The sequence below is a fragment of the Cinclus cinclus genome, chromosome 9 (genome assembly GCF_963662255.1).
Source record: "Cinclus cinclus chromosome 9, bCinCin1.1, whole genome shotgun sequence".
Lineage (NCBI taxonomy): Eukaryota > Metazoa > Chordata > Aves > Passeriformes > Cinclidae > Cinclus > Cinclus cinclus.
Window position 1 is genome coordinate 17,241,397 of NC_085054.1, and position 52,970 is coordinate 17,294,366.

At 40.3% G+C, this 52,970-nt stretch overlaps 1 protein-coding gene across 1 annotated transcript; it reads left to right on the forward strand.

Annotated features, from left to right (window-relative positions):
* Positions 1-1,804: 1,804 nt before the first annotated feature.
* Positions 1,805-51,499, forward strand: EPB41L5 (erythrocyte membrane protein band 4.1 like 5). The gene is made up of 25 exons (XM_062498197.1): positions 1,805-1,989; positions 12,183-12,287; positions 17,100-17,142; positions 18,250-18,328; positions 20,743-20,787; positions 21,097-21,149; positions 23,743-23,863; positions 24,272-24,359; positions 24,977-25,065; positions 25,243-25,312; positions 26,010-26,179; positions 26,615-26,721; positions 27,389-27,416; positions 29,672-29,714; positions 29,927-30,042; positions 40,456-40,622; positions 41,116-41,210; positions 46,221-46,349; positions 46,916-46,977; positions 47,633-47,743; positions 48,300-48,390; positions 49,323-49,400; positions 50,213-50,254; positions 50,644-50,777; positions 51,442-51,499. Exons 1-25 carry the CDS (start codon positions 1,810-1,812, stop codon positions 51,497-51,499), a joined length of 2,304 nt encoding a protein of 767 aa, XP_062354181.1. The 5' UTR covers positions 1,805-1,809.
* The last annotated feature ends 1,471 nt before the right edge of the window (positions 51,500-52,970 follow it).

The window sequence follows — 52,970 nt, forward strand, 5'->3', positions numbered from 1 at the left end:
TACGGGCGGAGAGATTATATTGGTTTTCCTGAGGCTTTCCTCAAATACTGGCTTGGACACAAATATAATTAAAAAAAAAAAAAACCGACAGTGAAGTGCAGCCCTCTGTAATTGCTGCCGAGGTGCGGGGCTTGTCCGCCGGGGCTGCAGTAACACGTCAGAAAAGAGGTGGAAGCACGGAGCACCGACAGAGGCTCTGTGTCTTGGTTTGAAGAACTGTAGAATACAAACTGCAGCTTGTACTCGCAGCTTTATTTCAGTGTATAAATATTGACAGTGTTCCTTTGTTGATTGCTCTGCTTTAATACACTGCTACCGCTGCCCTTTCGGGTACTGGTTTCAAATACGGTTTTCTTGCCCGCTGTACGGCTTAAGCGCGCGTTTGCCTAAAGGTTCCAGTTACCGCTGGGCAGCCGAGGGCTGGTCACAGTCCTGGCCAAACCACTGAGGGGAAACCTCCGCGCCGCATTACCAGAAACTCCAGAACTTTTGGGAAATAATGTGAAACTCGTTCCGAAGGCTCAACCCCCAGGGGGTGGCACATTCCCGGGAGCGCTCCGGCGCCGCCGCTGCCCCTCGGGCCGGCTCTACCGCCCCCCCCCGCGGGCAGCACGTGGTCCGCGCCGCGCCCCCCCCACCCCCCGCGGCGGCCCCTCCGCCGGGCGAAACCACCTGGCACGGGAGGGGAGGGCGCCCCTTCTCCAGCGGGCTCCGCCCAGTTAAAGGGGCGATGGGCTGCCGGCGCGGCGCGAAGCAGAGCGCTCCTTGTCCCGTCCGGACGCCGCCCTCCTTTCCCGCCGCCTTCCGCCTCCATCTCCGCTCCGCCACCGAGCAGGAGAGCGCGGCCGGCGGAGCCGCCAGGTGAGTGAGCGCGGGGGGAGGAACCGGGCGGCGCGTCGCTGCCCGTTTAAGGGCCTCCCCCGTCGCTCCGCCATGTCCGGCGGTCCGGCCCTTCCCGGGGCTCCCTCACCGCCCCCCGCCCGCCCCCGGGGCCTGGAGGAGCCGCCGCGGGGACGCTCCGGCCGCCCCGCAGGTGAGCCCGGCAGGTGAGGCCGCCGCGGCCCCCGGGAGGGCCCGGAGCTCGGCCGCGGGCCCGGGGCGTTATGTAAGGGCAGGGGCACGGCGGGCGGGGAAGGCGCCGGGCGGGGCCGGGTCTGGTCTGGGGTCGACCCTCGAGCTCGGGGCCGGCTCCCCGCACAGCTCCGGCTGTGTGCCGGGAAGCGCCGTGCCCGAGGGGCCCTCGCCCGTCCTGCCGGAGCCATTCGTGCGCGGGAAGCTGCGAGCGCGGCTCTGGGGCGGGAAGGGTCGCTTATCGCTTGTTTTCGATGGGAGGGGTGGAGTGTGCGAGCCAGGGAAGGAGCCGGTGGGGTGCAGTGCTTCTCGTTGCTTCCCAGCTGTGGAGGGAAGATCGGCGTCTCGGAGAAGCGCGCGGTAGCGTTTGTATTAATGAAAGATTGCAGGGAACAGCAGGTGACCTGCACGATCGCTGTTTGTTTTCCTTAAGCCTACTTTCGTGTAGTCCCAAAAAGCCACCCCAACCGTCGTCAAAGTTCTGAGCTGGGTTTTTTTCAAAGACGTTCACAGCCGAGGACTGTGGGTGTTTAAAGTGAGAATCTGTTTGACTCTTTGACATTTCTTTATACAAGTCTGGGATTTTCTAAGAACTTTATGGCAGGATTCCCCACACACGCCCTTTTTTTTTTTTTTTTCCCTGGTGCGTTTGAGTTTTTTTTTGGTTGGTTGGTTTGTTTTTGGAGGTTTTTCTCTTGTGAATAACTTGAATTTTCTCTCTTGGATTTTGTAGCAAAGATGCTGAGCTTTTTCCGCCGTACACTGGGACGCCGGTCCATGCGTAAACATGCAGAGAAGGAAAGGCTGAGAGAGGCCCAAAGGGCTGCAACCCACATCCCTGCAGCTGGGGACGCCAAATCCATCATTACCTGCCGAGTGGCGCTGCTGGACGGCACAGATGTCAGCGTGGACTTACCGGTATGAGTGATCCTAGTGTTTTTGAAATACACTTGACTTGTGTTATTCTGATGTGGATTGCTCTTGCTGTTGGTAGTCGACCCTGTGACTTGACATCCACTAAATTGCTGTTCATAAAAAGATTCTGAAAGAATAGTTAACTTTGGCATTCACTGAAATTCCAGAGTGTTTTGCTGGATGTCATCATGCGTTATGTACTGAGCACTTTCTAATGTTTTAATGTAATTGTTGTGCCAAGGCTTAACTTAGAGAGGGTAACTTGGTGGGTGAATTGGGTTTTCTTTTTGGTGAGCTATCTGTCTTGACAAGGAAGGTGAATCTCTTGGTCTAACTTGTTGAAGAGGAGGAATGAGCAGAAGTACTAGCAGGAATTTAAGTGTGGATTGGGTTTGGTCTGGTTTTGTGTCAGAGATGGATGCAATTTTTAAGGCTAATTTAAGAGGGGAGGGGAAGAGGAAAAATCTGCTTCCTTCCCCTCCTCAGGGCAGATTATGAAGTAGGGATTGTCTCACAGAGTGGTGCCTTAGTCGGAGTGAGGTGTTAGCCACTGTTTTACATTTCTAAAGCTTCCTTAATATGCACGTGCCTGTTCTGCTTGCCTAATTATGTACCTGTTTCTGGCCAACAGGATGAACAGTGGCACCAGGAGTAATGTGCTCTGTTTTTCCATTACCATGTGTTATAGTTGTTAGTGACTTGTTTTAAGCTCAGGAGCTGAGCATTAGGAAGTTAGGAAGGTGTGGATCTTCGAGACCTGACTAGTTCCAGAGGATTTTGGCTGCAGTTACAGTTGTGCTGGTGTTGGAACTGCTGACTAGAAAGGAAAGCCATTTCAAGACTGTCTGCTTCACATAGCTCTATCTTTCCTTTCTTTATTAATCATGGAGTGCAAGGAATTCAGCTTGACTGAGCAGTGTTGTTGATGTAGTGAGCAGAAATAACTCTTGTGATATCCCAAACCCCAAATAATCTAGGGTTAGATTATTTGCAAAATGACTGTACAGATAGGCATTTATAGAGGGTGGTAAAATTAATTTGTAAATCTCTGAAGCAAGGAAATTAATATATCCAGTGCTGCTTAGGATGTTTGATTTGATGCCAGGAATGCCCACAAACACTTTATAGCAAGAGTTAACACTTAAAAAGTACTCAAGTTTAAATTGGTGTCTCTGCATAACCAGAGCAGTAATCTTTGGAGCTGGAGTCGGGTCTGTAGGCAAATTCCTGGCAGCTCTAGCAACATTTCTAAGGCTTTGAGGAGCATAAATTGAACCTGAAGAGGTGTCACAACCTGCCACCTGGCCTATAAATCTCAGACCAGGGTGCAGTAGTAACTATTTACTTCTACAAGAAACTCTTTTTGCTCCAGACTTTTTTTCTTTAAAAGCCAATATAGATTCTTGACTGTGGACATTTAAGTTATGAGTAACAGTAACCAAGATGCTAAAACAACATAGCCAGATGTGGTAATTACAGTGCATCATCAGTGGCTGACATGTACCAGTTTCTTCAGTGGTTAAAGTATTAATAAATTAAAAGTAAATTAAATGTTTTGATTTCAAACTTCCTAGAGTGTTTATTCTTGTTTCTCTACTTGCATCATTCATATTTTGGAGTTGACTCTTAAAAAGGAAAGAAAAAAGGGCAGGGGAGACAGGGGATGAAGTGGAGAGATGTAAAATCCTGGCAAAACAGCATCATTTTCTGAAATATAAAGCTTAAATTAAAAATACGCATGTATTTTTTTTTCTTTTACACAACCTTTCTTTGAGAATCTTTGTGCTCTTTCAGCTAAGATCTTTTAAGACTGGTACTGTTACTTTGTTGGCTCTAAATTTGCTTTAAAATGAACTTATTCTCTCAAAAAGGTAACCCCTGGTCTGCCAGTTCATTTGTGCACAGTCACATTGTCTACCTAAGCACTGTGAAATTGTTTTATTAAAAAAATAAATAACAAAGCTTTTCTTAAGAATGAATCATTTAGCAAACAGGTTAGTTCACAGCCAAAGAAAGGGTTGTCTTGGCAGGAATGAATGCCATACCTTTTTAAATCCATGGCTACACAAATACTTTACAGTGGCATAAGTTGTTGCTGCCACAGGAAGAAAAGATGTTGCTTTCGTTATTGCGTTTGTCCTTGTTTTCTCATACCCCTTGGCAGAAGAAACAGTTTTTTAGCAGCCAGGCAGTAAGCTAAGTCAAGAAAATGCTGTGGCTGAAAATAATCAGTATAATTTCGTTATGTAGTTTCCAGCTGGAGTGACTCTCCAATCTGGTTCCCCATGTGCCTCCCCAAATGTGGTGAAGAAGCATTTAGAGGTGATACCAGGCTTAAGTTTGCTCAAAATGCTGTTGAGAATGTAGCCTTACAGTGAATTTTTTTACTGAGAAGATTATTCTGGATTTACAATCATTGATATAACTGGACCTGAGATTGCTGAATTTTTCCATAATAAAAAAAAGGAAGGGTAAAAACAGCAACAAGAAGAAATCACAAGGGACATTGCCATGTAAGCCAAACACATTTCAGTCATTAAGTAGCAAAGGCTGATATTTTACGTTTACTGACAATGAGACAGAAGGGATAAGTTGTAAATGATGCAGTTGAGATTTAATTTACTAGACTCGGAGCCAGGATTTGAACAGTAACTCTGCTTTTTGTCCACTGATCTTATCTTTGGTGTCTGTCAAGCCACTTAATCTTTCTGCTTTTCTATGTCTTCTGTTGTTTTTAATTTGAAAAATGCCTGACTTGAACTTTTCACCAAAGCTGCAGTCATATACAGTGCATAGACTGGATTCTTTGCAAGAATCTACTGCTTGTGTAGCTATGCCAATGACTGAAGAATGTCAGTGTCATGTATACTATTTACTGACACCTTGGTATGTTCAAAATGGCAGGCATGAACTTAATGTGAGTTATCGGTGTTCTTTTGGGCTTTGGAGCAGATTGAAAGGTGTCAGGTTTTTCCCCACAGCTTCATCTCAGATTTGAAGTTGTGTTTTGACCTGGTTGTTATCTTCATCTCTTACCACTGTTTTGAAGCTGTATGTTTCTCCAAATGCATTCAACCATTTTTACAGACTTTAAGAAGCTTGTTACTTTGTTTATCTTTAAAAAGTTTTTATAGAATAGATGTTGTCTGTAAATGCTGCTGTTGATGTTGTTCATTGTACATTCTGTTTTTCTGTTAACTTGAGTTCAACTTGGACAAAAGTCAGGTTATGCGTTTTCTTCCAATTGTTTAAGATCTGTGGGTGGAATGTTTGCTGAGTAGTATGAGAGCTGAGAGGACAAGAACCTTATCTTACTTTTCATCCTGTTCCCATGCAAAACTAAACTACGTCTTCCCCCACTGCACCTCTGGAATTCACAAAGCTCAAAAGCCATGAACAGCCCTGGTTTATTACCTGAAGATTCTATCAGCTCAGTCATACCAGTCTGATCTGTCAAGGGAACCCCTCAACAGCTGGAATATTGGCTCTCCTGGTGCTCCTGGTTTGTGGGGAAAGACAAGTAAGTTAGTGAGGGGAAACTTGAAAGTAGAAAAAAGCTTTCTCTGGAGTCACCTACAATTTATGAAATAATTAGGAACAAAAATGCTTGTCAAGAATTTGAAATAAAGTGCTGTTTTAAGTAACAGAGAGCTCCAGAGAATTTTAAAGTCAAGGTATTTTAAAACTGAGTATCTGTTTAGCGAATTCTATGCTATCCATAATACTAACTGGGAGAGGGAAAAGATAATGTAGATGGGGCAGAAATTACATAAATAATGTAAATACATGCACTTGGAATATGCACCTTCATTAAAATTTTTGGCTTGCTTTATATGGGGTAGCAAGGTCAGCCTTACAAGAGAGACAGATAGTAAGTGTAGGGTCTTATGGAAGCAGAACTGTACTTGTGGAAGCCAGCAGCGTTTCAGTAAAAAATCCTGACCCTGCCTAACCCACAATTTACATAATCTTCTCATGGATAATGGAGTGTTAATTGTATTCCAGTTTCTGTATGTGCAAAGTTTTAGGTAAAAGCTTTCTGGTGGTATAAGATGAAAGACAGAAATAATGAGAATGGATGCTCTCTGAGTAGTTTTTTATTTTAGAATATTCCTTATTTATGCACGTGTGAAATTTGATACGGAGGGTAAAAAACGAGATGGTTTTGTCCTTATTATAATGAGGTAACGTTAAAGCATGGTCTTGTATAAACCAGTCCAAGGGTTGTGTGTAATAATGGGATTGAACTAAGCTGTTTAGACTTTTGGAGTATAAAATAAGATAAAAAAGGCCTGTATCTGTAGTGATTATTTTAAATAAACTTAAGAAGTCTATCTGGAATGCAAAAATCATTAAGAGGTGCCAATGACTTTTTGTTTGGAGAACGATAATTTGTGTTGATCTGACTGCAGGATCAGAGGTGTGTTGTGATAGTTGATTTTACTCAGTAATCCACTCAGGTTTATTAGAAACTTGTAGAATGTTTATGGCCACTTGCTGAATATTTGTAGATGTAAATATGAAATACATAATGCTGTTCCTGGCATGGATGCTGATTAAGAAGAAAATCTAATACTGCTGAAAATGTTGAAAAATCATTCATCAAATAAAACGAGTACTCTGAGTGTTCAAGGCTGACCTCTAAAGTTTAAACTAAAGCTCAGCTGACCAAAGTAGTGAAACGTAAACATTTGAACGTGCCCCTTTTTGTGTGTGTTAGGACTATAAACATTTGGATTAAAACTTTTATTTCCCACGTGATCATCTGTCTGAAAGTACTGACATGCTTTTGAGCGTTTGCTTAAACTTCTGAAATACTTTTAGGGGACTGAAACTGGACAAAATCAGTGGTGAGCCGTGCGTGCCAAGGCGCACGTGTGCTGTCTGTGCGGTGTGAAGGGTCCGGCTGCAGTGCAGGGTGAGCCAGTGCTTCCTGGGGTGCCGGGCTGAAACTGGTGCTGAGATGGAGCATCAGCCGGGGCTTGCTGAGTCGCTCTGCCCGTGTGAGCAGCACAGACTGCCTGCACCGAGTCCTGCTCCCGGCACGGCCGAGCTCTCCGTCTTGGTGCAGTGCCCCGTGCCCTGGCACTGTTGGAAAGGAGGAGGAAGGGAGCAGCTGGCAACAATCTGTGCTGCCAGAGTGTTTCTGGGGCTGGTGCTGCAGGCTGGTTTAGTTGCCTGAAAGTTTTGCATTCTTAAGTCACAGCAAATTTTATCTGAAGTCCTTCTCTCCTGCTGAACTGGCTTGGGACTCTCTGGTGCTCTTAATCAGAGTGCTCATGAGAAACTTGCAGGTGGAACACCAAATAAAACTGTAGTATTTGACGATATAATGGGGAAGGCATTTAATCTGTAAACCTTAATGCTGGACAAGCAATTTGCATATATTCTGTATCAAAAAGAATTTTAAATATTGGTTAAATCAAATTGGTAGTTACAAGATAAAAACTTTCAGGAAGTTGAGACAGAGACTTCCACAAAACAAAGTGACAGGTATGAATGTTTTGAGTCTTCCTATGTAATAGCATCAATAAGCCTGAGCACAGTACATAAAAATTCTTCTACATAACACTCTAATAAAGGTACAGTTAGAATGGGTATTGAAATAGTTTCTTTGTTGTGAAGATTTTTGGGAAATGCCTTCTTTCTCCAGAGAATAAAAGAACAAAATATTTAATCCCAAATGCCTACCTTCCTCTCAGTGTGAGACACTGAGTAAATAGAAGAATTGATAAGCTGTGACCTTAGGTAGAAATTCTCTCCAGCCTTCCAGCCCTGGAGGATTTTATATTCGCAAGTGTGTATGGCAGTGTTCTCAAAAACTGAGGATAAACCAGAGAGAGAAGCAAAACTGGTGTTTTCCTGCCAGTGGTATCTTTAGATGAAAGAGAATATTGACTGAAGAGTTTGGAAAATTATTTGTAGGAGTGATGCTTGGAGTTTGAGAAGAGGAGCAGCTCCATTTGTAGGTCAGTATTTAAAGCCATAAGAAGATCAGGGTGATACAAGTAATGTGTACTTCTAACACAGCCTTTGTAAAGATAAGGGGTTTTAACCCTCCAATTCTTCAGCAAACCTTAATGGTGTTAACTGTAGGCACCGTTTGCATGATATTGAGATGAAATCTTCTTGCTTTAAAGCTCACTGTTGGAGCTTTCTCATGGCTTAGTTATTTGAAACCTGTGGTTTTGGAGAAGAGGATTTACTTCATTAAAAAAATGGACAGGCTCATCTGCTGCTTCCGTGCTGCTGTGGTCTGCAAACATGCATAGGTGACATCCTAGCAACTGGATGGCTGTAAATCCTGAATAGGGATCCATGCCTTCTCTGTGTGTGTGTGTGTGTGTCTAAGTGTAAACGGTACATTTCTAAGGAAGCTTGTATGCATATGAATGGTAACCCTCCTGATGAGCTGACAAAAACCAGGAAGAGAAGTTTTTGCCACTTGGTAGCTATTGAACACAATAGCTGCTGTTAGTTACTGTTAGAAGAATGTTGACATGATCATTTGAACAAAAAGTACACCTGCAAAGACAAAATGGATAGTAGTACATCCCTTGAAGGTAATGCTTATTTGTCTATTTTTTTCAAAGTTCATCTTTTTTGGAGCCCTCTATTTCTTCACAAAGAAAGAAATAAACAGGAGAGATTCTTTTCTGATAAGCATTTTTATTAGTAAATTTATTAGGTGAGTATTTTGGTCGTGGGTGGTTTTTTTTTTTTCAAGTTTTGGAAAAAAATTAACTACTTTGCTGCAATTAAAAACTTTAACTGCGCCGTTCAGCTAGTGCTTATCCAGCGCAAGCTCTTCTCCAGTTACTGTGAGCTTGTGTTACTTCTCCAGTGCTGGTCTGTGCTGGCTGCTCTAGGACGGAAGGTGGCTTTAACCTCAGGCAGGTTTCGAGCACCTGGCTGGCTTATCCTCATGGATGTGAGTCCGTGAAACAGCCGATAGTCTGAGACCATGAGAAGAAGGTATAAATGCTGCCTTTCAGGTTTTAGGCAGTGACTGAGATGCCTGAGCCGAGGAGAATGTCTCAGGGTCACCTTAGCCTGGCAGAGAAGAGACAAACCAGCGCGCCGAGGTGAACACCCTGCCTTGTTGCTGAGCTACGGGGGCTAAGCCCAGCCTTTGTAACACCTACTCAGCCAGCAATTGCACTTACTAAGAGCAGCAGGAGTTGTCATTAGCTGGGAGCATCCCTTTCATTGGGGAAAGGAGGCAGGGGGGCGAGGGCCCATGCGATTCACACCAAAGTGATCAGATGATGCTTTTAGCCAGTGCGGCAAAACCAGAAGAGGTCCTGCCTTGTACATAGGGTATATTTTATTTACGTTTTCCTGTTGTTGATTCTCCTGCTGTGAGATGTTTGCTGTTGCTTCCTAGAGAGAATATCAAACTCTGTAAGTCAAGTAGTCAGGTTTTACTGAACTGCAAACCCATGAGGAAGTTTAATTTGTGCCCTGAAGGGAGGACCAGCCATGGACTGGACTGCTTGTGAGTGGAATTGTTAATAGTTCATCAGTAACCATTAAACAGTTTAAAAATATCTGTCCTTTGACTGTAACCTGGGCTCTGCTGAAAGGGAAAGAAGGGGGGGGAAAGCATGGGACAGCAGCAGGATAAAAATGTCACTTTCACAGAATCACACAATATTCTGAGTTGGAAGGAATCCACAAGGATCATGGAGTCTAACTCTTAATGTCCCATACAGGGATTGAACCCACAACCTTGATGTTATTAGCATCAATGTTGCCATTAGAAAATTAGGGCAATTTTTCACAAGGAAATGTAAAATAAAAGTGTATCTTTGCTCTTTGAAAACTCTTGAGATCTCAGTTTTATTGAATTCAAAGAAATTAGTTTTGATTTATAAAAGTTGACTGGTTACAAAGTATTAATACTTTTGCTTGTCGTTTGTTTAAGGAGGAAGGACTTTAGTAAGTAAAGCATTTGTGACACTTCCGCTGACTTTGACCAAATACAGCTGATGATGATTTAAGTCATATGCAAAGTAGTACATAATTAATTCCATGTTGACAGCCCTGGTGACTTAAACACCAGAAAATAGCCAATAGATCTTTCCACAGCTGCTCCACTGCTTCTTCAGGGACTTTATCCCACACTAGTCATTCTTGGTCCAGTTAATCTTCGAGTCCTCTGCAGAGATTTCCGAAATGGTGAACACACTGTGAAACTAAATTGACACTGCAGAAATTGAAGTTTTGCTGGTGGGTAGTCTGAGGTAGTGTGTATGGTATTCCAGGCTGGAGTCAAAGTGCCTCTGTCACCCGCAGGGAATTTGGCTGAGATAACTGATTAATTGCACTTTTTGGAGATGACCTACAGAGGAATTGAGAAGGATCTCTAATGTTCTGCTCAGTAAGGGGAGATTTTCCACCAGTTTTAGACAAGCTACCAAAAGCTTCATGCAATATAGAGTGTTTTTCTAGTTTTGCAGGTGGTGAATTGATTTCACTTCTATTATTATGTTAATGTTTTAAGTAGAAGATATCCTGTGTTGAGGAAAAAGTATGAATAGTTCAATGCCTTGATCTTTCGAGACTGAGGCTACAGACTTTATTAATGGAACGAAAGTGTGGGTATGTATAGATGGTTTGGCTTAAGGCTTCTGTTTGAGCTGGTGTTTAATAAATCTGTTACTGCCTGAGAAATAATTTCCTCCTGAGACCCAGAGAAAACACTTTGTCTGAATGAATTTGATGAGGTTGACCTTTCGTATTTACATTATACAACATTTTGTAGATGCTCTGTGTTTGTGAAGTTGCCTGCTGGCCCAGATGCCTTCCATTGCTGCTGTTCTCTCCAATACCTGGAAAGAAATAACTGTGTGAGAATTTGCTTAGGCAGGCTCTGTTTACAAACTTTTTTTTTAGATTCTGCTTTGAGCTGTGATGTGTTGTGTTGGATTTAACTGATATATCAAGTAAGACAATGATGATGATTGCAAAGTAGAATATAAAATATTTGAAGATCTGGGTAGAGGAAGGTGTCAAGAATTATGGCATGCAACTTTATTTACATAGATGTTACTTACTGATTAAACCAGATTATTTCTGAGAACAAAAATTTGGCTGGTCCAGAATTTTGAGAGGTGTACTAAATCTGCTAGTTACTAGCCTACTAAATATATGCTTAGAAAGTTATCCCATTTCTCATGTTGTGAATGTATAAATATTGAGGTTAAATATTGCAAGATGGTGGCTTTACAGAATTAGAGAAACTTAAGCTGCTGGCAGAGTAAGCATAAATAATGTCTGCATTTATAATTTATTTATTAATTTTTTTAACACTATGACCTTTACTCTGATCTAATAATTTATTAATGTATTTTATTACATATAAGGTACATCTTGGGTATAATAACTCTTAAGCTATTATTTCCATTTATTGTTATAAAGGAGCTCATAGCAAGAAAAATATATGTTGTGTAGAAACTATTCAGTGCTATTTATGTGCCTTCTCTTTAAAAACAAGTGTTTAATTTTTTAGATCATTACTGTAAAAGCGATGTTTCCTTGGGGCCAGAGCTGTTTTTTTCATAAATTATGTATGAGCATATGAGCTGGCTTTTTGGACCTAGAAGTTAGTTTTAGGAACTTAGTTTTGTAAATGTGATATCTAAGTGCAATTTATTCAAGTTGCTTGCTCCAGACTGCTTCCTAGTAGTTGTTAAAAGCATTTGCTAATGGAATACTATCTCCTAATTCGGTGGCCTTTGCTACCTGCTTCTGAACTGATGAAATGCCTAGATACCAAACAGTAGTAAATTTGTAAGCAATTCACTGTACTTGGCTCCTAAAGTTTTTTGGTACATTGGTTATTGCAATTGTACTGGCTGTATTTCCACTTCTATTACATGTCAGTGAGTAGAGAAAGGCTAAAAGGAAAAATGATAAAATGACATTTTAACACTGTTGAGCAAGTCACTGTTGACATTTTCCAAAAAAGTAGATTATGCAAGTTTGTTATGGATATTCTACATGTTTCTTATGGGCTGTACATTTGCCTTTGAGAAGAACAGCCATCAAAAATATGAGAGGGAGAAAAAGAGGTGTCCTCATTATATTTTCAGAAACTAAATTTTTGGAATTAGAATATAACATGTGCAGAGAAAAAGGTAGATGCTGCAATAAATCTACCTTCTGTGTACTAAATCCTGTTATCTTTTCAGAAAAAAGCCAAAGGCCAGCTGCTGTTTGAACAGATCATGTATCATCTGGACCTTATAGAAAGCGACTACTTTGGATTAAGGTTCATGGATTCAGCACAAGTGGCAGTGAGTAGTTATGCTCTTTTTAAGCAATAATCTAAAAGTTAAAGGCTAATACTGATGAAAATGCTATAAGAAAGCTGGCTTTTGTGAATTAAGTTTTGTGCAGAAGCTCTGTTGTGTATGATTTTCCATGTCCCCAAGTTTAATTCTTGCCTTCAGCACTCTATCATATGACCATGCTGTTGTCTCTTCCTTTCTTGCTTTTGCATGTTCCTGTCACAGCTCCTGTTGTCACTAGACAGGCTGGTCTAGTCAGACCCCAGAGCCTGGTGTGTCATGTAGAAACTCTTGGTGGTGATGATACAGAGAGTAAGGAGCAAAACTAGACTGTGTGCTGTTGTTGTGTGTTGTACAGAGAGAAGGTTTTCCTTTGCAAATGCCATTAGCTGTCTTGTCAGCAAAAGTCACCATGTTAATGTCTACTTGCAAGAGGGGTATACTTTTGATTTATTTAAATCAGTTGTGTCTCAGACCTGCAACTGTAAGTCTTCAGGAGGCTATGGGTGTGTTTGTATGTACCAGCTTGAGTAGAGGGTTGGTTCTTCCAAGCCCCAGTTTGTTGGCATTTTATTGTGTGTTTCTAAACACTTTACAGGTTTTGAAATGAGAAGCAGAGCATTGTCAGAAGCAACCACAGTTCTTTCACTTGTGGGTTATGCAGTTTTATACAGATACTTCTTATAGCCAAGTATTTAATCCTGCCACAGAGGGTAGCTGCAAGTGAGCCTTTAGGCAAGGAAACTTTTTTGCTTTGTCCTGCATCCCTGTAACTTAAATTTGTATTCACTTAGCCCAACATCCCCAGGTACAATGAGATTTATGTTTTCCTTCTGCATATGTCAGTCTTATTTGTTAGATGTATAACTTAATTCTTTTCATATTTCAAGCCCACTTCAGAATTATTTAATGCTTAGCATGGCAGAGGGGAAGCATTGACAGTTGAGCTAAATACCTGAATTGTTCAAGGTCAACATACAAAAATGGAGGCAGTGATTGATATTCCTTTCTTTCTGTGAAGGTCTTTGTCCAGAATAGTTTGAAGGTGATCTCTTAATTGTTGCAGCTTTGTACAAAGGCAAAAAAAAATTCCACAAACTTGAACCTTTGAAAGAAGCGAACAGCTTTGGACACAGTGCTCTACCCCAAAGCATTTATAACCTGGTGGCTTCTTTCCAAAATTATTATGATCAAATTTTATGCTTGGCATGTAATTGTAGAGAGTGTGCTCCTCCAAGAAAATCATTGGTTCAGCATCTTCGTTCAGCATCTGAAGCAAACTTCATGGCCAGTGCGGTTAGTTGCTGCTGGTCTGTAGTTCCCAGTAGTGAAAGTGGTCTTAAACCCCTTGCAGAACAAGACATTTAACTCTAAAGAGAAGAAGACCATTACACTAACAGATGGATGGCATTCAAAACCATGCATACCAGCAGAAATGAGAAAACAGCCTATTGCATAGTTATATCTTTCTCAAAATCGTGTTAGCTGTGCTCAGCATGTGCAGTCCAGGTTGATGAGTATTGCTCTATTGCATTTATTTTTTTGCTTCAGAAAAACAGTATGGTTAAGGTATCCTAACTAAGTTTCTGCCATGTGGCTTCTAATGTACTTCCCTGTCTCTGGGATCTCCTAAGCATTCCCAGTGGGTTAGTTTTAACTGTTAAGAGTTATATAATTTTTTTTCTCTCTTCCTGATATGCTAGCAAATAAAGCCATTTCATCTTGAAATGTATTAATAAGAGTTAATATTGTCTGCCACAGCAGTGGCTCATGCCTTGCTTTTGTCTAGCAAATTATTACTGCCAGTCCAGAGAGCACAACTGAATATTTGATACTGTGCAGTCTGCCAGGTACAGGGGATTTCAAACTTGGTTTGCTTCCTTTTCTTAACTATGTGTGACTGAAAAGCAGCAGAGTAGAGATAACAATCTGTTTAAACTGGACCTTAATGATGAACTGTGTATAATGAAGCAGAAAAGATTACATTTTGCCAGAAGAGCTGAATGCAACAGCCAGAGGTAATTAATTGCTTTAAGAAATGAAGAACTGTTGCAATAGCAGCCATTCCTGCTAGTTCTAGCAGAAACCCAATCTGCAGCTGGAAACAAAGAACAGAGACCAATCAAGTGACATGTCCAAGATTATTCAGGAGACCTGTTAAATAAACAGTGTAAGAATCCAGTCCCTTATTGTTGACAGAATTGTTCACTGGCTCTGATGGAGATAATCTTTGTTACCCAGTTTAAATCTTAAGAATATTGCCATATTTGCTAGTTACTTTTACTGATGCAAACTAGTGACACATAGTTATACAAAAGGTTTAGAAACCCCACGCTTGGTTTAACTACAAGTAAGTTTTCAGTAGATTTATTGTGAACAACTGAAGGATTGCTTTTTTTCATTCTTTCCTGCTGCTGAAGTGATCACTAGTTGGGTATTAAAGATTTCCTGGGGAGTGGTGGAAACCCAGATAATGGAAAGTCTTCCTGACATTTTGGATTTTACTATTCAAGTAATAGCTTCTTTAGAGACATTCTTGAAACAATTAGTGAAGTGAAATAATTGTTTTCATGTGATTTCTGTGTTCATTCTAGTCTGCTGTTCAGGATGAGACCATTTTTAGCCCCAACATCTTATTTAACAAACCTCATTTTGCCCAAAATTCTTGAAATGTTGCTGGGTCAGGATTTGAGGGGTTTTTGTATGTGTTTTATTTTTAACTTCTGCAGCAGCAAACTGTTTTAGTAAGGACTTCCAGTACTCTGCGCAGTCTGTTGTTTGTATTGCCTTCTGTTTAGCAAGCTTTAGCCCTGATTTTCAGCAATAGACTGTGCTGTGCAAACCCTCATCAAAAGTAAACTTCTTTCCCAGGTCCACTTGAATTCCATTTTAATCACTTGGAATAAACCTCAAGTTTCTTGATGTCTGTGTCTGTCCATTCTTTTTTGTTGTTGTTGTTTCATTCCCACACCCACTAAAAAGCAGTTCTGTTTCCCTTCTCCCTTGCACACCCTCACCATTGAGCAGAGCTCCTGTGGGCAGTAGCAGAACCCAGCAGAGTGAAACACGATCAGTGCCTGTCATGGGCCTGCCTCTCTGTTGCCTTCCCATGGAATGTGGAGGAGATGAGAGAAAACAGGAGGGAAATGAGACAGGGGGGGCACAGCCAGCCCTGGAGCCTAGAAAGGGCTTTCCTTGCCATTTCTGTGTCTAAATCACCTGCAAGCCTCCAGCTGGATAGTTTCTATATTTTTTTGGTGGAGGAAGGAGTAAGTAAACTCTCTCTTACAGCAAGTGAGTTTATGGAATAGGAAAAAAGATTGTATGATTTGCTTGAAGAAAAAAAAAGTTGCTCGACTCCCATTCCACTGGTAGTGTAAGCAAAATTTATGTAAATATTTGCTTCATTTGTCCTTAAGCTTCCTGCTTTATTTAAAAAATGTATTAGATACATTTCAGATAGCTCTCTGTAGCTACTTAGTTTGAATAGGCAATGAGAACATTCTCAGCTGTGTGCACAGAAGCAGCAGATGGTTTAAATGTTCTCATCTGCAGCTAATACAGCAATCAGTCACAGCCCGGCTGTGTTACAGGCTGACTTCAGCTCTCTGCAGAAGGCAGGGCTCTTCTGGAGGCAGGAATGTGTTTGCACTTGGCGGCGCAACCTGAAAATACCGGTTCTTTTTCATACCCTTGCTGCTTTTCTGTCCTCCCTGGGGCTTGCTGTGATCTTCGTGTCACACAGTTTAACAAAAGGAGTGTTGCCAAGTATATAATTCATCTGTATTAGTTGCAAGGTGACATTTGGGATTGATCTGATGAGCTGTTGTTCCCTGGGCATGGCGAACCGTGCAGGACATGGTGTGTCAGGTAGTTGGCTCTGGCTGTTGAGTCAATGCAATTACGTTGGTCGGGGTGCTGTGTTTCCTGTTTAGGTGAGTCACCTCCTTTGGAGGAGGGAGCTGTTGGCCATACACAGCACTAGGAAGGAGATCTGTCCCGCTACACGTGTTTGGATTTCCACCTTTAACTTCTGGTATAAACTCTTTGGCAGTGCAGTTATTTTGGGGAGCGTAGTGTATATGTGTAGGTGTTTCAATCTGCCAAGTATAGCTTTTTTCATATGCAGTTGTACACAGTGTAAGTCAAGCCATTATTTTGGCTTCTTGTCCAGTATATAGCTTATAATTAGCATTAGTAGGTGAGGCAGTAACTTGTCCTCCCATGTGACAGTTGCTAAAATGTCACCTGTGAATAGATTCTTGAGAATTAGGTAGACCTTACTGATGTTGGGACACAGACAGCTCTGCTGTTACTGCACGTGAGTCATCTAAAGAAAATGCCTGAAAGCCAACAATATTTATTTTGTCTCTTCCCTTCCTGCCCCAAGTAAACATCACACACAGCTGAGTGCCAGAGTCTTCAGCTGTGATTTATCCTTCTCTGGCACTCAGCTGTCACTAGCTGACCTACTAATGTGTGAATTAAGTGTTTGTCTGGACAGGATGAAAATCTAGTGAAGTGGTTTGTTAGTATTTTTTTCTCTCCTTGTAAGTAGACAGTGCTGTCTTGAAGATTTGGTATAAATAAAGTGCTATAGGATGTTTCTGTTGTTCAAAACTGACATTTTGCAATACAACCTTTGAGCAAAAGGATCTGCAGTGAGCACAGAAAGAGCTACCAACTGTAAAAGATTTGAATTCGATCGTTTTAACAAGCTACTTGTTATTCCAAGGTGGTCTTCACTAACACTTCCCTTTTTGTTCTTTCTGGGAGATTTCTTTATTGATAATTCAGTGAAATTAATTTATTTTTCAGCATTGGCTGGACAACACAAAAAGCATTAAAAAGCAAGTTAAAAGTAAGTGTCCATTTTCTCTTGGGACATTGTATTTAACAAACGGGAAGCACGGCCAGCATTTGCGGGTGGAGGGCAGTGTCCTGGCAGGGGGTGAGGGTGGCAAGTGACAAAAGCCCTGTATGGTGCTACTGATTGTTTAATGGCATTTTCCCTCTGTAGCTCATATTATTTTATTCTAATATTCTTAAATAAACATGTTATGAGCTAATTAATTATAGTTAAAGCGGAGTCAAGACAGCTGAGGATGCTGTAGTGTTATAGAGCGTTATTCTGGCTATAGGAAAACTTGTCTTTGAGCCTCATGCATGAGCCAGTCCTGCATGCTTGAATCTGTGTCCAGTCCACCAAGTCCTCACCTGCTGCACAAGTGTGGCCTGCATGTTGCAGCAATGTGTGCTTGGGTACGATGTTGTTTAGCAACTTCCTTACTCTGCACTGTGGGAAGTCTTCAGGGATTTGTGGTGTTGTTTTAATACAAGAGACACTTTGGAAGCAGTGAGATGGAGAAAATTCATCCTGTCAAATGCAGGAATCAGCAAAGCGATGCACATTTTTAAAGAACTGTTAATCCACCCTTTTGCTGAGTTAACTCTTTGGTTTCCAGAAGAGATGATTGTTCCATAGAAAGGTTTCTTAAATTCCCATAAAGCATGTCTAAACTTCTGTGCAATAGAAGGGCCTGAGTTGTCAGCAATGAGTATTTCCCAGAGCCCTGGGACGGTGCAGAGACCAGCAAGCCTGAAGATTTTCTCTAGAGCAACTGTAGAGCCAAGATGCACAGCTTTCTTGGTGATGGATAGAGCCCTTAAATATAGGGATTAACCTAGATTCATGTGCTCTTGGCAGGAAGAATCAAGTTAATGTGATATGATCATTGGGTTGACTTGGGACACATAAAAAACTATTTTGTGTGCCCATTTAAGTATCCTTTCACCTGATGTTCTTCACGGATTTCCCTGGCATAAAGGAATTCCTACCTTAAGACCTTATGTAGAGCATAGCCAACCAATTTCAGTCAAGTTTTGTGATGTGATTCTGTGTAATAAATAAAAAACCTGTCTCGTCCAGTAACTGTTGCTATTGCCTTGAATGAATTCTGCTTTGCAGTTGGCCCCCCATATTGTCTGCATTTTCGTGTAAAGTTTTACTCATCAGAGCCCAACAATCTACGTGAAGAGCTAACAAGGTAAGAGGGATTTTGTGTGTGAGAGGGGGAACCCAAATATGTTTTCTGTGATATTTATTTAAACAATTCTGATGTTTTGGAGAATTCTTTAGAACTGCTTGCTTAATTGGCTTTTTCTAAATGTAGTTTTCTTTTTGTAAGGTGGCTGTTTTATGTGTGGAAATAAATGTGCTGTGACACAGAGGGATCTAAATATTTATATATTACTTAATGCACCATTTTTCATTGGGCACTTTTGGCAGCCGATCTGAGTAGCTTATACAGGATAGACAAAGGTTTTCACTGAAGAGAACAGACATCATTCCTCTATCTTTCTTAAGCTGTTAGTTTCAACTGCATACAATCATCTTGTCTCCAGGCAGAAGAACATTGAATTGCAAGTTAGGTGTTCTCTTTGAAAAAAGAAATTCAGTTAGTATTTCATTGAGTGTGTGGTCTTCAAAGAGCCTATGGAAAGGGAAAGTAGTATTTTACTGCCTGGTTGAGCTGACACTATTATAGATACAAGTTTGTAGTATCAGGTGAGCAGCAGTTCCTCTTGATTAAAGCATTTCACAAATCCATTCACAGAACTGCATTTCCGACTGGGCTGAGACTACTAGGGATGCTTTGGAAAAGAGCACAGCCTACCATCTGTCAGGAGTATAAATCTGTTGTAAAAGGCAACGTTTCCTTGCATTGTTAGTGCTGCTGCTGATCCCTTTTGGAGTGTAAACAAAGTTATGTTTTCATGGTAGCTGTAGACATTTCATACCTCAGCCATTTGTAAGGGTGTGAAGTGCATTTTTTTGTTGTTCAGGTTTATGTCTGTGTGGATCTTGAATCTGCACTTTAGCCAAATCCCTTGGAAGATTACAGTAGCATTACCCCTTCCAGCCATATGTACCCTGTGCAGCTTCATACTTACATGTGGTAACTGTTGCTTTTTAATGCTTTCCCGCTGATCTGGGAAGAATGCTTTACCTCCCCGTTCGTGTTGCTGAATAAATATTTAACTATATGTAAATCCAGCAGCTTTAGACAAAATTCAGACCTATATTTGTATCTGCCTCTGTTGAACGTTTTGATCCATTTTGACGTGAGTTCTGCCAGTCAGACCTTGCTGTGCAGGTTTTAGCAGGGCAGATCTGAAACCTGAGGGCTTTTAAACTCTGTCTGCCTGTTTAGCTAATCCCCCAGAGCAGGAGAGCAGCAAGTTGTCCTTCTGTTTTGAGACAATGTGGCACCTTAAAGTAGCAGAAGTGGCAGGAAGCAGAGCTTTGCTCTGGGTTTTAGGTGTCTCTGGCAGGGGATTTCACAGGGTTTCACCTTTAAACAGCAGGACACTCAGCTGGAGCTACTTTTTGGCTTCCACAGGTGCAGCTTGCGAGGGAAGTGCTTGAATTGTTTGGAAGCCTTATGTGGCTGATAAGCACAGTCTGGTCACACCCACTACACACTGGAGGCCTGTGTTCATTTTCATATCTGGGATCAGTACTGACCAAATTTATTCCCCATGCGGAGGCCAGTGTTTAAAAGTTTTGGATAATAAATAGTTTGGCGAAGTATTTGTGGACTTCTGTGGAACTTGTAGGAAAGACACCTGCACCTCTTTTGTGTCTTTGTGTGAAAGTATGAGGAGACACAGGGACATGTTGAAGCAGAAATTGTTTGTCAGGCTTCTGGGAATCTGTGCTAGGATTCAGACTGGGTACCATGGTGGATGCCAGTGTTTTAGACATGATGAGACCTCTTCTCTTGTTAAAGGAAAGCTGTGTACCATAATGGAGCAAGGGGGATGCTCTTCAGGGAGATTGGGTCAGAAGAATTGATATTGCACACCAGAGGGATTGGTATTCAATATTTGCCCCATTTCTAAGCAAAAAAGAGTAGAGAATATGCAAGGCAGTGAAGAAGAGCTGACTGAAGAGTAAAGAAGTTGAAAAGGCTGCAGGCTACTATTTGTTTTTAGTCACTTTGCAGTTAGTGTTCCAAGTTAGATTTTAACTAAGCAATCCATCCATAGTAGAAACTTTTTTTTTTTTTTGCAGGACTTAAAAATAACCATTCTTTTATAGGATTGATATGTGTATGAATAATGAAGGAAATGTGGAAGATGCAAGTTGTTCTTTGCTCAAGTAGAATCAGAAGAGAATAAATATGTTTATTTGGGTATCCTGTTTATTTTTCCATGCAATACTGTAATTCAGCTTTTGACAGCTTGTACTTTTGGGTTTGCTTCATTTGAAATGCCTGCAAAACACACAAGCCCAACTGATAAAGCCTTGAAAGGTCACAGTGCAGTTTCTTTCATCTTGAAAACCCATGTTAAGAGTAGAAAACATTTTTATTTGTCAGGCTCTAACTTCCTCCTATTGACTGAGTGACACATAAGCACTATTACTCAATGACTTATTTCTTATTTAATCCTACAGGTATTTATTTGTTCTGCAGCTGAAACTGGATATTCTTAGTGGAAAGTAAGCAGTCTTTTAAACTATTACAGTGTGTTTAGCACAGAGTTTATTATATTTATATTTGGACAATTAATAAGTTTTGCTTAGCAATGTAATGTTGTTTTCTTCTATAAAATGCTATTTTTCTATGCATGAATATCAGGAGAGGAATGCTTAAATAATGTGGTGCTTATCTCCTGATAATTATCTGAAAATCTACCATTACTTTTCCATTTTCTTATCCCAGACATTTGCAGTTTCTTACTTCAGATACCTAAGTTGTCTGCTAATCGTGTCAGTTCAGGTTTTAACAATGCATTTCTCTTTTGGCAGATTGGAATGTCCTTTTGACACTGCCGTCCAGCTGGCAGCTTACAACATGCAAGGTGAGTAGGTGCAAGAAGGGAAGGTGGAGTTGCACAAACCATTTTGTGTAGACTCTTATAAACTGTTTTAAAAAGTCTGTCCTTGTTATGTCCATAAAATACACTCTGCCCAGATATTAGTGATCCGGTGTGAAATGCAGATCTTTTTGATTGTACTTGTGCTGAGGGTATGTACAGAAAATTACTCAATTCCTCAGGAAACAGAACAAGGGGGTTCTGAACACAAACAGCTTTGCCCTAAAGGTGTTTTCAAAGGTGTTTATGTGCAAATCTGTCCACTTTCACAGAAGATACCTGAATAACTTTGATGTAGTAACACAGCTCACTTATTTTTCATCATATAGTTTCCTTCAAGTGTTGTCTTTGTTGTCCAGATCAGGTAAAAAAATGGTTTTGTTTGCACTGTGTATAAAATAGCAGTTTTTTTACTTCATCTTATTTGTAGGAGCATCTTAATGCCCCATGTCTCATGCTTGCACTTGAGCATTCCTGGTTGAACTGCATTTGTTGTTGGTATTTCAGATCCTTCTTCAGCCACAAGATGTGACATACTCCTTTTTTTTCTCAGCTATACCACACTGTGCTTGAGTCATCTGAGATTTTATTAATCAGTTGCCTTTAACTTTTGATTCCAGATGAGAATGTGTTGTTTGGATGAGGGTGTGATATTAACAAATGTGAAGTTTCCTATGGTTTTAAGCAGAGGAGCTCACAAAAGAAAGAGGGGAGGCTTGAAGTTTTAAAAATGCCTGCTAGAGTAGGGTTTTGGATAGGATATATATATATATATATATATATATATATATATATATATGTATGTATATATATATATCCTCCTTATTGGAGGATATAGTCATATGGATATATGGCCTCATTCAACCCAATGTGCCATGGATTTGACAACAAATTCTCCACACAACGTTCATCTTATGAATCTGTTGTACTTACTCTGCATGAGATATGACTAAGTCACTGAAATTTGTTCTCTTAAAAGTATTTTTCAAAACACTTTTTTTTTTTTTTTTTTTTTTTTTGTGCAGGAAGGGCTAATGGCCCCAAATTGTATGTAGGTATAAGAGTTGGGATTAAACTGTGAAGACACCTGGCTTTTTAACCTGTTCTTTTCTGTGGAAGGAAAGCAATTAGAATACATTCCACAGTTAAAAATATTAGCATTGTTAGAGCCTTAAGATACAGATTCTGTAAATAAGATTCAGGAAGAACAAAGTCATCTAATTACACCATATATCTACTGCTTTTTGTGGTGGTCTTTTCTTTCCTCTCTCCACAATGAGGCCTGTAGCAGGGCTTTAATCTTACTGTCTGACAGCTGTGTACTTTTATTTAAATCAGCTGGAACCTAAGCTGGCTTTGACAGCATTCCTTTCAACAGAGGCAGGCATTTTAGTGGGAGTAAATTATTATAGAACTACAGACTTCCTCAGTCAGCATTTAAAAAAAGAAAAAGGAGGGGGTGAAAAGACTGTTATTGTGCTTGCAGCATTCAGAATCCAAGAAATGGAGTTTTCTATCATGAGGCATTTCTGTATCTGTGGAATACTAGCATTTATTTGACTTCTCTGGGTCTTCCCAGTGTGAAGTCTCTGTTTTTCTCTATAGAAACATCTGTAGTTTCATTTTTCAGACACAGCAACTACTGGCCTGCGTCAGACTTCCAAAGTCCAAGTTACAGAATTGTTCCTATTTTTTTGACTATGAGCTGAACACTAAGAAGCAACCTGAAATTAGTAAGAGGAGCCAGTGCTTGGTGACTCTGAAAATCAGTACATTTTTGTAAAGGTTTCTCATTGTCAGTTTCAGCATTTTAGATATTTATCTGTCTTTAAAACTGGGCTCGTTAGCATCTGTGGGAGATGGAGTTGTGTTTTTGATGTGGCACACCCTTTGACTGGTATGATCCAGTATGTTTTCTTCATAGCATCTCTTACTGCCCCTCTGAGCATTCAGCAGTGGACTCGATGAGCCATTTGACTTACCCAGGAGGGCATTTATTATGTCCTCAGATGAAAAGGAGAGCAAAAAATAACAGCTTCATGATTGTGCCCTGGCACAGAGTAATTTTAGCAGGACAGGGCCATATAGAATCATAAAACCAGAAACTGACTTAGAGAATGGACAAGTAGTTTTGTGAAAAGTGTCAGAACTGATTTTGCTTTTTATGAATCCCAAGAGATATTGTTTTAATTCTTTAAGGCAAAATTCCATTGTAACTTTAGCCTGCTGTCAGCTCAGTAGATACTTCTGTATTAAAAGTCTTGAAAACTCTCTGCAAGGAAGAAAAAAAAGGTGAGTTTCAAGGGTGGTGATAAATTCCCTATATAGGAAGCTTTTTAGGGAATATGTCAATAATACTTTGTAAACATTAATACAAAGCTTTTGTGCAGACATCACAACCAGTTGTTCAGTGTCCATAATTTCCCTGTCAGAAAAGGTGAAGGGAGAGCTGGATGAGGAGAAGGAACACAAAAATAAATTTAGTATTTTAGACTAACTAGAAAAGTGTGCAGAAATTCCTCTGTATGCAAAAATATCCACTGTGTTTATTGAGGACAGTGTTGTTGCTGTTTTGCAGCTGAACTTGGAGACTATGATCCTGCTGAACATGTCCCTGAGCTGGTGTCTGAGTTTCGGTTTGTTCCCACCCAGACTGAAGAGATGGAATTGGCTGTTTTTGAGAAGTGGAAGGAATGCAGGTACTAGATCTTCCCGTGGAGGCTATCCAGCTGTTTGCACTGATTTTTCTGTGAAGAGCTTCTGTTAAAAAGATACTGCTGGTACTTCTTTTGGCCTTGTTCAGAAATAGAATTTTAATATGGTTCTGTTCCTATTTTGTAAAAGAATATAATGTTGAAAATGAAGCTCTTCAGAGGTCTGGGTAAAATGATGAGGTACAAAATCTTGAAACACAATGTTCTTTGCAGCAGCAATTTCAGATAAAAACTTTTGAAAGTGACCTTGTTCTTCATTAAAGTGAACAGGTGTCACCAGTGTTTGTGTTTTTCACAAACTTTCAGGAAGTTCTTTTCCTCTTTCCTCATATACCAGTTTCTCCTTTCTGTGCTTTTTCAGGCATCTACCTAACAGCAAAAATTTTATTTCAGGGGGCAAACACCAGCACAGGCTGAAACTAACTACTTAAACAAAGCTAAGTGGCTGGAAATGTATGGTGTGGACATGCACATAGTCAAGGTATGTTTAACCACAGCATGGTGACCTTGGAAATGATAATGTTAGTTTTGTGTTGCATTTCAACACTGGTTCTGCTTTGAGGGGGAAAGAAAAGGAATATTGTTCTCATACAATCTATGTAATAAGTGATCTGGCTTTGTGTCAACATTCCCCTCTCTGGTGTATATTTCTGGAAGGTATAACTTGAGTCCAAGCATATCTGCTTATGTTAAATGTGTGATTGATGTAGAAGTATGTACTACAGTTTGTATTTAGACTTAGGAGTTTTGTGAAAAATCATACTAATTCAAATTTGCTGTGGTGTATACAGCAGCTACCAGCTGAAGAACTACAAATAAGCATAGATCTCCTGGGGAGACACAAGTGCAGAAAATGCATAAGGACATCTTTATTGCACACACAAATCAAGAAGCTAATTTTCCTCTTTGTTCAGCCTTATTGAAGGGTTGCAAACAAGGAAAATCCATTGCTTAAGATCATCAAAACACTAGAGTTTTGTTGTATAAGATACCAGATACATGTGTAATTATAACACTGGGCAAACAAACTACATGAATCACTCTAGTAAATTGGATCAAATACCAAAATGAATATAATTTTTATTTTGTGGCAATTAGGCAAGAGATGGCAATGATTACAGCCTGGGACTAACACCTACAGGAGTTCTTGTCTTTGAAGGAGACACAAAGATTGGTTTGTTTTTCTGGTAAGCTCTCTGATTGCTCACTAAAATCTGGTTTTGGTTTTGATTTTGATTGTTTTGTTTCTTTTATGATGGCAAAAAAGCACTTTTTTGGGTTGTGAGAACACCTTGAATATGAGGTACTTTCTCAGTAAGTTTCTAAAAGTTAGACATAACCTGTACTTTCTGTTCATCTGGCAGGCCAAAGATAACAAGACTTGACTTCAAGAAGAACAAACTCACTCTAGTTGTTGTTGAAGATGATGAACAGGTAGATAAATACCTGTTTAGTTAAATCTCAGTCTTGATTATACACTGCTAGTCTACATACTCGTAATCTTTCCTTATATTTAAGTTTTGAGAATTAATGTGGGTGCCTGAAAGATTTTTGATTGTTATTTGTGAGGGGAGGAGGGAAGTGAAGGGACTTAAGTAAAAGATAAACTTTTCTGTCATCATTTTTTAAAAAGAGGATGCCTGGTGGAACTAGAGCAGATACTTTGGAAACAGTGTGCATTGCACAAGAAAATTTAAAAAAACCTCCACATATCACATTTAGTAGAATTAATTACTTAAGCAGATTTCAGAATTATTGCTATGGGGAAGGAATTGCATACACCTGAGACAATTAAAAAATGAGCTTTTGTAATTTGGTAAGATTTTGATTTGAAAGTGAAACCGTGTTAGCCTCATCAACAAGTACCTTCCTGTTGTAACAGTGTCTTTAATTTGTAGTTATTCAGAGGTTTGGCTTGTTAAATATATGGACTCCAGCCCTTTCCAACTTTAGACAGTATAGTGGTTGTTCATTATAGCTTCTGAAAAGGTTGATTTTTCTGCCTAAAACATTTTTTAAAATATATATCTCAGGAATCATAAAACCCGAATTTCATTTGTCTTGCATGGAATTTTAGCTTTGACTTACTCAAGCCCCTTGTAAGTCATCAGTGTGCTTTGTGTGCTTTAAGGGAAAGGAGCAGGAGCACACTTTTGTCTTTAGACTGGATCATCCCAAAGCCTGCAAACACCTGTGGAAATGTGCAGTGGAGCACCACGCCTTCTTCCGGCTCCGAGGGCCTGTCCAGAAAAGCTCCAGTCGCTCTGGCTTCATTCGCTTGGGATCTCGCTTCCGATACAGGTCAGTGTCATTTTTCACACACCTCCTGTCGTTCCTTGCTATTCCTGGATGCTGGGTTTCAGTCCTATTATCAGCTTTCTCCTTGACTTGTGGCAATATTACTTAAGCTTTATTCTCTTCTAGAATTTTCAGCTTCTCCCAAAATTCATGCACTGGGACCGCAGAAAAAAGCAACTTAATGTTTAAAAAGTTGTCGCTTCTGCCATTTGTCTTGGGGAAATGGGATGAAGAAGAGAATGTTTCTAAAACTCTTACTCTCTTTTATGAAAGGTCTTTTGAGGTGTGAAGTTTGGGATGTTTTATTAGAACTGACATGTGATAGTAAGCTATGAATTTCAAATAGAAATGTGATGTTTTTATGGACATTCTCTCTATTCCATCATTAAAAATAAGTGATTTATTTTACTACTTTGCACTTTCATGTGACATTTTTAGTGGGAAAACAGAATATCAAACCACAAAGACCAACAAAGCCAGGAGATCAGCATCCTTTGAAAGAAGGCCCAGCAAGAGATACTCAAGACGAACACTGCAAATGAAAGGTAAAACCTTCCGTTCTGAGAGGTATAATCCAATGTGAGAATCAGATAATCATCTCCTTTAAAAATTCCGGGTAGGAATTCTCCTGTAGCTATTTGCCATTCTCTTGAATTTTAAAATGAGCTTTTCTTTGACTTATTTATGAGACTTCATGTGTTTGTCATAAAAAACTTGTGTCCAAAGTACGTCCAAACCTTCTTGCCTGGCAGGTAAAACAGTCATGAAAATTTCACAGTAGGTCTTGGTATGAAGATGGAAAGCTTGGGCCCAGGAAACAGTAATATATTAATGATAGTTCTTTATGTACTAATTTATGTAAATTTATGAATTGAGTTCAAAATTGTTGTCATTGAGTTTTTTTTCATTGTTCTTAGGAGCTGCCCTTCCTTTCATGATCTGACAGCACGTGATACCTTGTTTCTGACTCACACTCTTGCATAGGTCAACCATGGCAGCTATGTCTTCCTTTAGATACTTGCTTAAATCTGGCTTTGGTTTGCTCTTCAGATTTTTACTTTATTTTCCAGTTTAGAATTTGTTATTCCCACATTATACATGAGATGGGCGCAACTTTTGCTCTTTTGGTTGCCTACTTTTAGGCAGTGCTAGGCTATGTAACTGATAACCTAATTATAAATTACATTTTCTTAATGCTTTTTATTTTTACAGCATACACTCCTAAACTGGAAGATACAAGGTAAGATGCATTCCAGTATTTGAATTTCTGTCTTTGATGTTTGGCACGTGTACTTGAGCAAGTGTCTGCAGGAGGAGGATGTAGTGTTGGCCTCTGAACTGTGGTTTTGCCATGGGTATTGTGTTTGTTTGTTTTATATAGAAGTTAGTGTTCAGAGCAAAGCTTCCGTGTTGCTGTTACACAGACAATTTTGCCAGACTTTCTTACTAGCTAGCAAAGAAGTTTGTTTATTACTAGCTATGATTCTTGCTGGATATGAGCTATGGTTCATGGTCCTGCCATCTAAAGAGATCAGGTAGAAGTGTGCGAGGAGGTCTTCTACCTGAAGTCTGCCTGCTCTGGCTGTATCACTGAAATACCTCATTCAGTCAAAGTCAAAGACAGGGAAAAGACAGTAAAATGAATATTTTTGCAATAAGTTGATAGTTTTATATTCCATACTACACTTGCATTTATTTTTATGCATGACAGATCTTGAAAGGGAAGCCTTTTGGTTCTTTATTTCTCTACTGAAAGTCTTCCTGGATGGGTGGGTTCATATTGCTGTTGCAATGTAAATTACTCATATGTATTTGAATCATATAATTTTCATACCCTTCCTTAAGGGAAGAGAGGAAACCAGGTTAAAAGGAACTACCTGGTAGTGAAGAAATTAAGGTCACTCAATTCTGGTTTCTGTCCTTTGCCCTAATAACTTGTGAACACTGGAATGATCAGTTGCAACCAAATTATTTTTTAAAAGTAGATATTCACAGGTATAAAACACCATGGTGAGGTGGGTAAGGAATACCAAAATAAGATTTCAAAACAACAGGCTTAAAACAGTCCAACATTTTCTGTCTGTAGTAGCAGGGCTCATTCTTGCACGAGAGAGGGAGAAGTCTGGAACTGTGGGGACAAGACTGCAGTGTGACTTCCTGCATTGTATTTCTGTACAATGGGAAAGTACTCTTCAAAACTTGGTGTCATTAAGATCCTCTGCATGCAAAATGTGACTGTTTGGGTAGTTAGTGCTCTTGTGATGCTGTGTTGTTGTGTCCTTCTCCAAGTTTCAGGTTACTTAGGTCATTCTGAGAGTGGGAAGAGAAACTTTGTGTGCAGTTTCTCCTCCTGATAAGACTGCAGTCTCCTGATCTGCACTTAGGCGTGGCTGTTGTCTCCACAGCAAGCTGTGCCATTTCTGAAACCCTACACTCCGGTGTTGCTAATTGAAATGCATCATGAAAGATGTATGTTGTTCTCTTCTTTTGTGTTAACCCAGCACAGGGGAACGTGCTAGTCAGAAGGCATTCCTTAATATTTTTGTTAGTTCTGGGGTAGCCTCCACATTCCTCTCAATAGTGAAAGGGTGAAGGGGGAAACAGGCAAGGAACAGCTTGTTTAGTATTGACATCACAGTGTTTTAAATAAAAAAAATTCCACGGAGTCACTGAAGTAAATACAGGAGTCTATTTGAATTGTCAGCTTGCCAGGTTGGATAGCTGTTGTCCAGACCATAAATCAGAAAATTAACAGGTTGTAGGAGATGGGAACCTTTTTAAAGGGTAAAAGTCTGGGGGAAAAGTTCGCTTTGCATGAAATCTATAATGTACAATTACTGCTTTTAAGTCTCTCAAAAATGTGAAATGTCTCTTGCAGGTTCAGAAATCATCAAGAATAGGGATATGGGTCTTATTTAATTAATCAAATAAAGTAAATATTTAATTACAAAATTATTATTAATGCTGTGCTGAGTTGCTGTGCATGTAAATTTGAATAGTTGCTTTTAAGTCCATTAGTGTTTGTATGCAGAAGAAACTCTTGAATTTTTCTGATAAACTTCTGTGACGTGAAAGGTCAAATCAGGAGGGTTCTAGTTATGGAACAAGCATAATATCTACAGTATGTAGGTGAGCTTTTGAAAATGTCATATTTTGCTGGGTGTTTTAACTAAAATAATATATTTTTTCCTTTGGAAGTGCTACATCTTACTGCTGAACCAGGAAGACTTTTTAAACCAAACTGGTTGAGGAAAGGAAAAAAAAAACAGATGAGTTACAGATAAGCTACAGCTTGAACAAAGAAAAAATAGCTTGATACCCTTAGTTACATAGACTGAGACAACTGACCTAAAGCAGAAGATTTTAGGGATTTTGTGAAAAGAGATTAATACTTTGCAAATATCTTTGTTTCTTTCTGAAAGTCCTTACAGTTCTACCATCCTGCAATAGCAGTTTGTTGATCTGATTAATTTTTGAATTCTCCTTGTCTTTCAGTGCTGCGAACAATGCTGTTATCAGCCAAAATAATGGATCGCAAGTAAGTAGACTAACTGAATGTTACAGTTAACTACTAACTGTGTATAGTTCTGAAAAGGCTGAGCATTGATATCCAGTGCTAGGGAAGTAGGGGGAAAAAATGGTCTTGCTTTAGCTTTGTGCTTAAGAAGCATTGATATGTTTTGTTCATTTTAATGTGTCATCACTTCATTAATGTGTGTATAATAACTTTTTTATCTTCTGTCTCCAAAGAGCTGGAATGCAAAGCCAAACCTACCTGTCCTAACAGTGGTTCCTTCTGCACCAATCTTAGTGGAAATAGAAAACCTCCCAAGGAGCCCAGGAACCAGCCAGCAAGATAAGAAGTGGTATGTTCAGCTTTGCTGGGAAATGAACTCTGCTTACTTATGCATGATTCAAGTAGCTCTTCCTTTTTCTCTACTTAAATAAGCTGCCATCCTTGTATCTCTAATGTAAGTTGACAATCATATTAGGGATGATTTCTTCCTATGAATTGTGTGTGGAGAGGTGAGGACAACAGGCTTAGTCACTGCTAACCAAAAGAAAATTTCTTCAGGGGCTACAGGAGTTAAGGAGTAGTAGCATTTTCAAGTCTTGAAGAGAGTTTGGTCCTTCTCATTTGCCATAAACTTGTAACCCATGCTTGGTATTGTGGGGCCCAGGGACTTGCCTTGGTCCTTAGAAAAATACAGAACCTTGTAAACTGAATTATCCTCATGAATTGCCTTTTGGACCTTCTGAAACAGGCAAGCTGACTTTTCTCATGAGCTTGGGTAGAATGGGAGCTTGAGGAAAATGACACAAGCTGAAGATAAGAGCTTTGATTTCATGTAATCAGAATATCTGTTTTATGGATTAGATGCATCTATAAATGAAAATTATTTCTTTGAAGATAGATAAATGTACATGTCATTTATCTTTTCTTAAACTAATTCTATATTGCAAAGCTATTTTCAAACCAAAACTGGCATATATCAACCCAGTATTTGCACACAGGTCATCTTAACTTCTTCTTATGGCTTATCCAAGAAGGAAAATTCTGGCTTCTGCCAGACTCATCAGAAGCTGTCATGGTGGAATGGAGTGACACCCAAGCTCTTATCCTAAGCAGTTTCAGCCCTCAAGAGAAAAAGGGTCTTTCTCCCATTGTCAGGCATATGGATCTGCTTTGCTTCAGGATCTCTTACAATGATGATACCTGTTTCTAATGGTGCTGTGACAAATGTACTTTAATGTTGTAAATTATATTCATTTAGAGACTTTTAATACTATCAATTTTGAATGATAAAGGGGATGGTAATTATGCTTTGAGTTGCATTTTATTGACATTTCAATCAAAACGTATGATCAATGCTGTTTTTCTTTCTTTTGCCCTTGATTTATCTAGTATCTGAAATCTGTGCTTGTCTGTGGTGGGATCCTGTTGATCGCTCGATTCCTTCCGTGGTGGTGGGCGAAAGGTGGTGGCATCTTTATTTCTTCAGCATTCTCAATATGGTTTTATTTTTATTCTTTTGGCCTAATTGCAAGATGAGTGCTAGACACCTGTATTCCCTTTGGTGAAAATGTTTGACTTGGCTCCAGACCAGCTCTTCTTGGGTACCTGATTTGTGCTGATGTTCCTGCTCATGTTTGCAAGGCTGCTGTTGCTTACTGAAATCCTGCTGCTTTGGTTCTGGAGCAGAGAGGGCTCTATAGCCACTCAGTTTTGGGTTTGTTATGCCTGTTTTTAGGATTGAAAACTGGAGCTTGTCTGTATTAACATTGCCCAGGAATCTCCGTTTACATGCCAGCTGCTGCAGGATGTAGTGATTGTATGGAAGAGTGGGAGTGAATGCAAAATACACCTGCATGTAACCCAAAACAGTGTGTCCTAAAGAAAACAAGCTTCCTGGCAACTGATGCATTTTAATTGATAGTGCAGTGCTTCTATTATGTCTGTGTTGCGTTTCTTTGAGACATTGTTACTGAAAGTAGTTTGTCTTCTGGTGTTCACTGGAAGCAGTACTGCCTGTAATAAAGGACAAATCAAGCTGTAGGAAAAAGACAACAGTTTGGAGCTGACTCAGGAATTGAGCTACATTCTGGTTTCGTAGATGGGAAGTGGGGTTAGGTTAATGGAATTGCCAGAACATACATATTTATTGCTGGGGGCTGTGACTTGGCTATTGTGCCTGCAAGGGTGTCTCGGTGCTGCTAACAAGATCTCCTTTCAACTGCTACTGTCTTTAATTGGCCTGTTTCTGCATGAATTATCTTTGCTTTCTGTCAGAAAAATAGTCTTCTTTTAGAGAGAGCTTGCCAAAGATTGCTGAGAATACCCAAAATCTTCTGGACTGTGGATTTTGTAGATAGTTGGATTGAAGGGGTTTAGAAGTAGGGTCCCGACCTCCTGGCTTTCTGTACTCTGTTTGGCAGGTGCCTGTGTTGGCTACCTTGCAACTTAGATCCCTTCGTAATTTCAATGTTTCCTTTAATTTAAAATGTCAATGCTGCAGCTGCCAACAGCAATTTTGCCAGATTGTAGAAAGTACTTTTGCCAGATACGAGGGATTTTAGTAATTGTGGGTGTGGGGTTTTTTTTTTGGGTTTTTTGGGTTTTTTTAAACTTTGCTTCATTCCTGTAAAATTGTCAGTACAGGAAAGCTGTACTGGTGTGCAGGATATGAAAATGGTCTGCAATATTAGTTGCAAGTCTGGAAAACCTAAAACATGATAAGTGTCTTTTTAAGTTTAGTCTTTCTCCAAGAAGCTGGTTTTTTTGCCGAGTTAGAACAGCAGACAGATTTAATATTTACTTCCTTACTGTGGGATAAGTAGGGAAGTTTTATTTTTGCTAGTGGATGTAGCTTTCTTTTAACCATGTCCATGAGAGAAATGGTAAAATAATCAACTGTTGGGGTTTGGAGCCCTCGGTATTCATGGGTCACTTCCTCAGTGCATTTCACAAAAGCCTAAATTCTGAATTTACACATGGATAACCTTTGTATAAATCCTGTCTCTTTTCTAAAGAAGGACTATCCCCGAGTGTTAATCATTTACCACAGTTGTGAATCCTGCATGCTTTTCTGCTTGCCTGCCTTTAACACGTGATCTTCCAACTCAGCTGTCTGCTTGGCTGTTCTGGAACATGAGAAGGTGGAATTTGAGCTGAAGGCCATCTGACCCCTCTATATGAACAGCAACAATCCTTCCACTTCGTTTAGATTTGGCTCATTAAGTCGAATCTTTTACATTAAATTAAGGAATAGCTTTGTTTCAGGGATTTCCTTACATCAGTAGTTTATGAAGTGCTTTTTTCCAAGCACTTTTTTCATATGTGACTGTGCCTTTTATCAGCCTCTCCTAAAACATACCAGTGAAGGACCCTAGTGCTACACAGGCAACAGTTAACAGATCATTGTCCATTTTTGAAGTATTTTAGAATTTGGCCTTTTTCAGTTAACTGCTTATCCCTGCTGCTTTGGAGATGTTTGTACCTAAGGCCTTCCAGTTTCCTAGCTAGGGGCTCCTGCATAATAATATTTTTCAAAACACTGTCTTAAAGTGATGAGTGTTCACCCTTGCTCCTCTTTCTGGCTTTTGGAAGACTTTATACCAACTGTGGCAAAGAGTGGCCGTACTCTGCATGTTACTTCTATGGTTTTGATTTTAGGAATTCTAAATTTAAAATTTAAAAAACATTATGCTTTCATATGGAAAGTTAGAAAGTGAGGCCTTAGTCTGTGTTGTGACCTTTTGTAAAATGGTTCTTTTCCAGCTATATTTTTATGTCAATGGAAGTTATAGCTGCAGGCAACTTCTTCAGTAGTATTAATCCCTTAGTCACCTAAATTGTGGATGATTCGTTTTCTCTACTGTTTGCTCCTGCACAGTAACACTATTTTTTTTCTGAGTTCCTATTTTCTTCTCCCTTTTTTTTTTAATTTGCTTTGGAATCTGCTCTTTCCAGTCACTTTGAAAACTGGTATTGCTTATAGATGTTTGCTTCAGGTGTACGTTTAGAGCTGCCAGTTAAACTTCTGCAAATAAAGTGTGCAGTATACTTGGGATCTGTTCCTCCATCACATTATTTTCTCCCATCTGCAAAATGCACATGATTCTTGCTTAGTCCTGTGAAGCGTTTTGAAATACGAAGTGCTTTGCAACTGGGAAGTGTAAGCAACATATACACGAGCGAGCTTGATCAATTCAGACTTGTGCGCAAGCATGCACGATGCTGTGCAGAAAGGGGTTTATTTGGCAGCGTCATCACGCGCACGTGTGCTTGCATGCCTCTTCCCTGCGCTATTCACCTTCCAGGAACGCCCCTTCTCCTTGTCTTTTCGCGTCAGTCTTGCCGTCCTCACCTTTGCTTTGCTTTTCCACCCTTTTCCTCCTCCGTGCCCATTGACTAACGCTCCCCCTCCCGCTCCCCACCGCTCCAGGCCCCCCGACGCCGCCGGCCGCTGTCAGCGTGGTGGAGCCGCGTGGGCCCCGCCGAGGAGCCGCGCCACGGACGGACAGTGCCCCGCGTTCGTCCACGAGCGCAACGCCAGGAACGCGGGGCTGCACGGCGCTGCCTGCGCTGTGCAAGCCACCATGACCAGTCTCTGACCCGTGGGCCCTGCTGGAGCTCGGGACTGCTTCCCGGCAGGGGCTGGGAGATGACCTCCTGAGCTCCCTCTGGGACGAGGACAACGGACCGAAGCTGACTAGAGGAGCAAAAGCTTTTATTGCAAAGGCTCTGCTGATTGTGCTCTTGGTATTGAGTCTTTAAAGAAAAACAACGTATAGACCGGAAGCCGCACGTCACTCTTACTTTAAAAACAGTATATATCTATCTATGTGTGCATATAGATAGATATATTTTTTAAGTTGTGATAAAGTTTTTCTTAATGACCGCAAGATTCATTTTTTTTAGCTGGGTTTGAGAGCCATGCAGGAAGTCACATTTGTTATAAAACTATGTATACAACTAGTGGGTTATAATATGGTTTCAAAAATCTAAGAGAAATAGAGGGTGTAACTGCCCCTCCTTTTGAACCATGGTCATGTAAAAGTGTCTGAGATGCATGGTTGATCTGAAAACTAACCTTCTTAATAAGACCTCTTCTGAGAAATATTGCTTGGAAATTAAATAGAATTATTTTCAATTTTTAAAGAATAAATTTATTAGAACTGTCAAAAAGGCAAAGAGTATTTTTTTTCTTTTTATAAATTTTTCTTTTTTTTTTTTTTTTTTTTCCTTCTCTGGTTCAGTTGAAAAGAAACAGAAATATTTTCAGATTTCCTGACAAACACCAGCCCTGCCATATGATTCACGAGGTTAATTGTCGAGTCAGAGGTTAAGACTCTAGCTTCATGGCTCACTGGTATTCTTGGGGGCCTTTAACAGCATGAGGAGCAAACCTTTACCCTTGAACACGCTATGTTTTCTTGTGTTTTATGAAGTTTGTTGCTTTTAAATTGCAATATTCTCTTCCTGTTTAAAAAAAGGAGGGAAAGTTGTAACAGAGGGCTTTTTAAGTTAATTTATATTTAGCTTTTAGGATAAAGGAGTTGTTTGAATGATTTCCAAATTATTTCACTATGTTTCCAATTGCCACAGAGCCCAGAATTAAAAAAACACTGTTTTCAGATATCCAGACCTGAAGAACCAAGTATGTGTCAGCCAGGACATAACTTAATATTGCCTGAGATATTTTTGCCTCCTCACCCCCACATCTGATGGGGGGGAAAGAGTTTGCTAAAGAAATATGAGTCTCTATTTTATAACTCTGCTTAAAAAAAACCCATGAGCAAGCTGTGAACTAAAGATCTGTGACACCTACCAAGCTGATTGGAATGATCTCTTATGCTCTCTTTAGTTTTATGTTTTGAATGGTGGATGTTGTAAACTTCTGGAGTGAAGCAAACCTGTTTCTTTCTTATTTATAAAGTTGCATGAGAATATGCAAATGAAAATAACTTGTTTAACTTTACAATATTGTATAATGTCTGTGTAGTTGAGGGAGAAGAAGCCACTAATTTGAATGGAGGAATTTGGGATAGTGTTATATCTAAAATGCAAGAACACTGCTGCAATAGCAAATCACTGTTTATTGCAGAGTCTTAAGTTCAGGTGTACTTCTGTTGAGGTCAGGCCACTGCAAGTAGTGTCGTGAGTCCTCGAGTGTCAGAGAAGTTTTGTGTAGCAGAGAAGCTTCTGTGTAGCACAGAATTAAAGAGCAGGTGAGGCTGAAGGACACCTAGAGACAGGCAGTCCACCCTCATGGTAAGAGCAGGGTTGAGTAGAGCAAGTTGTTGGGACCGTGCCAGCCAGGTTTTGAGTATCTCCAAGGATGGAGACTTCATACCCTCCAGAGAACTGTTTCACCAGCCTCACAGGAAGAAAAGTCAGGTTTTTTTTCTTGTGGTTAGTGTTATGGTTTAGAGTGGAATTTTCTGTATTTCAGTTTGTGCCCATTGCCTCTTGTCCTTTCTCTGGACTCCCTTGAGAAGAGTTTGTTGTCCTTATTCCCTCTATCAGGTTTTTGTAGACATTGGTGCAATCCTCCTGAGCTTTCTCTCTCTGGGCAGAAGAGTCCCAGCTCTCGGGCTCACTTCCTAGCTCAGGTGTTCCAGACCCTTTGTTGTCCTTGTGGCCCTTTGCTGCACTCCTTCCAATATATATAACCATGTGTCTCTTGTCCTGGGAAGCCCAGAGCTGGGCACAGCACTCCAGGTATCTCACCAGTGCTGAACAGAGGGCTGGCAACCCTGCTGATGGTCATGGACTGCCCTGGAATTCACAGAGAGTTTGGTGATCAAAGCTGTGGCTCAGGTTTTTGTAGTGGATTTTTTCCATGACAGATTCAGGATGGGGAAGCAGCCTGAAACCCATCTGCCTTTAGAATTGGTTTGTTTCAGTATGATATGTGTTGTATGCTTTTGCCATGTGGATTTGACTCTTGAATGCATCCTGGTCCATTTTCCTCTGTGCTGTGGTTTTTTTGGTAAGGTTTCATGACTTGGGGAGAATTATTAATCCTAGTCTCTATTTGAATGGGTGGCAGCTCTCAATAGCAGACAGAGAAACTGTGTCACACTGGTTACTAACACCACCAAGGTGCATTTTTACAAGGACACGTGATGTCCTCTATGAATTGCAATGAGGAAGGACATGGATGTTTTCCTGTGGTGACAGATCTTTGCTTAATATGCCCAAAGCTTCTGCAGCCAGCACATTTTCCTAAGCATGTTTTCTTTCCTCCTGTAGTTGTTGACTTGTATGTATTATGCTATGTCAGTATTTGCAATTATCTTCAAACAAATGTGAGACTGCAGAATTCTTGGAATATGAGACTTACTTGATTAAAAAGTGAATGTGTGTGAGCTGTTTCCATTTGCTTTCCTCACTTGGAAAAAGGAACAGCTTTTTTTTTTTTTTTAATATATTGTACATTTTTGTTTAGGCAATTTGAAAATTCGCTACTCTTCTTACCTTCAGGTACAATATCAGTTGCCCCAAAGCTAAGAAAATTAACAAATAATTTAATGCTATTGTCCTGCCTTGCAGAGCCCATGTGAAAGACTATTCTGTGTCACTACCAGTGTGAAAAAATAAATGAGCTTGCATTGTACTTCATGCTATTGGAAATCAGACTGTTTCCAGGAGGACAACCTCTTTTGTAGGACTTAGTTGCTGTATTTTGAAGATTGTATTTCACAAACTAGCATAAAGTATTGCTCTGCTTTTCAACTAGAAAGTTAAAACCCACACCACTTGTAACTGACAGCTTTCTCAGTCATGTTGTACATTGGATGCTGTGTGGTACATCTTTATGCCAGTATATGAGTCAGGCAAAAAGAAGAGGTAATGCAGGAGCTACCCCATTAACTGTGAACTCCCTGAGTATGTAATGACTTATTAATGGGTTGGCAAACCTTTACATGCACCACAACCCACAAATTCTTATATCCATAATTATTTGTATGGCTTGAACTCCTGGTATCTTATCAGCATTCCCCAGAGAGTATTTCTTAAAATACGATGGTAGAAGTTGATTTGAAGACATAAAGCCGAGTGCTTATTCCTATACAAAGTTCAAAATCCCTTTGTATGTGGGTAAATGCAGGTATGTGGAAGACTAATGCCTGTTCAATTCCTGAGTACTGGGAGCTGACTCTGGTAGAAGCCCTACTTTTCCCAGGAAGCTTTAGACAATTTCCCTTGCAGTTGGTGTGCCAGTTAATCAGTATTTTATAAGAGGTGTCAGAAATCCTGTGCAGTGATTCAAGTTTTTTGTGCTTTTTGCTTCCATAGTTTAGCCATTTATAAAGCCTGCCTTGAAGTCTTCCTGCTGGTGCTCTGGAGAGGGTGAAGAGTCTGGGAGGCTTCAAAGGTTTTGATGCTCTTCGAAGAACTCATGCCTGCAAATTCCAGTGGCTGAGGGTCTCCCAAGTCTTACCTTCCTCTTATTGACTGCCTATTTCATGTGGCTCAGGAGGTGTTTCAATGGGTCTGAAGGCAAGATGGGGTCAATTCCTACTTGAATCTTGACTTTATCTAAAATTATTTTCATTTCCCTGAGGCCCTGTCCTGATGTGGGGTGAAGCAGCAGGGATTCACCCTGGTTGTCTCTGCTACCTCAGTCAGGTCTCCATCCCAGGGCACAAATGGCAATAAGGTTTTTACTAACTTTGACCATCTCAGTGTAAGTAGTACACAGCTTTTGGGTAGTGCACAGCTTTTGGAGCACACTAGGCACTGTGTTGTTTGAGTATGTTGCCAGATACCAAGACTGCCCTTATCTGTAGTAGGGAAGTTTTTGAATCAATTCTCTTGTCTGTCAAGACAAGTAAATGTTACTGTAGTAGTCATGAGGAGAAAAAGTCTAGTGTAGTTATCCTAGCAATTAAGGAAGAAAATTTTCATTTTTCATGCATTTTCTCTTAAAATACTAAGAAAAGCATTGGGACATTCAAGCAGAAGAAGTGTTACTAGTACAGCTTGTTCCATGTTCCTTCAAAATGTTATGGTGTCAGCAGCTCCATACTGTAGGTAAAAATCTGAACTTCTTAAAATTGTCATATTAAATATTGGAGACTATCTACAGAAAACTGTCAGAAAATAGGAAGAAAATTGTAGGATTTTACGAAGAAAATATGAAGATTATAAAACATTTTGACACCTGTTTCAGCAAAGTAAGGTGTGGGAATCAGTCTTACTATCCTTGTTGCCTTAATTGGAAGAGCATCTCTTCCTGTCTATTAGCTCTAACAATTAAATCTCTGTATCCATCATTCCCTCTCTGCAAGACAGTGCTGTTTGCCTATTCCCGTTAGTGGTGCAGAGAGAGGCTGCACAGGGGGTTGAAAATTGTCCTATTACTTGCTTTGCTAGTAGGTTCTTATTCCACTGCTCTAAGAGAATCAAGCCAGTGGCCTCAATTTGCCTCACAGCAATTAATTGTCTTACAATGATTCGTACATTATTAGCACTAGAACAGTGATATCCTGTAATCTGTTTCAGAGGTATATATTTAGCATTGAAAGGATTCTTTGTGTGCTTGAGCTGGAGGGGAAGGAGATTTTTCCTGGGGTCTCTATAGTTACAATAGGGCATTGCTTCCAGGTTCCAGGGGCTGGAGAGAGGCATGAGGCACTAACCTGGTAGCAGTAAGGGAGACGCTGGTCTAAAGTGACAAGTAGAAAACTTTTCTTGTCTGAGCTTAAGGGTAGGTTCTGTTCTCTTGTGGTGTGTTGTGGGTTGATATCATTATTCTCATATTTGGGATGGGACTTGCAAAAGGGATTGATAGATTTTTCTTCTTAAATCATTATTGTAGCCAAACTGTGAGCGTGACTGTTGACTGAACTGGGCAGCAGTAAAGTTGCAGATGTGTGCATGGGCTGTCTGACTGACCATTGCATTGTGTAGCAGTGGTTTCTGTTTGTTTGCTGTTAGGATAGCTTTAGCTGTTCCCGAGCTTTAGAGAAATGTTTGTGATTCCTCATTGCTTGCACAAGACAAGCATCATATCATTTTTGTTTTTATAATTGTGTTTGCTTGTTCATTGAAAATACAGCTCATAGTGCAAAATTAAAAGGAGACATTTCCATCAGAAACCAAAGGAGGTGAAACAAATGGTCCTGACAGGGTACAGAGTACATGCTGTGGTTCCCTTAAAACTCTGTGACTTCTAAGGTTTCATTCATGGCTCTGCCTAAGTTAACAAAACCAAAACTGGTTCTAGGTATGCCTGACCATAAGTGTCAGTGCAGTCCTGTGCAGTGCACCCTTCTGCCCTTTGTTCTGCTTACCAGTGTTGGGTGAAGTGCTGCACAAACAGCTTTTTGTGATACTAATTTCCCTCCCCCTAACTTATCTTTTTCTCTTGTAAAAATCCTAAAGGGTACCTTGAGTTTGTTAGAAAAACTTCAAATGTTTGTTCCAAAAAGAGTATTTAATGGATGAAAACTTCCCTCCTCCTCCTCCTCCTCTCTTCACTTTTTCCACTGCTCTGTGATGGCACAGCAGACAACATGGACCTGTTCTGTTATGAAGTCACTTATACAGACTTGAAATGTTTTCTTTTTCATGTTTCTGAAGCTCACTGAAAGCCAGTGTCTGTTAGTTACTTGAACCTGTTAGTTACTAGTTCTTTTAGATTGTGACTGGTCAGCAGAAGACAGCCTGAATAAAGAGATTGCACGTGTTAAAGCTATTTTTTTTTGTTACAGGAAGAGTGGTAACATGATTGTGCATCTCTCTGCCCATCTTTCTGCCTTTGCAGCATACCTCTTGTTGATTTGCTAGACAGCACAGAGTTGCCAGAAACTTGTGTGGATGATGCTGTGAGTCGTCCAGTTGTTGGCTTGGCAACAGGAGATTCAGAAGAGACTGTTAGTTGCCCTCCTCCTGGCATGAAGGAAACTGCTGCAGAAAAAGCAGACTCTGATAGTAAGCAAACTGACAGATTTTTCCCTATTATAATGTGTGAAATCAAGATTAAATAATTAGGTTGATACAGGATTGTTTCCTTAAAAAAAAATCTGGAGCTGTTTTAGGAAGCTCCCTTAGATTATATGCATAAGAACAATTTTACCCATTACTGGAACAATAAAGATGGGAGATACAAAGTTCTTCATTGGATGTAACTTTGTGCACAAATACAGTAAATTGCAACCATCTAAGCAATTAACTATGTGTTTACCCTCTCACCATGAGGGTGGCTGGGTAAATGAGCTCCCAGGAGTGCAGTGTTGTGATTTGGTGCACACAGTCTGCAGGCTTGAAATTTGCACCAAAGCTTGAGCAAGTAGATTCCCCCATCCCTATGCTTTTTTGCACAACTTTAAAATGATGTAATTAGTATTCAGGAATAATGCAAGTTACAAGTCAAATAACTACACACTAGCATTAGGAAGATGATATCTTTTTTTGTCTTTTTCAGCATTTGAAGACACATTCCTAAAACTGAAACAGCTGGAGACAGAGTGCAGCAGCCCCATGCTGACTGAGCATCCTAACGTAAACCTAAACATACAGGTAATTGGCCTTTATTCCCCTGCTACCATCCTGAATTTTGTTCAGGTCATTCTGACAAGTCTTCCACTTGCCTTGGTCTGTTTGCATGCCTTCTAAGACTGAGTGAGTCATACTGGGGGATAGTAAGGAAAATACAAATGCTTTATGATACATAAACCTGTATGTGACAGGGCAGTGAGATAAAGATAGGGGCAGAGGTGCATATACGCAGACTGCAGCCTGGTGAGGTTTTCTAAAATCAGTGGGAGTAAAAGGCACAAATGCTTAAAATGTTTCTCAGTTGTCTTTATCTGTGGGTTACTACCTGTATGGTGTTTGGTAGTTCACCCTCTCTTTTGGAAGGGCTGGGCTTCTTTCCTGGCATTTTTCAGTTCCAAGGAAGTTGTTCTGACATTTGTTTTGAGTCCAGTTTGCTGATGATCCGTCCCTCCTGTTAAGTAACCAGTTTGTACCTGCTCTCTGATGTAGGTGTTGGCTCTGTGTTTACACAAAGGAGTGATGTGGTTTGATTTACTGCTCTCAAACCCCTCTGAGCAAGTCAGGCTGTACTTCATGGGCAGCTGAGCCAAAGTACAAGTCTAAGTCCCCTGAACAGGGGCAAGGGCTCTCCTCTCTCTCCTTCCTCTTCATTCTTTCTTCCCCAGCTTCCCTCTCCTCTCTCTCACCATCAGGAATCATTGCAGGTTTCAGTGAACAAATGTATCTACAAACTGGCAAACAAATTTTTTTTTCCTCTGCCTTTGTTTTGAATTTTTGTTGAGATTTTTTTTGTTGTTGTTGTTGGGTTTCTTGAGGTTTTTCGTTTGTTCTTTAGGTTGGTAAATAGTGAGTTAAATAGGTTCAGGGAAGGGGTCAAAAAATTGCCAGGGCCATAGTGAAAATAAGTAGGGTTGCTAGAAGGGATGGAGAGGCCAGGATCCTCCGTTGTAACAGCGATGAACTATCATAGATTCACTGGTTATCAAACAACTACCCCCAGAGAGGATATTTTTCTGGGGTTTTTTAACAAGCTTTAGAAAATGAAATTTAATTTTCTATTACTCTGCTTTCTCTGATGCAAAAACTTTGGTGGATTTTTGAGTTTTGGGCAAGCAGAGAGTGAAACACCTGGCAGTGTTGTTTCTGTTTAGGCTACCATCCCTTGCAGGGAGGCCCAAAGATTTATCTAATTCTGAATGAAGCAGCTATGATTTTTCTTGCTCTCTCGATAGTAACAGGAACCAGGTGCCAGGAGAGGTGTTCAGCAGGGTGTGTTTGAGCTAAGCCTACTCCTAAGTGTTTGTTTTCCACCTCCATGTGAGAGAAGGCTGCTGCTGTGGGTGGTGCTGCAGGCTGCTTGGTTCATGTCCCCTTTAAAGCCTGTTGTCAAGGCTGCCTGCTGCACCTCTCTGCTTGGTGAGTGCATTGCAAAGATTATCAGGTCTCTAAGAAGATTAGTCAGTTGACTGTAGGTTCTGTTATGCTGAAACACTGCTTCTGCATAAACTAAAGCAAATGAACAGACTTTATTTAAGAATATTTTAGCCTGTAGAGCTCCACTTTAGTTTAGACAGAGAGGGGGAAAAACATTTAATTGGTTCATTGGAGAGAATGGACTGAAACTGTTTCAGTGGGTTTTAAATCATGGCTGATGTATAATAAGCAAGCTAAGATTCCTGTAATGAGCTAATCTAACAAACAGCTGCCAATACAGAGCAGTCAGATTCATGCAGCTGCTGTCACATGAGGTGCCGAGTAACTTTAGGGGTTCTAGATACTGGGGGAACAGTAACCTGATCAGAGAACATTTGCATAACAGAGAATTATGGATCAATAGTATGCCAAAAGGTGGGTAAAACACAGTTCATTTTTCAATAAGGAACTGCAGATGATAATAGGAAAATATAAGAGTAGATCATTGAAGGTGTTTTTAGGGTAGAAGAGATAGAATAAAACTTCTGCCTATGATGTAGCTTACCAAGAAGTTACTTGAGAGTGTTTGTTTAAAAAAGATAGAAAAAGATTAGAGACTCTCTGCATGCTTGAAATTCCCAATGCTTCAGATTGCAAAGACATGTAGGTTACAGCACCAAATGAGCACACCCTTCAGAGAGGAAGGTTAATGGTTTGGAAAGCAGTCCTGAATAGAGTGACCTAAATGTCACTATTAAAAATACCTTATTTCCTGCCTTTGAAGGCTGCTTTAGAAAACATAGAAGTCTTTATTTCTTGTGCTTGTTATAATATATACCTATGGACTCTTCTCCTGTACTTAATTTTCTTCTTAATCTATTAGTGAAAGAAGTGTTTGTGGTATCCTCTTCTGGCAGAATTTCATGGGACTGCAATATATCCACTAAAACCTTGCAATAAGTTTAGGTCCTGGAGATTGCTATGATTTCAGAGGGAATGCAGTATTGCAGCATTCTCTCTGAATGTGTTACAAATTTCAGCACATATAGAAACTGTTACATTACGTTAGAGGTTTGGTAAAATGCACTGGGGGAAAGTGTTATCTTTCTACTTCCAAAGGCAGAGCTGCATGTTGAACTTCATGACGCTGTTATATATCAACTCCCTTCAGCTTTGTTAATTAAAAATATTTTAACTGTTTTCCATCAGGGACAGAGATAGCCTGAGAGTCATCTTTATGTAATTCTATACTTGCAATTAATCAATCCTGATTGATTTCTTTGATAGGGAAATATTTATCTAGCTACCCCTGTTCTTCTAGAGAACAAGAGGAAGCCAGGGAATGAATGGCTTCATTCTTCTCTGCTACTCACTGCCAAAATCTGTTGGGATGGAAGAATGCGACTTTGTTCCCAGCTTTCACTAGTGCAGTGACCAGATCTGACAAAGAGAGCAAATAGCTTTAAATACACCAACACTCTGCTTTCCTCAGCTTCTGAAGGGAAATGAACAATAAAGGTTCACCCTGTTTGCCTGTGTTCAAAGTCTGCTCCCAGATCAGAAATGCAGGGACATGTGGGTTTATTTTTTCTGAATTTGTTGTGATCTGTAAATATATGGATGTTGCTCCAAAATGTGCCTGTATTAGGCTCCATCTTCCTGCACAGAGTGATTTTTAGTGTCATCAGGAACACAACTCAAAAGCACAAAGGATTGGAATCACATGCCTCGTTACTATCTTTTATCTTTCCTTGCCTTTTAGCATTGCCTAGCTCCATGTTTTGATTGAAGAACACAGTACAAGTATAGTTTGTCTAGTCCATGGAAACAACAAACATTCCTAATGAGCTAGAATAATGACAAATCCCAGCAGTTTTACCATTTTGTGTGAACTGAAATGTCTTCTCAATTAGACATCTTGAGGTGTTAGCAGGTGCCACATGCTTTTCCCTCTAGCTACATTCCTTTTTCATTAAAAAAAAACCAAACTGTAAAAACACCTATGCTTTTTTAGAGTGCTAAATAGGGTTGGAAAAAAACTGGTCATTAATATTGAGGGAAATATTTCCTTGGAGGTATGAAATTTATGCTCTATTAAATTAAAATACTCCATAATAGTACTAAGCTTTTCAAAAGTAGGGAGTCTAATCGTTAATAGACTAGAGTGACCTAATTAAATTGGTTGTTCAGGGGGAGGGAGCTGAGAGGAAGTTAAACAATAAAATGGTGCTTCAAGCACTAGTGTACTGATGTGCTCAGTTAAAATTATCAGATTTTATTAGTGTATTAGTGGAATAATGCATTCAAAATGCTGTGCAGGTACTGTCACACTGGCATCTGCTTCAGTGAGGTCCAATGTAAAGACACATAAAGATTATCACAGTTGGGTGCTGCAGCTGTACAAATAATAATAATTCAGTTCTAATTACTCCTTTTGACGATTCCAGCAGCTTCTCTAAAATAAAAGTACTTAAAAGTACTGTTGGTACTCATAGCTTTTTATATTGACAGTGACCCTTGGATATTTTGTGCAGCTCATTGCTGACTGGGTCAGAACTTGAAAACGGATTCTCCTTTAGATAGTCTTCTAAGATCCTATTTGGATATCCCAAAAGGTGATTTAGAGGGAGACAAACAAAAGGAAATGTTTTTCTCCTCTCTAAAGACCAAATAACCACAAGTTCTCACCAGTGTATCCAGGGAATGTAGAAAGCTGAAAGCAGATGGAGAGCTGTGGGGGGACAGGTGTTCACCTCTTTTTTACTCCTCTGCTCTGCTCTCTCTCTGCAATGGGCTTCATTCCTCCTGGGCATGCTGCAGTTGGTGCAGTAGGAGTGCAGCAGGATTGTCCCTGCTCCAGGCAGTCCTGCAGCACTTCCCTCCTGGGAAGAGCCTGCCCTGAACGCTGGCATATGGTGAGGAAGGCAGGACTCTGTCTCCCCCTGCTGAGTCGTACCCTCAGAAGGAAGGTCACACGGTTTAGTTTTCACTCAGCTAATTAACTTATGCCACTAATCAAATAGCAGTTAGTAGATTGAATGCTTAATTAACATTTTATAATTAAGAAATGCAATTCTCATAATGAAATACACTGTAGTGAAAGGTTTCTCATTCTTACTTCTCTTCATTATGTATCTGACTGCCAGTTTGTTCTGATACAATCAGTGGTGGGAGAAGTAGTTAGTAGCACATTAATTAAACTCTTGGTCTAACTTTTAAGTGGATTTTAAATTATAATTCTTCCAAGCTTGCATTTGAGAGTAAATTATCAACTTTTACTGAGGCTAAACTGATATGATATAATGGCTGTTGTATTGATCTCCCATCAGTAAACTAGGTTCCAGTTTTAGGATGCATGTAATTTCTTGCACACTGTATTTTTAGCACAGCAGTTTGCATATCCACATTTAAGCATTGTGCTTTTTTTTTTAGTTTATGTATTGCTGTGACATCACAGCAATTCCAAAATAATAGAAAAAATTGCTTTTTCATTTCAGTATAAATCTGCTGACTCTCCTCTGGCTTCAGAGCCTTGTTGTTATTTAGAGATGTTGATAAACTTCAGCCCAGACTTGTCCATGTGGAAACTGCTTCTGATAAAGATGTTTTCATGTCTAGGATGAAGTGGTGAAGTTGACAGATAAATGTCTTAACAACGCAATCGAGAGCCCAATCGTACCAGCAAAGTGGCTTCCAGCAGATCTCAAAAGCAATATTCTGAAGGCCCAGGCAGAAGCAGGGCACAAGGTAAATACTTGACTGAACAGAGCTGTGACGCTCTCAAATGTTTTATTCTCTTCAAGTGCCTAATGTTGGAGAAGGTGTTCCCAGATAAGGGTGTTCCCAGAGCCTTGTCCAAGGCAAAGTCAGAGGGCTGTTCAGCCTTTCTTCACAGTGATAATGGTTCTGTACTGGAATGGGGACCCAAGGAGGAATTTCTGTCCTTGATGATTCTCAACAGGTAACAAGACAAGATCCTGTGCAAGCCCTGGTTTGAGAGGTGATTGAGACAGGGAGCCTCCAAAGCTTGCCTTCTAATCAAGCAGTTTTTCTGTCATTAAGACTGGGCTTCTTGCATGTTGTGGTAATTCCTTAGCAAATAACAGTATTTTATTTGGCTTGTTGGTGAATTATTTTTATTTCTGCACTGATGTTGTCACATGGAACTGATGTTCTAAGTCCCTGGGCTGTAGGTGAAAAGCATGTTTTTTGTGCTAGGATAGAGACACTCAGCTGTACTGTAAATCTCAGAACTGACAAAAGATAGAAACAGGTATCAGAAATGTATGTCTCTGTTCATTTCTTCCTCTCAGGTTGGAAAAGATGACAGCATGACAGGCGTAAAGAATTCCAATATTCAGGAGGCTGCTGGCAGGTAGTGAATAGATTTGTAAGAAACATGTGGTGTAGTTACCCCACTACAGAACTAAGAACCTGCAGTTTAGTGTGGTCTGCCGGTGGCTTAGTCATCGTTGCATTTTACCTTGCATAGGGTACCTTAACCTCGTGAATATGGAATGGTTTTGAGATGAAAATCAGGGTTATAACTTCTAAGTCTTATTATATACAAGATAAGACAGATGCTCTTTATTCTCCCATATTTGCTGACCATTGTTACAACAGCAGTTTCAATCACTGCTTATTTCTGAAACGTGAACAGATTCAGTATGGGGAGGGGGGATGGGTCTGTTCACAGTGGGTGTTTTTTAGTGGAGAAAAAAATTATTTACAAACCCCTGACAGTGACAATTTCCTGAGAATTACTAAATATTAAATGATTGCAGGGTCCAGTGAGATTGTAGGTGTTGAAAAAAGTTTAAAATGTTACAATGCCTAAGTTCATGACCATTTGTGGATATATACATGTGGCAGACCTCAAAGAGCAGAGGGTGATAGTGTAAATAAAATGTACAAATGAAGTGTACATTAGCGGTCCCAAACCTCTGTTGTTACAAGTGATACATAAAGAGCTTTCCATGGAAGTTTGTACCTGTTCTCTCTTTGCTTTTTTTTTTGTTGGTTTGTGCCAGAAACATTGTCCTGTCAGGCAAATCACAGAGCAGTCCCCCAGCAACCAGACCAGTATTTCAAGATCCAAGAGAGCTGCTGAGAGCAATCCCTGCTTCAAACACCTTTGTTCCGTAAGTGATTCTGGAGAAACATGTTTTTGGGGTAAGGGCACCATGTGGAGATTATGATGAAAAGGTCTGAAAAGATGAGGAACAGTTGCTGAGCATTCGGGCTACATCCAACTAAGCAGGTTTACAGATGCGTTTTTAATTACTGTTGCAGCAGTTAATCAGTAGGCCAGCCTCAGGGTGAGTATCCTTGCAAGCAGTAGGTGAGTCTCTCTCATCTTCTGGAAGGACTGGGATTCCTGACATCCTGCTGCCCCTTGCTCTAAAGAGGAAGATAATTGGATGACAGGAAAGGCTTCAGGTAAATTAGACAAGGGCTGAAGCAACTCCTTTGAGATAGAAGACATCGGTACTGTTGGGTACTGTACACAGCTGTGGCTGGAACTATGTGAGAGAGCAGTAATCTGTGGAGGTAGTTGGAAGGCATTTACATTAACATACGAACATCAGTCTTTTGTCTGCCTCTGTGGAACTGGTGTCAAGGTTTTGAGTTACCAGGGAAGCAGCCCTGTTCCCATGCTGTCCAGGCAGGGTGCTAATGAGAATGTTTTCCTTTCAGTAAGACTTTGAATGAGGACAATGCTGACTCTAACCACGAGGACCTGCTAATTCCAGCTAATCTGGCTCAAACTGAGGCTGCTGTTTCAAAGGTATCATCACCTGCCAGCCTGGAAGGTTTCTGTGTCACATTCTGAGCTCCCATGGCTCCAGGCAAGCCCAGCAGACCTTGCTGCATGCCTCTCATAACTCTGTGAACGCCAGGCGCTGGGGAATGCCAGAGAGTGTTTTCTGAAGCAAGCAGGAACACTGCACAGATCTTTCCAAAGGCTATTTCTGCATGTCCTTTCCGGTTCTTGGCGTAACTCTTTATTTTTTTAAACTGGTTGTTTTTCTCACACTGTTGGGGATTCCCTGACATCCCATCGATTTTATGCTCCAGTAAGGAGACTGTAGGGATGAAATTCTGACATAGGCAGCTCCCATCAAAAGAACCCCAGAAGGAAAAGTTTAAATTTAGATATTAATTTGTTATATTCTAGTTACCTTAAGGTAATGTTTAACTGGACTCCATGAGGAGCACAAATTCGCTGATTAAACTTTCTTTTGTCCCTCTCCAAAAGAAAAGCAGAGTCCAATAGCACTAGACCTGTGCCGCCTTTACTTGAGCAGACTGACAGGTTGTTCTGGATGACCAAAGCACCCTGCCCTGTAGCTGTTGGGCCTCTAAATCAGTGTTACATAGTTGATCTCACTGAATAATCACAAATTTCACCGAGTTCAAACATCCCACTCCAGACCTTGCTGACCTTTCAAATGGCACAGTACCCCACCTTCGCAGAGGCCAAGGGACAGCTTCACTGCTTGCTTACAGGGCAATGATGTTGTACATTAATGAGAATAAGGGAAATTAAAAGGCTATTTAAAAGATCAAATTGAAAGACTTGAAAAAATAGGCCTGATAAAAAGATTGGTTAAAGACCTGTTAAAGATACTGGTCTATTATTCAGGAAGGCACTAGAGTATTCAGTAGACCTATGTGGTTACTACTGGGAATTCAATTCAAAACTGATTTATTCCCTAGAGCACTCCAGATGACCAGGACGTTTCCTTAACATCACTGACAGAGAATCTAATTGACTTTACAGAAGCCACACCTCGGGTAAATGTATTTCAAACCCAAACTTCTTCCTTTGCACATAACAGTGATTTTTACTCATAAACTCTTCTCTGGCTTTAGTGTCTGTCTGCCAGGCTTGGATCTGTGATGGACAGGGATCAGTGCTCATATGGCCCCCACCTGCAGGGTGGCTGGTGTAGGGGTGTAGACTTTACAGCTTCGCAGGGGAAATGAAGGAACCCAAAGGGTGGAGAGCTATGTGTGCCACAGGAATCTCTGTTTTAGTAGACCTGCAAGTGCCAGCCTGCTTCTCACACTTTCGGGTATACATCAAGGTTCATTAATACATAATTCAGAAATTATATGGGAAGATCTATGTACATGTGTAGTGTCTGTATGTGTGTGTGTGTGTGTGTGAGTGTATATATATAAAATACTTGAGAAGTAAGCTTGTAATACAAATCAAGCCTTTTATATAGATAAAAAGAAATATTTTATAATTATGCTAGCAAAATAGAGTTATTGTATGCACCAAGAGAAAGGGGGAAGAAGGAGGATGTTTAAACTCTTCACAGTATTGTGCTCTGGATTAAGGTTGTCCACAAAGCACTAAAAATGATGGATTATTTCCTTTGGAAGGGAGCACTAAGTGGAGGCTGCTCCCAGTGAGCCTCTGGCTCTGTGCTCAGTGGGTGTCAGATCTCCACCTAATCACTAGCATGATTCAAAGGCTAATGAGGGGTGCATATCTGAGATTGTTTTAGGGGAGGTGTTGTTTTGGGAGGCAATGATATTTTGACAGTGTTCTCAGCCACTTTCAACTTCTTAATTGAGCTTTTGTTTGCTATTTCTAGGTGTCTTCCCATCCCATTGTAGCACCGAGGTGGATAGTGCCAGTGAGTTATTTGACCATTTCCTAACAAAGAACTAAACAAAAGCTTTTGTAATGATTACATAATGGGAGTTCAAGTTAAATAATAAAATACTATAGTTTTTAATAGTGTGAAGGTCTACAAAGTAATGTACCAGACCAAAAATAAAGCAAACTAATTCAGTTGGAGTAAATCAGACAACATGGCCTGTTAATAGTTAAATTTTTATTGAAGTACTGTATTGTACTTCAGGTAAAGTCCATACAATTTCTTAAGGAATTTGTATTTAGTAAAGTCCAGGCTGGAGTTTAATGAATCCTGTTTTTACCATTTATAAGTTAATAATTTTGAAAAGCTGGCTTGTTTTGTCCTGGCTGGCGTTTGAGTTTCTTGTTTCATTTTTCCCCATTCAGACGGGACTGATTTCCAACGGGCCTTTGGGAAATAATGTTGCCTTATCTTTGAAGGCAGTGAAAGGCAGCACGGAGACCCTGATGTCCTCAGCTGCACTGACACCATGCCAGCAGACACCCGAAGTCCTTGCGAGGTGAGGTCTCCTCAGCTCCCTCCACAAGTGTGTGTAGGCACTCTTTATTGCTTCCACCGACATAGTTACAGTGGCCATTTAGACACAGTGCCTTGTTGGCTGTGCTAATAAACTTGAACTCTGTATCAGTTTATAGCGTTTGAAATACTACAAATAAACTGATGTGTGTATATTATAATTACACTTCAGTTTCTTTCCTTATGTTCTAATGCTAGACTAAAGTTATGGTACAGAAAAAATTTCTGAGAGATGTGTTCACAGAAATTTACAGAGATCTCTGCCAGAAGATTCATGGGTGTGGAGAGCGATGCCCCCCAGATATTTCCAAGCTATAAGGGTGTCAGAAAACTAAATGGGTAGAAGCCTTTTCCCTTGCTATTCCGTTCTGCTGTGCTGATGAGGCAGAATGATGGCAGTGACGATCAGGCCTTGCAGTGACCATTTTTAAAGAATGGCAGTGCTGCTACTGCTGCATCGGTTAAATTTCATTTCCTTCATTCTTCTGCAGTCGTTCAGTAGAAAGGTTTGTCAGTCAGTCTCATTAAGTTACAAGGGGAACAACCATGAATGCTCTTTGAAGCAATACTTTTCTCTTGTAATGCATCATGCCAGACCTATTTGGAGGAGTTTATTTACAGAGTCTTATTTTTATCCCCCTTCTTAGCCCAGTTACCGAGGATGCTACAATAAGAACAAAATGTTTGCTCACCACTGAACTTTAGAAGAAGGAGTCTCTGAAACCCTCACCTTGTAAAAACTCAAATCTTTTAACATATCTCCAAGGGATCCTTCCAAAAGACTTGCTTGGGATCAAACTCATGCAGAACAGGAGTCAGACAGCCGGCTGGTTTGCCAGGATCCAGGAAGAGACTTCCACATTTTTCACAATCTGACTGGAACTGCAGCCTGAACCAGGATGAAAAACCACATGCACATTTGATCTTCTCCCTCGGGAGAAGCAAAATGTCACACTGGAGCTGGTTCTGAACTGAGGAAGAGAAAACAGTTGTGTTCTGCTCGTGCTGGGTTAATTGTTCCTTACCGTGAGCCGGCTCTGGTGCTGCTGGAAGGTGTCGCAGAGCTGTGGGGTGTGAGATGGGCCCTGATGGCTGTGGAATAATGAACATCGCAGGGATGAGAACTCGCAGGGCCACCTCGTGGCCATGCCCTGCACGGGCTCTCCATGGTGGTCACTGTCCCGTATAGGCAAGGACATTTTCTTCTATGTGATTATTCCCTCTGGTTTTCCTTCATTTTACCAACACATACTCTCCTTTTTGGCCTTAACCCCTTTAATAATCCTTGCACACCCTACTACAGTACCTGGAAAGCATGAAAATCTAGTCCATCACTGACCCAGCTACATAGACTGCGTTTGAGCTGCTGCTCATTGCAACCAGGAAAGTGCAAATTACCTGCCAAACAGATTGTAGCATTAGCAGAATACAGCAGAGGTCCCATTTGACACTGATTGTTTCATTTCCTACACGATTTAAATACATGCATTTTAGACTAGAGATCTGCATGTTTGAAAAGCCAAAGCAGTGAAGGTGCGAGTGCAGCTTACTTCAGGAACTACTTATTGATTAGTATTGTTGTCTTCTAGGACTAGAAAGGAAAAGAATTTTCTTGTTTCTCTGCATGCTGTTTCTGGGTGTTTTTTCCAGATGCTGTGCTTCAGGAATACTTACCAAGTATTTTTGCAGCTTGAGGGTACAGCTAGATCAGTTTTTAACACCACTTTGAATCCTGTTCCTGGTGTCATCTAATTGTTGTATGTGGAACAAATAATAGAAAGACTATGGTGAAGATAGGAAAAAAATATGAAAAATTCCTGTAAGCAATTCATTTCTCTGTAGAAGGAAGGTAAGACCACACACTCCACAGAGCAGGTAAAGGTTTTTGGGTGCTCAGGTGAAGTTTGGGGTAGAGTGCACACAGTTCAGAGATCATTTGAGCTCTGGGCAGCAATATCATCACGTGGACCCTGGTGATACAGCCTGTGAAAACAGTAATGCAGAGTCAGAGGGAGGAGAAACAAAGATGGTGTCTCACATCTAACAGGGAAGCACAGATGAAACAACTGTGATCTTTCTTTCTGAGGAAGAGGCTTGTACATATGACTGGGGATGAAGAGTGTTTTCTGCATAGTGCTGTTCTTTGTAGATACTTATATGCATGTGGTTCTTAGAA

Coding starts and splice junctions, on each gene's coding strand:
- EPB41L5 (XM_062498197.1), top strand. CDS start 1,810: ATGCTGAGCTTTTTCCGCCGTACACTGGGACGCCGGTCCATGCGTAAA. Junction 18,329..20,742: donor CTACGTGAAGAGCTAACAAG/GTAAGAGGGATT, acceptor TTAATCCTACAG/GTATTTATTTGTTCTGCAGC. Junction 24,360..24,976: donor TGGACATGCACATAGTCAAG/GTATGTTTAACC, acceptor TGTGGCAATTAG/GCAAGAGATGGCAATGATTA.